Source organism: Juglans microcarpa x Juglans regia, chromosome 4D, assembly GCF_004785595.1.
Source record: "Juglans microcarpa x Juglans regia isolate MS1-56 chromosome 4D, Jm3101_v1.0, whole genome shotgun sequence".
In the NCBI taxonomy this organism is placed as follows: domain Eukaryota; kingdom Viridiplantae; phylum Streptophyta; class Magnoliopsida; order Fagales; family Juglandaceae; genus Juglans; species Juglans microcarpa x Juglans regia.
Genome location: NC_054600.1, coordinates 10,466,738 through 10,538,826, shown reverse-complemented (window position 1 = coordinate 10,538,826; position 72,089 = coordinate 10,466,738). Strand labels below are relative to the sequence as shown.

The 72,089-nt window shown below is 37.9% G+C and overlaps 2 protein-coding genes across 3 annotated transcripts; one reads left to right on the top strand and one right to left on the bottom strand.

Moving 5' to 3' along the window:
• The first annotated feature begins 11,925 nt into the window (after nt 1-11,925).
• On the top strand, nt 11,926-15,204 carry LOC121259858 (GDP-mannose 3,5-epimerase 2-like). 2 transcript variants are annotated; one of them, XM_041161651.1, is made up of 7 exons: nt 11,926-12,082; nt 12,820-13,230; nt 13,394-13,487; nt 13,587-13,716; nt 13,802-13,934; nt 14,404-14,611; nt 14,778-15,204. In XM_041161651.1, the coding sequence occupies exons 2-7, from the start codon at nt 12,821-12,823 to the stop codon at nt 14,931-14,933; spliced, it is 1,131 nt and encodes a 376-aa protein (XP_041017585.1). In that variant the 5' UTR covers nt 11,926-12,082; nt 12,820; the 3' UTR covers nt 14,934-15,204. The 2 variants fall into 2 exon arrangements, with proteins under 2 accessions (XP_041017585.1, XP_041017586.1); XM_041161652.1 differs by having other exon boundaries at nt 12,812-13,230.
• Nucleotides 15,205-42,779: 27,575 nt separating this feature from the next.
• Nucleotides 42,780-59,372, bottom strand: LOC121260606. The gene is made up of 4 exons (XM_041162545.1): nt 58,962-59,372; nt 57,580-57,774; nt 44,344-44,525; nt 42,780-43,424 (listed from the first exon to the last, which is right to left on the bottom strand). Exons 1-4 carry the CDS (start codon nt 59,248-59,250, stop codon nt 43,107-43,109), a joined length of 984 nt encoding a protein of 327 aa, XP_041018479.1. The 5' UTR covers nt 59,251-59,372; the 3' UTR covers nt 42,780-43,106.
• Between the last annotated feature and the right edge of the window lie 12,717 nt (nt 59,373-72,089).

Genomic DNA, 72,089 nt, shown 5'->3' with positions numbered 1-72,089 from the left:
TTCATGTTCTAAATTTAAATTAACACTATTTTTAATAAAGTTTACTTTCTAACTAATCATATTGAATAAGTGCGCGTATTAGTAAAAATAAACTGAAACGACCATTTTGACCTTCTCTTTCTCTTTCCACGAGCTTGATTATTAGTAAAAATAATGTTAGACATAAAGTCCTCGGAAGGAATCTTTCTGGATCAACATGAATAATGATAATTAGTAAAATAATTTAAAATAATTTTAGACACATGCCTCATAAGGAATCTTTCTGCACCAACATGTCTCATGATAATAACAATAATTTCAAAATATTAATAGATATTTAGGAAATGATTAAGTATATAATTAGTCCCTAAATTCTATAGCCTTATGTTTCTATCCCTATGATTTTCAGTTTTATCATTTTGATTCTTGATTTTGTGTTTTTCTTTCAATAAAGTCTTTTGACATGGAATGCCACATGTCTACACATGACATGCCATACGGTTAAAACATAATTTCAAAATAATTTTTATATTATTATTGTAAAAATATAAAAGGAAAACAAATGAAACTTGAAAAATAAAGTCTTAAAAAAGAAATATTTGTAAAAAAATTAAAAATTAAAAAAAATACAATATTTGAAAAATGAAAAAAGAAAGAAAGAAAAACTAAAAGGTCAAACAAAATTTTAAAAATCCAAAAAAATAAAAATAAAATATATATCTGAAAAACTAAAAATTATAAAAAATGAGAAAACAAATTAAATTTTTCTCAAAACATCATTAAAATTAAAAGAAACAAGTTAAACATGTGTCTCCATTATTATTATTATTATTATTATTATTATTATTATTATTATTATTATTATTTATTTATTAGCCGTCGCAATATATCTAAAAAAATAATAAGACTATTTACTAATAAGAAAATATTAATATTTTTCAGATTTTAACCTATATAAAAACCAATATAACAAATCCAACAATGAAAAATATGAGTATAGGTCAAAAATTACAATCTCAACAATAAAAATATAAGCATATTGAAAAATATTAATATTACAACCCAACAATAATAAAATTTTAATTTTAAAATAAAATTTAAACAAATTATTGCGGGCTGATATGCTATTGACTTATTTATTAATCATGTCTTAACGGTCAATTCGTTAGGACCCAAACTCATTTATATCAAATTAAAACTTACTAATTTCGTGTTGTATTCATATTATATTTACAAATTGTGTTACATATTGTTATTTCTAATTTTGAGTGTAAAACCCTCGTACACTTATTTAAAAAAATTAATGGACTCACTTCTAAAGAGAAGTGTGCCATTGGAAAATGAATGGTAATTAAAAAATGCTAAGTGTAATTAATAATTTTAAATAAGATTTTTTGTATTTTTTATATTTATAATTATGTTTTATCTATTTTGATTATGAGAACATGGTGTCAACAAAATGAGAAGACCGCCTTCCACGTAGTTTCGGATGCTCACTAATAAACGAACATCGTCTCTTTCAGGACTCTTTCCGGGTATTTTCTTCTGTCCGCACGTGCTAGGCCCCACTTAATTGTGGCCGTAACTTTTATTAATATATATTTTTTTCTGTACCCACGTGCAATTTGTAAAAATTAGTCCAACATTCACCGAAAGTAAAAAATCAGAAATGGACAAAATGTTCCGTACCCAAAAAGCAAGCCGAAAATATATTTAACAATAACAAGCACGTGCAGAAGGTTAAAATAGTTTTTCTAATTTGTCTTTTGGATTAATTGATATTTTATTTTAATATTAAAGTTCTTACTCTCATTATTTTAATTTGGATCAATTCAGTTAATTCCTTAGTTAATTAATTGTTAAAATGTTGAAAAGTAAAAATTATAAAAAAATAATAATAAATAGTTTAAGAGTAATGTTACGTTTAGTTTTAAATCTATAAGTCCGACGTATTTCTTTTAAAAAAAATAAAATTTATTATTAAAAAATAAATTTTTTTATATAAATATCATATTTATTAATTTTTTTAGAGAAAGTACGTATGGTTTTTTCACTTTAAAATTTTAAATATTATTTCTTACATCAGAAAATAAATTAAAACTTGAAACAAAAATTAATAGAAATTGCAAAAAAATTTAAGTTAAAAAAAATATTAAAAAAAGGGAAAAGGACACCTGTAATAGATCAAAGAGTGATATGGGTTGCCGCGTGGTCCCTTGACTGCGACCACTCATGCAAACCTATGGTATGCGATCTCGTGAAGATAGGGATGAATTAAAATAGTGAAAATATATATTTTTTAAATTATCACAGCGACAAGACTCACTCGTTTGTTTGCGTAACACATTTTATCTTATTTTATAATTATAATTTTTTTAAATTTACACATAAAATAAAATCAATAATTTAATTTTATCAAATTTAAAAATAATAATAATATTAAAAATATATATTTTAATAATATTTTATTTAATTTTTAACTTTTATATCAGCTCCTCTTATCTCATCTCATCTACGAAATCAAACGAGCATAATTCTTATTAATTTCTTTTTTGGCATAAAGAATAATATAAATCCCTTTAAATTATTAAAATAGCTGTTAGGGATGACTTTAAAATAATAATAATAATAATAATAATAATAATAATAACAATGCTACATACAAGCGAATATATAAGTTTTATATAAGTTCTTTGTAAAAAAGTGAGTCCGATTAATAAAAAATAGTTTTTTAATACTTTTAAGTGGGGTACACCTTTTATAAAGATTTGCAGAAAGTTTATCTATTTAAAATTTGTATAAATTATTTTTCTTTGTGGATAACCAATCTTTTATTATTAAATAATAATATGATATAATTACTTTTTGTTACAGGCTTAGAAAAGGTTAATTTTCGGATTAGGGAAGCATATGTCATACGGAAGTAGGGGAGCATATGTTCTTTGGTGCGTCGTATCTTTTTTATTTTTTATTTTTTGAATTCAAATGTATTCATTTCATCAACTATTCACGTGTTACATCTTTTTCCTTTACAATCAAATTGAACACAGTTGCTGGAACTTCCTCTATGCAGCATTGTTTTTCATTAGACTTTAAGCCTAACTTTGCCAACTGGTGAGCCACTTCATTCACTTCTCTTCTTATAAAGTCAACAGTCCACTTCTTCCTCTGCTGCAGCATATTTTTCATATCTTCAATGAGCTGTCCATCCCATGCTTCATTTCTCATATCAACTCTCACAGCATCAATGACCTCTTTTGCATTCCCTTCAAAATCAATCTCATGGAAACCCAACTCATTACATAATCACATAGCCCTCCATAAGGCATTATATTCAACCATAAAAGGGGACCTGGCATTATCTCTACTAGCACACATTGAAGCTAAAACATCCTCATTATAGTCCTTTGTCACAATACCTATACCCATCCTCTGTTGAGTTTGCACCATTACAGCATCGAAATTAGCTTTGAATCTATCACCATCTGGTTTCCTCCATTCCACCCTTTCCACAACCCCCTTCTTCAGACCACAATCCTATTCTTTTCCTTTATTTATCTGCTGAAATTCATCTAACCATGCAATAGCATTCTGTACCACTACTCTAGGGCAAGAAAATTTATTTCTAAAGCAAAATTTATTCCTTCTAGACCACACATTCTTCATTATTCATAGAAATTTATTCATTTTTTGAGAAGTCCCAGATCAGTTTATCTACAGCACCAGTTCTACTAATAGGAATAGCACATATCATGTTAGCCTCTTCCGCTATAAAAATTCATTTCACTAACTCTTCATTCCATGTTTTTTCATCTTCACCAAATAACTCATTAACCTTTGAGTTAGCATTGAGGAGTTTCATAGGAGACTAGAAAAAGTAAGTGGTAGGATTTGGCAGCCACTTCTGTCCCCACCTCTGCTAGCAACAAGTGATTGAGGGGACAGAAGTGGTAGGATTTGGCAGCCACTTTTGTCCCCACCTCTACCAACCACTCCTTGTATATGCTAGCAACAAGTGATTGTGGCTCTTTTTATATCCTCCACCTCTACTTGGCTAGCATGACACTATTAAAATATTCTATCTCTCTAAATCCCAATCCACCAACTGCCTTTCCTACTCCCAACCAGCTCCAATTTTTCCAATGGATAGCTCTATCCTTCTAATTTTGATTCCTCCAGAACCTAACTATTAAGGCTTCAACGTCACTACACAACTTCTTAGGCAATCTAAATACACTTATTGTGTATGTGGGAATTGCCTGAAGGACTGCTTTTATAAGCACTTCCTTCCCAGCTCTGGACAGGAAATTATTTTTCCAGTTTTGAATTTTAAGCCACACCCTCTCTTTAATGATTCGAAAAGCATTATACTTTGACTTGCCTACTACAACAAGGAGGCCCAAGTACTTCTCAAAACTATCACACACTATTGCACCAGCTTCTTGAAATATAATCTTTCTAGTCTCAACTTTTGTATTAGAACTGGAAAATATCGATGTCTTATGCTTGTTTAGCACTTGGCCAGAATCTCTTTCATATACACCCAAAATTGAGTAGACATTTTTCCATTCTTCTACCATTGCTCTGCAAAAGATCACACAATCGTTAGCAAATAAAAGGTGGTTTAACCTAGTCCCTCCTCTAACTGTTGCAGTCCCCCTTATAACTCTCATACTCTCTGATTTAATCATGAGTTGGCTAAGGCCTCAACACAAATTATAAACAGGTAAAGGGATAGAGGATCCCCTTGCCTCAGTCCTCCTAAAGGAACGATAAACTTTCTAGGTACTCCATTCACCAACACATTATAGGTTACAATCGAGACACATTTCATGACCAAGCTCACCATTTTTTCACCAAACCCTAATCTCCTCATCATTGCCTCAAGGAAAGGCCACTCTCCCTATTATAGGCTTTGGGCATATCCAGTTTAATGGCCATGCTTCCTACCCTCCCTTTCTGCTTTGTCTTCATGGTATGTAACATTTCATATGCAATCATTATATTGTCTGTGATCAGCCTACCAGGAATGAATGTACTTTGGTTTGAGGAGATAATCTCAAGCAGCACTCTTTTGATTCTGTTAGCCAACACCTTGGAGATTAATTTATATAACACATTGCATAAACTAATTGTTCTAAACTCATCACATATTTAGGGGCTTTCACCTTTGGTATTAGAGTTATATGTGTTTGGTTAACTCCCTGCCCCATTTCTCCTTCTTTCAAAAAATCCAGAATAGCACTGCATGTCTCCTTCCCTACAATTCCCTAGTGGCTTTGATAAAACCTTGCCCCAAAATCATCTGGGCCAGGGGATTTAAAAGCTGACATATGTTTTAAAGCCACCTCTACCTCCTAAGCTTTAAATTCCATTTCCAACCCCACCATCATTCCTTCTGTTATCCTTTCTTCAGTCGCCATTGCACAATCATTTAACTCAACTGCTCAAGGATGTGATGAACTATATATCTCAGAGAAATGGTTCCAGAAAGCCTCCTCCACCTCTCCCTCTTCTTTTACCTCCTTCCCCTATTAGTCAACAAACTTAGTTATCACATTTTTCTTCCTTCTCTAATTTGCACATGCATAGAAGAATTTTGTATTTCTATCCATTTGTTGCAGCCAATGCCTCTTTGCCCTTTGTTTTCACCATAGGTTACCATTGTCTAACAGAATGCCTAACTTCCCTTTCAACTTCTTAATATCTTCCATATTTTCTGGTCCTTCACCATCTTGGAGAATTTTTAATTGTTCAGCTTTCCTTTTTATGGTCCTTTCTCTTTCAGCAACTGAATTTCTGCTCCATTTACACAATGCTCTTCTGCACTCAGCAAGTGATTGTTGAACCTTCTTCATAGGATCACCACTCATTGCATGTTTTCTCCACTCATTTTCAACTATTCTACCACACTCCTCCTCTAGCTCCCAACACTTCTCATATTTGAAAGTCCTCCCCTTATATATCATTTTTTAGTTATTTCCTTGTTGAAAGATAGTACAAGAGGTCTATGGTCAGAACACCATGCCACCAATGCTTCCATCCCCCCACCTCTGAAAACTGCATTCTCCAATTATGGTTTGCAACAGCACGATCCAGCCTTTCCTTAATGAAAGTATTATCACCATGGCCATTACTCCATGTAAATTTACATCCCCTCCATCCCATGTCATGTAACATTCCACAATCAAGTGCATTCTTAAACATTTCCATTTGCTCTTCTTTTCTCTCTCTGCGCCCCCCATCTTTTCTTCTTGTGACAAAATTTCATTAAAATCTCTCACTACACACCAACCTGTGTCAGTTGGTGGCTTGAAAGATTTCAATAAATTCCATGATAAGTTTGTCATCCTTTGGTCTGGGTTCCCATAAAACCCTATCAAGAGCCATCTTCCATTCCTCACCTCACCCTTAACCCACACATTGATGTGTCGTTGGGAATAGTTCACTAACTCCACTACATCCACATTCCCCCATAGCATTATTAACCCTCCACTCATCCCCCTTGACTCCACCACAAAACATCCATCAAACCTCAATTTTCTCTACAAAAATCCCACTCTATTTACTTTCATTCTAGTTTCCATTAAGAAAACTATTTTGGGCTGCTTTTGCTTTACTAAGGAGTAAAGGACTTAAACTGTTCGAGGGTTTCCAAGCCCCCAACAGTTCCAACTTAATATTTTCATTGATCTTGGCGGGGCTGGCAAGCAATCTTCGCCATTCCACAGCTAAAGACAGCTTCATCCCCACCACTATCTCCTTTTAACTTTTTTGAACTTGCTTACAACAGGCCTTCATCATCCACAACATTAGAACCTATTTTCTTTCTTAATAGTTGTTCATGTGAAAATTTATTCATACATTTTTCCCTTGCACTTCTTTTCCACCTTCTTGTATTCTTCATTTTTTCCACAGCTTGGTTCTCCACATGGTCATTTGCACTCCACCCCTCACTATTACTTCCCCTAAACCATCTATTACACTCTTCACTGCATTATCATCAGCATCACTAGACCCATATGAGTCCATCTTAGGGTTATTTACCTTTCTTTTTTGCTATTGATTTTCCTTCTCCAGACCCCTCTCCTCTGACCCACTCTCCACTCACCCTTCCTGTTGCCCCTCCTCCACACTGTCCAATGCTTCATTAGTTATATTTTTAATCCCATCATAAAGCTATTATTGTTAATTCTTTTCTCCATCACCTTCGAGGGCCATCTCTTTTCATTTTCCATATTCTCCTCCTCTTCCCTGTTAACTCACACTATCCACCTCCCCATGCTTTGCTCCCCCTTTGATAAGCTTATAATTTCGACTTCCAAGCATAGAAGCTATCAAAGTAATACAAGGATAAATTCCAAGATCGAATTCACAGGGATAATGAGAATTAAGCAAACATTTCATATTCGCAAGACAACATATTACCGTTTATGGTGACAAGAAATTTTGAAAGGATAAGAAAGCATTAAACTAAAAGATCTAGCAATGAACAAAAAAAAAAAGTAAGAAATGAGAAATAAATTTCAAAGGTTGACCACTAACTATATCGACACCAAAATGGGGGCTATTTACTAAGGAAGTGTGGACTGAATTAAGAGTAAAATTATTAGCTGTTTTGGAAGTTCAAGCACAAGTAAAACTGAAAATAAAAGTGAATCTATGTTAGTAAAATTACTAAGAGCAAAGAGATTTAGAGGAAATGTATAGAAATTGAATTAAACTTGTAAGAAACAATAAAACAAACACTTGGGATGCAATTTTCGCCCATCGATTTGGTGATGGATTTACTTCTCTTTTCATCTTCTCTCAACCATTCTCTCATTCTTATAAATCATGGTCGGATGATATAGAAATGAACCACAATTTTTTTAGCCTAATAAAACCACTTGACAGATTATATAACAACTGTAAAATAGTGAAAGAAAACCATCAAAGTCTTGTTACTTGTTCAAGAATCAATTGTGCATTTACGTCTACAACTGAGCTAAACCAAGAACAAAGAACTTCAATCCTTTCTAGATGCAAATTGAAATATAATTCAATAAGTTAATCATCAAAATCACAAAATATTGAAGAAAATCCAACCCCAAACAGTCATGGGTTACTCCTTGAATCCCAAGCTAAAAATCTAGCCTATCATCTCTAGATTAGCAAAATGCCCAAAAAGATTAAATCCCAACATCTCTAGTCTCTCTCTAAAAGAAAACTGCCAAAAAAAATGCTGGAGAAAAAGATATTTGAAGCCGCAAAACGCTCCAGACGCCAAATGCTCCAGACGCAAAATCACTCCCAAGAAAAACTGCTCTAGCCCAAAAATAAAAACTGCCTAAAGAAAATACAAACTTCTGAAGAAAAAAAAAAATGCTGAAGACGCCAATACGCTAAAGATGAAAAAAATATCCTGAAGATGCAAAAACGCTAAAGACCAAAAAAAATGCCGAGAGCGAAAAAAAATGCTGAGAAAAAAAAAATAAAATCTGCCTCCGTCCAAAACAATTTCGCACCAAAGAAAAACTGGGCACCTCCTACCAACTGGTCCTCGCACCAAGAGAATAATCCCTTACGCTGGCATGATTCCGCTCTCCCTTTTTTTCTTTGGATTTCTGCTAGCTCCACTTTCGCACTTAGGGCCGCATGCCATTTCTGTTCTTTGCCATGCATGAATTTGCCCAACACTTTATTCCAGCCCCTTTCTTTTCGTCCTTGGCCACCTCCAGATGTTGCTCTGGTTTGTGCCCCCCTGCACGCCCACGTTCCAGCCATTTCTTTTCAGCCCTAAGCATGTGGTCCCCTCATCCTTCTGGTTGCCATTCCAATTGTTGGGCCTTTTCCAAAAATGCCCTACATCAATTGGGATTAAGTGTTGACAATGAGAGGGATAAAATTGAGATATTAATTCTGATGTGGCTTAACAGATGCATAAATCCTTTTAAGTGCAAAATATCAGGATTTACCATTGAGTCAAGTACTAAAAACTACTACATAGCAGCTTAATTATGTAGTTTTTGACACTTATATCACCCTTCCCCACCTCACTACATGAATTCTCCCATCCTCCCCCTCAATTGTCTTTCCCCCTACCTTTTTTGAAAAACCACCCTCACTACTGTCTTGTTTGGATTCATCCTTATAGAATGCTTTTTTGATAGGCTCTCATTTTTTGCGTGGCTTTGCAATTAGCCATGGTCCAAATTGTTTACTAGCCACATTCTCCATATAACTTTGTATCCTCTCTGCATCACACCCCATCTCCCCATGTAGAATCCATCCACACTTAAAATAGATTCGTGGTAGCTTCTCATACTTTAATCCAACCCATAATTTGCTACCATTCATTCTTATTATACGACCCCTTACAATTACTTTGCAAAGAGGTATCTCATCTCTCACTCGTAGGTACATTCCCCAGCCAATACCATCTTCAGGTACATCCAACTCAACCACCCTCCCCAACGACCTCCCAATTTGAATTCCACACTCTCTCGTCATGTAAACCATTGACAAGTTATGGATCTGGATCCAGAATACTTCACTTACAAGCTTTCCACTGGTTTGGTTGAGCAAACCCATCAAACACCTGGAGGATGAATAGTTGATTGTCGAACAGCCACGGACGTCCATCCATTGCTCTCATTTTGTCAGCATGGGTCCTGAAATTCACTACAAAAGTGTTACTCCCAACTTCACAAAAGTGTTACTCCCAACTTCTTGGAATATAGATGGCTTACTCACCCTCCATATCTTTGCCATCGTCGAGGCCAGAACCTCCTTCCCAATCTATCATTCCACACAAATTCTTCCAATCAGACTTCGCTCCCCTTCTCATAGGTTACATCCTCAGGACCCCCATTAAATTCAAGCATTTGATTCTCCTCTTCTGTTAAATGTAGATTCCCACACATCTCTTCCAAGTCCTCCATCACACCTCCCGAGTTCCCCGCCATTGATGAAGCTCTTCAGAGAATATTCTCATCACTTTTGTTTTCTAACGGAAAGCAGAGAGGTATTGCAACCAAACCGAAAGTTGAATTGCTAAACAAGCATACATGCAGCAGCGTATGATGGGACTTCGAAACCGTTATCTGTTAACATTTGCAAGTACAATGACAACCATTGGTGCGTGGCATCTTGAACATTAGGGATGTGAACAAATTAAAGTTAGAGTGGGTACTTGATGGTTAAGTTCTGCATGCTAACTTTTATCGCCGAATTATATTTTATATTCATGAACAATTTATTTATTTTTATAGAATTCGAATTATTAATGTATTACTTAATTTTGATAAAAAAAAAACTTACATATATATTTTTTCTAATAGGAAATAAACTTCATTCATTTATGAAAGAGAAGTTACATCTGTGACCTGATACATACAAGAAAAATCTCAGATTACAAGCCAACTGCTCACGGTTGGGGTTCCACCAGAACACAAATTCCTTTATGACTGGTATGATCTTAATTTCTATAACTCTTTACAGACAACTGTCTGAGAGACTATACTCTATATAAATCAAAGATTTCAAACCTCACCTCCAGGGGAGGAGATGACTTTCACTCTATGGAAAAAATGTTCAAGAGACTATTTCTTTTTTATTTTTACTTAAATAAAATGAAATAATAATAAATATAAAGATAGATGTGAAAATGACGGATTAACACAATCACTTACATATATTATATTACAACTTCATCTACAAATTTTGATTAAAAAAAAAAACTTACATATATTATATTATATTGTACTAGCACCATTCTATTTATTTAGCTTTGACCTAGACGAAGAGATAATCCTCTAACTTATTGCACGAGGCCTCTCATTAGGGTAGCTACCCGCATGGTGCGGGGCGAGGGCACCCACTCCCCGCCCCCCGCCCCCCGCCCCTCACCATGCGGGGGAGGGTTTCAACCCCGCCTCGGTAGTGGGGGGTGGGGTTGAAACCGCACCTCGCCCTGCCCCCCGCTCATCCCAGTGATTCACTGGGTCTATAATTTTTTTTGGGTCAAAATTTTTTTAAACCAAAATTATAATATAATATAATTATAAATTTTATTCAAAAAAATATAAACTCATTAGAATTGTATTTTTTATTGTCTTGGCCTAGGAGATCAAGACAATCTATTAAGTTGAATTCAAGTTTTTAACAAATTGTATATATTTATATAAATTATTCATATAAATATAAAAAATAATATTTTTTATTATAAATTTGGGAGGGTGCAGAGCAGGGTGCAAGGCGGGCCCCCGCTAGGTTAGCCCACCCCCGCCCCCACTAGGGGTCCTTCATGCTAGGTGGGGTAGCTCGCCCGCCCATACGGGGGTGGGGCGAGGCGGATGGGAGTGGGCCTCCACTGCCCACCCCTTCTATTTTATTCCTTCATTTTGATAGCTAATATATTTATTTTATTTTTAGTAATTAAAGAATTGATAATTAGTGTATTAATTTTTTTTTTATATTTTAAAAATATTTAAATATGTTTTAAAAATATTTGAAAAAAATAAAAAAAAATTATAATTTACATTAAGCGGCACACAAAGTGATCACATAGAGGTAGCTGAGTAGCACCACTCTTATCTTTTTCATGTTAGGGACATTGACGTCTTTTTAAAGCTCCATCCTCTCTTCAATTACGAAGAAATAGAATATTATTACTAGGAAATATCCAAAGAGTTAGTCCACATACAATTCTTAAATGAAGACTATTAATACAAGTCTATATAGTTATGTTTAAAAAAATTTTAAAATTATAATAATTTTTTTTAAATGATATTATATTATTATTTTGATGAATTTAATTACTAATTTAATGTGAAGTTATGGATAGAGAGAATTTAGATATATAAAAAATATATATTTTTATTAAAATTTAAAGATGAATTTGATGAATGCAATGACAGCTATTAGGCTGAAAGTAGAATTTCTCATTTCCAAATGCTTGGACTGTTTTGTCAACTGTCTCTGCAATTCTATATATAGCAGGACCTACTGGGCTCTGAAACCATACCCATTCGCCTTCTCTTCGGAGGACTTCCTCTCCTAACTACATTATCCTCTTGTCTAATCTCACAGCTTCAATACCTAAAGTTCAAAGGCTTTTCAGGTCAAAATCTCTACTGGGTTTCTGGGTTTTTTTCTGAATCTCTTTCATCTCCCTGCCCTCTTCTCGTGATTCATGTATACCCTGGGATTAATTAGTATTATTCCCTCTCTGTTCTGGCCCTTCTGGGGTTTAAATCGTGGGCTTGTTTGAGGTTCTTTAAATTTTAGTTGGTTTAGCTCACGTGTGTAGATTCTTTGCCTGGTGTATTATTTACTATTTATAATATTCTTTTTATCGAATGAATCTTTGTTCGTTAGGTAAATGGTAAGTATATTCTGTTGTATGCTTGTACTGGGTAGAAAAAAAGAAACATGTTATTTCTTCCTTGGGGGTGTTAGGGGGGCTTCTGTTGAATACAATTTTCCTTGGAGAACATAGGTACATTGTTCTCTCAAACTTTATTCGGGTGTTTTAGTGAAATTTATTTGCGTTTTTGTATATATTTCTGTGATTTTTCTTTCTTCTCTTATGTTTCTGTATCCTTTCTTTTCCCCATTTTAGAATTTTTTGGACCTGAATACTTCTGTGATCTCAGTGTTCTCAATGGGATTTGGTTTCAATTGGATGGCTAGGTACCTAGGACTTTTTTTCTTTTTTTTTTTGTTTGTTTCTCCACGGAATGGCCATGACTTGGAAGGTTGCATGAGTTGGGGATTTTGCCTTTTCTTTTAGTCCAGTATTTGTTGTTATTCTGTGTGAATTCTTTATTCTTTTTCTGAAACTTCCAAGTATTGCAGAATGGGGATCACAGGGGAAACCGTCTATGGTGCATACACGTATGAGAATCTTGAGAGGGAACCATACTGGCCATCGGAGAAGCTCCGAATTTCCATCACTGGGGCTGGTGGCTTTATCGCCTCCCACATCGCCCGGCGCTTGAAGAGCGAAGGCCACTACATTATTGCTTCTGATTGGAAGAAGAATGAGCACATGACTGAAGACATGTTCTGTCATGAATTCCACCTTGTGGACCTGAGGGTTATGGAAAATTGCTTGAAGGTCACTAAAGGAGTTGACCATGTGTTTAATCTTGCTGCTGACATGGGTGGGATGGGCTTCATTCAGTCCAACCATTCAGTTATCATGTATAACAACACAATGATCAGTTTCAACATGCTTGAGGCTGCCAGGATCAATGGGGTAAAGAGGTTAGTTGGCTTGGATATTTTATATCTAAGTCTTGGTATAGTGAAGTACCCATTGACAAATTTCGCATAATGCACATGGAATTTCCCCTTTAAGTGCACAAATTTGTTTTTTGTGAGTAAAAAAATAATGTGCCTCTGAAATTTGATTACTCGGTGCATGCAGATTTTTCTATGCCTCTAGCGCTTGTATCTACCCTGAATTTAAGCAACTGGAAACTAATGTGAGCTTGAAGGAGTCTGATGCCTGGCCGGCTGAGGTCTGTGACTCTTCGTGGTCAAGAATGTTTTAGTCTTGTAGTTTTTCCTTTGTCAAGTTTTGGATGTAATTAACGGGTTTACATTACACCGGGTTTTAGCCTCAAGATGCTTATGGCTTAGAGAAGCTTGCAACAGAGGAGTTGTGCAAGCACTACACCAAGGACTTTGGAATAGAGTGCCGTATTGGAAGGTTCCATAACATTTATGGTCCTTTTGGAACATGGAAAGGCAAGCTCTCGATTTTAGTGGTAACCATAACATATGCATGATTTTCTTTTTCCTGATTTTATCTCTTGGATATATCTTTGTACAGGTGGGAGGGAGAAAGCTCCGGCTGCTTTCTGTAGAAAGACTCTTACTTCCACTGATAAGTTTGAGATGTGGGGAGATGGACTTCAGACCAGATCCTTCACCTTCATTGATGAATGTGTAGAAGGTGTACTTAGGTACGAGCTTGGTGTTCTTGTAACTTGTATAGCTGAAAGCTCACATTCAAATTAATGAGGTTATTCCTTTAACGTTGACATTCATTGTATTCCTCAGTAAATCTGGATTGAGGGTACATTAACACTTTGTTGTAAATGGGGTGTTTTTCTTGAACATCACTAGTAATGGGGCAGGGTATTTAAAGACAGGAGCATATGTTTATCTTATCAAGAGCGATTCTGATTATTTTTGCACAATGAGTTAGTTCTAAACTACCTATGGAAACTGAAGACATAGATCTAACTATTTAGAATGTCAACGTATCCCAGACTGCTTAATAATTATTTGTGTTACCCAGTTTTTTGTTTCACATGAGAAAATTATGATAGGGTGTTCATAATACACACATTGGCATGGTTGTCTGGATTCTGTAGTTATATCTTCTCACATCTCATGAATTAACTGTTGTGGCTCAATTTCCATGTATAGATTGACAAAGTCAGACTTCCGTGAGCCAGTGAATATTGGAAGTGATGAAATGGTTAGCATGAATGAGATGGCTGAGATTGTTCTCAGCTTTGAGAACAAGACACTCCCTATCCACCACATTCCTGGCCCAGAGGGAGTTCGTGGTCGTAACTCTGACAACACCCTTATCAAAGAGAAGCTTGGTTGGGCTCCTACAATGAGGTTGAAGGTACAGTTGCTTTCCCACCCTTAATGTTACACAGTAACCCCTAAGTTTGTGTCAAGTAAGGCTACTATTGAGTCAATGCGATTGTTAAGCGTTTATTGGATAATAATGTTCTAAACCATGAATTGCTCACCTACTAATCGGCATATCTGAATTCACTTTGTTGTAGGATGGTCTGAGATTTACCTACTTTTGGATCAAGGAACAGATTGAGAAAGAGAAGGCTCAAGGTGTTGACCTGACTGTTTACGGGTCATCTAAGGTGGTTGGAACCCAAGCTCCTGTTCAACTAGGCTCACTTCGTGCTGCTGATGGAAAAGAATGAGGTGGCCGAGACCCAAAAGCTCAATAAGTTGCATGAAAGAAATCCAAGTGTTGATTATTAAGTTGAGCTATGATATCAATATCCTTTCTGTAGTATGTTGATTTCTACACTGGGATTCTTTTATGCTCTAAATTTATGTGGTCGAGCTTTTCAAGCAACCTGCTCCCATAGGGTGGCTTGTTAGTCCTTGAGCTAGGGATGATCCACTTTTTTACGCTGTGTTTTCGGTATTGTAATAATGCTCAATGAGTATTTTGCTTATCTCCGTTTATTGGACTTGTTATCTGCATTTAAAATGCAAGTTCTCTGGATAACCTTACTTGCCATCAACTTTATTTGCATTTTAGATGCACGGTCTCTGGAGTTATCTTACTTGCCATCAACTTGGATGTTAAGTAACTGCCAGCCAGGCCCTAGTACCGAAGCTTGTTTGACTAAGCAATCCTTGGATGCTGACATATTAGCCATGTTATGGTCTCTGTGCTTTATGAACCTTAAAAATCAAACCGACACCCGATCACCACAATTATTCTGGGTTGGAAACTGGCCATCCTTCAATCTGCTTTTCCTTTTCTGCAGGGGATATTATCCAACACTATCCACGGACCACAGTCACTAATATTCTCCTTTTGCTTATCAATCATTTGTTAAATGGTCTGGTGGTGCTGTTATAGGGGGTTTGCTTCTTGTTTTAGTGGTGTTAAAGTGCATTAGCATTGATTTCATCATAACTATCTTCAAAATTTGATGAAAAGTATATGTTTTTCATAAATCAAAACTCCACATTAGATTAGTCAAAATAATAATATAATATTATTTTTTTAATAATAATATTTTTAATTTTTTTTCATATTTTACAATTACACTAACTATATGTTAATTAATAATAATATTTTTTCCTTCACATATTTCAAAACTGAAAACAAAAATAAAAGCGAGAGGCCATTCAGGGGAAGTGAAAATCATGAGAAATGAAAAAACTGAAAAGCAAAGCAGTTAGAATAATTTTTACAATAAAATATTACTTTGATGATGAACAGTACATCTTTAAATTTAAAAATATACTTAAAATTAATGTATCTCATAGTTCAAGTTTTTACTCTTTGAAGAAGTCAATGTAGATAATTTTATGTATATTTCTTCAAATTTTGAAGATGAATTAAAGCCAATACCAGCGCTCTAGCCGTGATTGGGGCTGTGCCCTTCTTTTGCTACGAGTTACAAGCAGTTGGCATGCATTGATCTCTTTTAGAATTCTTAGGGCTTACCGGGAAAGAAAGATAGACATAAAATGGGTTTTACAATATTTATAGTTATCCAAGTAAATTTCTTGATAGCATCAAAGCTCAATAAATGTCATGGGATTCATTTTTCCTCAGTCTCCCTCTTTCAATCTAGGCTTAAGGGTTTAGATAAGAGCCATAAGAGATCCAAATCAAGTTGGCACCTTATATTCTCTGTTGTTTATGACAGTTTGAACCTCTTTACGGATCCTGAATCATATTCCCTGTTAAGTAGGGATTTGGTACAGGAGATTCCTGATAAGAAGCGCTGTTTTTCAAATGAGGTTTGATTTTTAGAGATGGTAGGTAGATTTCAGTGGCTGAAAATTGGAGATGAGACGAGATGACAGAACAACTTGACAGGGAGGACTAATGTTCACGGGGATCACGTGGTTTTTGATCTAGTAACGTGGTTGCACAAGTCCTAAATAGTACTGGATGGTACTTTCGGCCATCTCTGTAAGAAAACGACATTTTGCCAACTGGATTGAAGGGCTGCCATGAAAAGTGGGACATACTTGCATGTGGCTCTTGTTTCTAAAGTGCCTTTTTTGCAATTTAGTCCATTGACAAGTAGTGGTGTTGGAGATAGGCATGTTTCAAATATGGAAGATATTGATGATAGACCGGGACAATAAAGCTCTGATAAAGATTGAACAGTGCAGATATGTCCCCTCATTATTTATTTTCCTCTTTTATTTTCTATTTGTTTTTTTAAAAAAGCATAACAAACGTTAAATTGTTTACTTTCTATTTTCTAATTTAAATTTAAAAAAATTAAATTATTTATTATATTTTATATAAAAATTTAAAAAAATTATAATGATTATATGATATGAGATAGTTTAAACTGTATAATCAAACCAGATCATCTTTTACCTATTATCAAGTGGAAAGAGGACGTTAAATTTGGGAGGAATAGAATTGACCTAGCTAGCTAGGTGAGTTTTAAGTATGAGAAACCATCGAATATATGTTACCGTTGTAGTATCTGGAGCATAACGGGAAGGATTGTCGAATGGCCAAAAATTATTCTAACCTAGATAAGGTTTGTGCTCAATACGGTCATTGGCTTCGAGAAGCAAAATTTTCACAGCAAAAACCACAGGTTGCGTCTATTACAAAAAAGTCACGGCTTGGTTTAGCGAAGTTAGTAGATTGGTGGATTCTGTCACACGCAGTGGGCTGCTCATGGGCCAGGGATGTGATGGGCTCACACACGGAGGAAAGTAAGGAAGCAATGGAACTTGGGCTTCTAACGGTTTATATTCTGTTGTTGTCAAGGTCTTGCATGACCTATTAGTTTAAATAGTCTATTTTACCCTTATTTTGGACTGTAGCTAGAATGCCATCTATTGGCTCATTTCTGTAGAAACCGTTAGAAGCATTTCCTTAAGGGCGTGGGTGCCGCTGTAAGAATCATTGAAGAATATTTTTGTTGAATACAATTCAAAATCTCCTCATCTCTCTCTCTCTCACTTTCTGAAGGCTACTCCCCTCTAAGGAGCAAACTACTCTAAATCCTAATTTCTAAATATTTGTTACAAATTGGTATCAGAGATTTCGATCTCTAAATACTGTGATCATGGCCGATGGAACAAGAATGAGTCAGCTGTAGGAAGGTCTTGCTAGCCTCAACAAATCTACTTATTCCCAGTTCAAGACAGTGGAGACTGAGCTGTTGACGTTGAAGAGGCAGTCAGACGCAAAGATCCAGCAAATGGTAGCTTTGACTTCTGAGTTGTAAAGGAAAACTATCACTCTTCTGAGGGAGAAACTTCTAATCAGCAGCATATGAGGCAGGAGCATCATGAATCTGAAAGGGAAGTAATTCCAAGCTCAGTACGCATTGATTTTCCCAGTTTTCATGGGGATGACCGCACTGGTTGGCTATATAAGGCTAACCACTTCTTTGCTTTTTAATACCTTACTACACCATAAGTCGAGATTGACTTCCTTTCACATGGAAGGCCAAGTACTGGTCTGGTTTCAAGACCTTGAGGAGTTAGGAGGATTGATGGAGTGGGAGGAGTTTGCTAAAGCTCTAATAACCAGATTTGGACCCAGTTCTTATGATGATCCTATGAAGTCTCTAACAAGGCTTAAACGAGAGGGGGGGGGGGGGGGGGGGGGGGGGAGAGTATAAGTCTAAGTTTGAAGCACTTTCCAATAGGCTGAGGGGTTTGTCAGATTCCTACAAACTTAGCTGTTTTTTAAGTGGGCTAAGGGATGATATTAGGCTACCTGTAAGGATGTTTAAACCTAATAACCTCTTGGCTGCTTATAGCTTGGCAAAAATTCAAGAGGAACACTTAGGGATTACTAAAAGGAGTTACAAGGGAATCCTACCTCTACCTGAACCATCATTACCTAAATATCCACATACTTCCACCAAACAGCCCCAAAAGGACCTTCTAGAGCCCTAGTTCCTGTCCAGAAAATTAACCAATCCCAGATGAAAGATAGAAGGGATAAAGGCCTATGCTACTACTGTCATTCCAAGTGGAATCCAGGCCATAAATGTTCTCACCCTAAGTTATTTTTGATTGAGGAAATCGAGGAGGATGTTCCTCCTGCCCTGGAGCAGTTTGTGGAGGTAACTAGTGAGGAGAATAACCCCTGCAGGTGATTGAGAGCCAACCCGAGATATCCTTTCATGCTTTGGTTGGGTCACAAAATCCTGAAACTATGAGGATTAAAGGGAAGATAGGCAACCAAGTTATTGTGGTGTTGATTGACTCTGGCAGCACGCATAATTTTTTAACCCTTCAGTATTAAGAAAGGGAAATATATCTGTGTCTACTGAGGAGAAGGTAAGGGTCAGAGTGGCAAATGGTGATGAAATTTCTAGTGCAGGGAGGTGCCCAAAATTGACTTTCATGTTGCAAAATGTGGTATTTCAAACTGAGGTGCATGTTCTGGTCCTAGCAGGCTGTGACATGGTCTTAGGAGTTCATTGGCTTAGAGATCTGGGATCCATACTGTGGAATTTTAGTGACCTCACTATGGGGTTCAAACAAAGGGGAAGAGAGGTGTTACTTAAAGGCCTGAGTCCATCACTAACTATAGAGGAAGGAGGTTGGCACAAAGCAAACAAATTAGAAAAAAAGGGGGTCTGGGTGCAGTTTATTGAGACAAAAAAATGGTTGGAAACAATTGGGCTTCCAGTAAGTGTCCAGGAGTTGTTAAATGAATTTTCTGATGTGTTTAGGATACCACCCAACCAAACACATGACCATGCTACCCCCTTACTACCAAATACACTACCTGTTTCAGTAAGACCCTACAAGTATCTTTATTTTCAGAAAGATGAAATTGAGAAGATTGTGAGGAGAAGGTAAGGGTCAGAGTGGCAAATGGTGATGAAATTTCTAGTGCAGGGAGGTGCCCAAAATTGACTTTCATGTTGCAAAATGTGGTATTTCAAACTGAGGTGCATGTTCTGGTCCTAGCAGGCTGTGACATGGTCTTAGGAGTTCATTGGCTTAGAGATCTGGGATCCATACTATGGAATTTTAGTGACCTCACTATGGGGTTCAAACAAAGGGGAAGAGAGGTGTTACTTAAAGGCCTGAGTCCATCACTAACTATAGAGGAAGGAGGTTGGCACAAAGCAAACAAATTAGAAAAAAAGGGGGTCTGGGTGCAGTTTATTGAGACAAAAAAATGGTTGGAAACAATTGGGCTTCCAGTAAGTGTCCAGGAGTTGTTAAATGAATTTTCTGATGTGTTTAGGATAACACCCAACCAAACACATGACCATGCTACCCCCTTACTACCAAATACACTACCTGTTTCAGTAAGACCCTACAAGTATCTTTATTTTCAGAAAGATGAAATTGAGAAGATTGTGAGGGAACTTCTTGAAACTGGGGTAATCCAGCCAAGCCAAAGCCCATTCTCCTCCCTTGTACTTCTGGCTAGAAAAGCAAATGGGTCATGGAGGATGTGTGTGGATTACAGGGCCTTGAACAAGGTGACAATCAAGGATCGATATCCCATCCCTATGATGGAGGAGTTATTAGATGAGCTTAGTGGAGCAAGGGTTTTCTCTAAGCTCGACTTAAGGTTTGGTTACCACCAGATTAGAGTTAAGGAGGAAGATGTGCCTAAGACAGCTTTCAGGACACATGAAGGGCACTACGAATTTTTAGTGATGCCCTTTGGTCTTACGAATGCACCTTCTACCTTTCAAAGCCTAATGAATGAAATTTTTAGGTCTCATCTAAGAAGATTTATCCTAGTCTTTTTTGATGACATTCTGGTGTACAGCAAGTCTGCTGAGCATCACTTACAGCATTTAAAAGTGACACTTGAGACACTACGACACCACAAGTTATTGGCTAAGGCATCTAAATGCAGTTTCTCATGTGCTGAGGTAGCTTATTTGGGTCACCTCATATCAGTAGAAGGAGTAAGGGCTAATCCTAAGAAGATTAAGGCTATGGAGGAATGGCCACTGCCTAGGTCCTTAAAGGCACTCAGAGGATTCTTAGGCCTCACTGGGTATTACAAGAAGTTCATTAAAGGATATGGGAGTATTGCTGGGCCACTAACTCTGTTACTAAAAAAAAACAATCAGTTTGAATGGACTTCTGAAGTAAGAGAGGCATTTCAAAAATTAAAGGAGGCAGTTTCTAAACCCCCTGTATTAGTTCTACCAGATTTCACTCAACCCTTTGTGATTGAGTGTGATGCCTCAGGAGTGGCAGTGGGGGCAGTGCTAATGCAAAAAAAAAAATGGTCCTATTGCTTATTTCAGTAAAGCCTTGAAAGGGAGAATTTTATCTTGGTCCACTTATGAGAAAGAATTATATGACTTAGTAGCAGCAATTCAGAAGTGGAGACCCTATCTATTGGGGCAGGTCTTCACTGTTAGAACAGACCACCAGAGTCTAAACTTTCTGCTTGAACAGAAGATAGGTACTCCCTTACAGCATAAATGGGTGTCTAAGTTGCTTGGTTAAGATATAAGAGTGGAATATAAGAAGGGGGTGGAGAACCGTGTGGCAGATGCCCTTTCCAGAAGGGAGGAAGATATGAAGACAGATGTAGGGTTGACAATGGCAGCATTAGCTGTTCCTACTGTTGAATGGTGGGAAGAAATTAAAAATAGGTACAAACAGGATCTGTATGCATCTAAGCTACTAGAACAGTCCTCTCAAGGCTTGTTACCCCAGAACTTTATTGAGAAAGGAGGGTTGCTGTTTTACAAGGGCGGATTATTAATTACTGGACATGGTGATTCAAAATTGAAGGTTTTACAAACCTTACACTTTGGACTCTTGGGAGGGCACTCAGGCTGCAACAAAACCTTTCACAGGGTAAAAAAGAATTCTATTGGCCAGGAATGAGGAATGAAGTGAGAGAGTTCATAAAAAATTGTGAGGTTTGTCAAAGGATGAAAACAGAACAGGCTAAGCCAGGGGGGCTCTTACAACCTCTCCCTATTCCCACTCAACCATGGCTGCACATCACCATGGATTTTGTGGAAGGGTTATCTAAGTCTCAAGGATTTGATAGCATATGGGCGGTGGTGGATTGCCTAACTAAGTATGCCCATTTTACCCCCCTCACTCATCCCTTTTCAGCTAAAACTGTAGCCCAGTTGTTTGTGACACCGATTTTAAGGCTTCATGGAATGCCTCAATCAATTATCTCTGACAGAGGCAGTGTGTTTACTAGCCTATTTTGGTAAGAAATCTTCAGGATGCAAGGGATCCAGTTAGAACTCAGCACATCTTATCACCCCCAAACAGATGGCCAGAGTGAAGTGGTTAATAAATGTCTTAAGAACTACCTAAGGTGCTTTATGGGAGAGAAGCCTAAGGCTTGGGCTTACTGGATTCCTCTAGCAGAGTGGTGGTATAATACCACATACCACTCTTCTACACGAATGACACCATTTGAGGCTCTTTACTGCTATGCCCCACCAAGGTTGTTACCTTACACTCCTGGCACTACTAGAGTTGCAGCAGTTGAAGAGGAACTCAGATCAAGGGATCAAATATTATAGCTACTAAAACACAACCTACAGATGGCCCAAGACAGGATGAAGAAATATGCAGACCTTAAGAGGAGGGACCATCAGTTCGAGGTAGGAGAATGGGTTTTCTTGAGACTACAACCCTACAGGCAACACTTAGTGGCTAATCAATACAATCTCAAGCTATCTCCTAGGTTTTATTGGCCATATCAGATACTGCATAGGATTGGGGAGGTTGCTTACAAGTTAGAATTGCCACCTAACTCCTCTATACGTCCTGTATTTCATGTTTCCCAACTAAAAAAAAAATTAGGGCAAAACATCGATTCTCAACCTAATCTACCACCAACAGATCAAGAGGGAGCAATTAGACCAAAACCAGCAGAGATTATCGAAAGGCATTTGAGGAAGGTGAAGAACTTACCGGTGGTCAAGTTGTTGGTGCGATGGCAAGGGCAAGCCGTCGAGGACGCAACCTGGGAGCCCTTCGTCGAGTTGAAGGAAACCTTCCCACACCTTGTGGGCAAGGTGTTCTAAACTGGAGGGGTTTGTCACATGCAATGGGCTGCTCATGGGCTAGGGACGTGATGGGCGCACGCACGGAGGAAAGTAAGGAAGCAATGGAACTTGGGCTTTAGGCCCGAAAGGAATAAGCTGGAAGCACTCTATGCGTTTTATGTGTTTACTTATGTGTTTTATATTCTGTTGTTGTCAAGGTCTTGCATGACCTATTAATTTAAATAGTCTATTTTACCCTTATTTTGGACTATAACTAGAATGCCATCTATTGGCTCATTTTCTGCAGAAACTGTTAGAAGCATTTCCTTAAGGGCGTGGGTGCTGCTGTAAGAATCATTGAAGAATATTTCTATTGAATACAATTCCAAATCTCCTCATCTCTCTCTCTCACTTTCTGGAGGCTACTCCTTTCTAATGAGCAAACTACTCTAAACCCTAATTTCTACATATTTGTTACATATTCACTAGTGTCGAAAAAGTTTCTTGAATCCGATCACCGGATTTCAACATGATAGTTACAACTGGTGCACAATATGGAGGCAACAATTATGATATGAAAAATAATTTGTACAAGTTTCAAATAGATAAGTTTTTATAAAAAATAAATACCACCTTGAAAAAATATATAATTTTTTATTTTTATTTTAGTGAGATCTATATTTTAACAAAGGTCAGACGCTGATGGTCTGACCTCCAGACATGTTGAGCGGCTCTTCTCTTAGGCCTGCCAGCAAATGGACTTATCTAGGAGGATATTAAAATTTCTTCCCCTTGTAAGTTCATATCGAAGAGGAACCGAAGGAACAAAGGTCGTCAAACTGCTGGTGTTTTCAAAAAGGAAGGTGAAGCTCAGAATCTACAGCTGCGAATGAAGATTCTTTTGCGTGTAAGTTGTCGAAGAAAAGAAGGATATAGTGGGTAGATGAAGAAGAAGCTTTTTCTCAGTTATCAATAAAGGTTGGTTTCCAACCCTGCTGACAATAATGAAAATCAATGATGAATAAATCCTAGATGGAATTCTTGAAGATGAATTTGAGTTACTATGAAATGATAGCTTTTGACATGACAATGATGTAGGAGTGGGGGGTTGGGTATTTTGTGTGTGAGACTTGCAGAGTAAACCTTAGAGGATTTTTCTTTGCTTAGTGACCACCTAAATTTAGAAAATTCATAACTTTCATTTGATGTCGTTTTTTTTTTTTTTTTTAAATCACAGAAACATGTTATTCCATTCATCACCCAAAATAGGATTTTTCTAGTAGGACATACTTATCAATTACATATGGCCCTTCTTCCATCCATATACATTCAACATCATAAGCTAAAGCTAGCTTTGCTAAATTATGTGCTACACAATTCACTTCTCTAAATGCAAATTGAACTTTCCATAGTGGTCTCTTGACTTACATTCTTTTGGTGTCCTAAATGAGTTGGCCATACCACAACCAGTTTTCATCAACACTGTTTGTTGCTTGGATAACAGATTTTGCATCTCCCTCAAAAGTCACATTTGAGAAACCTAAGTCATCACAAAATTCCATTGCCCTTCGTAATGCATGAGCTTCAGCTACACTAGGCTAAACTACACTGTAAAAGTTCTTACATAAAGTAGCCAATATATCACCTTCTGAGTCTCTAAGGATAACTCCAAGCCCCACATTTTTTTCTTTTGCATCTATAGCAGCATCCCAATTGGCCTTAACCTCCAGTTGCCTCAATTTTTCCCACCTTGCCATACATCTCCTAGTCCCTAATATTATGTGAGTAAGATTTAGCACATTCTGAGCTTGCTTGAATTCCTCAAATTTAGCCACTGCTGCTGTTATTAACTTATCAGGTGGCTCAAATTGGTTTTGAAATATCATAGCATTTCTTCTTATCCAAATTCTTCACATAATCATAACCACATTTTGAAGATCGTCACATGATAACTTCTCTATTAAGTTCAACCATAAATCCATAAAAATTTCCTCTATCTTTGACCATTTTTGAATAGGACTACCAATATTAGACCACATATCATTGGTAGCAGTACAACACCACAACTGATTCCTCTTCATGCATATAGATGGGACAATTAGGTGATTCCACAAAATGGTTATCATATAACTTTCTTCTAGTAGGTAATATCTCACAGAAATCTTTCCAAATAAAGTGTTTAGCATACCCTGGTACATTTAATCCCCATATATGTTGTCACCCAATACCTCTATCAGTTTGATTAGATGATTCACTTTTTATGGCTTTTTTCCTAGCCAATTTCAAGATGGTATGCACTTTTGACTGAAAACTTCCCATTTTTTGTATGCCCCTAGATCATTTTATCTTCTACACCTTGCCTACTGATTGGGATACTTAGAATAATCCCTGCCTCTTGAGGACTAAAAATTGCATCTATCACTTCCTTCTTCCAACATCCAGTATCTGATTGGATAAGCTCAACAACCTTGTAATTGTATTCTATCAACTGAATAGGTGACTGCACTTTGTGTGTAGACGTTGTTGGTATCCAAGGATCCCCCCAAATACTTATTTCCTGACCATTACCTACCCTCTACATTAAACCAGCCTTTATTAAGTCCAGATAATGCCACATGCTTCTCCATATGAGAGATGGTCCCTGTCCAAGAGTTGCATCCAGGAGTTGACTACTTTTATAATACTTTTCCTTCATAATCTGAGTAGTCATAGAGGTGGAATCAATCAACATCCTCCAACATTGTTTTGTAAGCAGTCATGTGTTAAAACATTCAATATCCCTAAATCCCAAACGTCCACTCTTTTTAGGTTCTCCCATCTTTGTCTAGCTTCTTCATTGAATTCTCTTCTCATTTTGCTTGTGGCCCCACTAGAATTTTGACATCATAGCACTAATCTCCTTACAAAACTTCCTTGACAGTTTGAAAACACTCATATGAAAAGTAGGTATTGCTTGAATTACTACCTTAATCAGTATTTCATTTCCTACTTGGGACAAAAAATTATTTTTCCAACTATTTAACTTATGCCACACCTTATCCTTTATAGTTCTAAAAGTATAATACTTTGATCTCCTCACCATAGCTGGCAAACCCAAATATCTTTCATAATTACTGCTAGGAGAGACACCTGTTGCTTGAATAATCTGATTTTTTGTCCTCTCATCTATATTAGAGCTGAGAGAAATACTAATCTGTTTTGAGGAAGGAAGAAAAGGAGAGAATGTCTTGAGATGTTTACGTGGGTATGACCTTGCTTTAAAATACAAGTTGTAGCATGAGGTTTTTATAAACAAAAAGGTTAAACTTTTGACCATGATGAGGATAAATAGTCTCGGTCTGTATGATTTCAAAACGTTTTAAGAGTATGTCTTGTGTTAAATAGCCATAGGTTTCGATTCCTTGAAGTTTGGCTTGAGATCTTTGCAAGAAAATATGTTTGGAATTTTTGTATGATTCGCCTTGCTTGAACTGAAAGGTATATTGATGGATTTGTAAACAAAACTTGATTTGTTTCAAATGGTGGTTTCAGTTCTTCATAAGCGATATGGAGTGTAAATGTTGATATATGTATGATGATTTAGCCAATTGGAGTTTCAAAACGTTTGGAGTGCTAAGTAGAATCGATCTCTTCAAGTGCATGAGTGCATTGATCTTGTTGAAGAGTCAAGAGCCTAGCTTTGGGACTTCAGTGTTTCGGGTCTTGTATTGTTTATGCACGTGTAGTATGAGTGAGATCATGTGAGCATATATGGGCCTTGTATGAAAATATAAGGTAGGCGAGCAATCAGTAGACATTTACTCTCAATAGTCTTAGAAATATGATCTAAGGATGGTGGTTTTAAATGAGTCAAATGAGATTTTAAGAGATGCTCAAAAGAGGTCTTGGGTTGTCAAGGAATGGAGGTAGTCCATATTGAATGGTACTCTGTGTAACGACTTGAAAGGAATTTAATAGGTGAATTCTATTGAATTTCTTTTTCACCTATTAAATTCTTTCGACCCTAGAAAATGTTATGAAATTTCCAAAAGATTTCACGAATCAAGCAATTGATTAGAATTTAGTTAGTTAGTGTAGTTAGATCTCGAACCACTATAGTGACGAAGTTGTCTTTTTATTTAATTAAGGTAGTCTTTCTTGGACAGGACAATAGGGGTGACTACCAACGCTTAGTAGTATAAGTTTACGAAACAAATTGCACCATTATATTCGTTTGAATATTTAGAATTTTATGGTGTAATAATATGTTTTCGATTTTCTAGATGAATAGTAGTCGGGATACATTTTTATTTAATTAATGCACTTACGAGTAGAATTTCGTGAAAAAAATTATACCATTAGGCTCATAAGAATATTTATGATTTTATGGTACAATAAAAAGTTTTGAGATTTTTTGGATGAATAGTAACACCCTAGAGAGCACTACATGGCTATCGATTCAAATAGTTGTCAAATCACTATGTAGGATGTCCAAATCTACTTAGAATCACTAGGATTACTTTTTGGTTGGGCACATGGCACAATCCTAGCCGCTCATATGAATAGTGTTAGGACACTTGTCAGATGAAGATTGAGGTGTGATTAGGGGTGTAATCGGTCTGGTTTGGTCCGCTTTTGTAAATTTTTATAATCGAAGCATTATACACTGATTTTGCAAAATTTAAGAATTGATACCGGACTGATTCATTATTGAAACTGAAACTTTCGATTTTCCGATTTCGGCCTGATTCAATTTTTCTTGTTTTACGAATTATCTATGTTAGTAATAATATGATATTTACATATACTAAACTATTATTATATTCATATTATGGTATAAGTACAATATTTTATAATAATTAACACATACTAGTATAGTATTGAATTTAACCATAGTCTATATAAGTTCTAGACATTTTATATAAGTATATATGGTCAACTGTATAAAAATGTATTTACAAAAAAGATATATATTATAATTTATTATGTTAAAAATGTATTTATCATTGATATATATATCAAAAGTAAGTTTATATTAATAACTTAATATTAATGTTGTTTAATATTAATTTTATATTATAAACTTAAAATTAATATGATATATCAAATGTTATATTAAAATTATAAAGTTATTTTATGTTATATCATATATTATATTAATTAACAATTTAGCATATAATATAAAAAATTATAAATATATCTATCGGCCCCGTTCGGTTTAAACTGGTTTTCAAAATATGAAACCGGTATCACACCGATTTAGGATCAATTTCGAATCTTAAGAATTGGTACCGCACCAGACTGCTTACAAACCAGAACGAACCGGTCCGGTTCGACTAGTTGTTTTGTTTTTTTACACCCCTAGGTGTTTCATTCGAAATGGAGGAGGGTAAATTAAGTCATGTGAGCATTTCACCTATGCCAAACACTATTCCGACTAACCAAAACATTATTTGGTCAATAAAATGAGGGTTTCAACTCTAATGAAAGCCCAAATCTTTGAGAGTCAATCGAAACCCCATATGTGATGGCCGAATCCTTAAACTTTGTTTTTAAACCCTAAACCATTCAATTTTGATTAAGTGTTTTCTCATTTAGATGAATCACTTCCACATGCTATTAACCACTAAAACACACACTATTACACCCTCATCTACTCTGTTACATTTTGGTAATTACATTTGACTAAGAAAGTCAAATTTAAATCAAACCCTAGCCGAAACCCCATCTAAACCCTATCTATACCCCCAATTTGAGCCCACTTGGTTAGACCCATCTTTGGCCCACGAAAACCACCACCAAGCATAAGCTTCTTCCTCCATTCAAGGCCACCCTATGGCTAACATGCCACCTTAGGGTAGCCTCCAATAGTGGCTTGATGGTAAGGGTCACTCAACAACGCACCATGTCAACCCTCCCTAATACCCCCACGCCCTCACTTAAACATTTTTCAGCCACTTTCCTAGATAGAAATCGAGAGAGAGCTTGGTAGAGTTTTCTGGTAGATTTTGCTTTAGCATTCCAGCTCTTTGTAAGTTGATTTCTAAGGCTCAATCTTCTTGAATTTTGTTCTATTTTTAGTCTAATTTATGCTGATATGTGTTGGGGAACTTTTCTTGGAGTTTTGATTGGTGTAAGTTAAGTGTGATGATGCAAAGGTCTCGGCGGTGACAATTTTGAATATGTGTTAAACTTTGAAAGTTTTGTAAAGTTTTTGGTGAAATAATGGGTAGTTTTTGCCATTGTGAAATGTTAACATTTTTATATGCAAGTTAGAATTGGATTCAAAGAATATTGTCTTTTATTTATAAAAGAGTTTGGCATGCTTTCAACGTGATAGAACTGTATGGCTAAAAACAGTTTCTGTTTTGGCTTAGGATGTGACATTGGTTCTAGAAACTAGATCCAATGGTTTTATTTTCATACATGATGTTCTTGAGGCGTTGATCTATGTGTAAAGAGTATAAATTCGAAGAGTTATGGTTTATATCTTTGATAGTGTTGATAAACATGCAAGAGTTTGGTTTAGCGGATGCTTGGAGAAAGAGATGATATGAGAATTTTGTGAGATTTTGTGAATAATAGAGGGATAGTTTGTGAATAGTAATGGGATAGTTTGAATTAAGTATTTATTTGGTTTTGGAAAAAAAGATAGAAAAAGTTCAATAAAAAATATTATAAAGTTAAAATATTGTTAGAATACAACTTTTTTAATATAATTTTTGTTTTGAGATTTGAAAAAGTTATTTTTTTTTTGTTTGAAAGTTTGGAAAAATTGTAATGACTAGTTTGAAAAAGTTACAATGATTAGTTTGAAAGTGTTTGTCTTTGAATAATTTTTGGGAAGGCAATGAGATGAGATGAGATGAGATGTGATTGGATGAGATGAAAATTGTTTCCAAACATCCCCTTAAACTCAATCTAGAAACTCTCGAGTTTGCCAATGTGTTTTGATGAAACTTTTACCATGACATGCTAGTTTTAGGCTGTGTTTGGGTGGATTACTATTCAATATTATATCATTACTTTTCACTATTTTTTACCACTATTCAATATTATATGATTACTTTTCACTATTTTTTACTACTATTCAATATTTTATCATTATTTTTTTTACCACTTTTTCACTACTATTCACAGATCATTTGAAATCATCTCACCACCCAAATGTAACCATAATGCTTGAATCTACTAGAACTTGAATATAAGGTATATGGTTTTGTTATTTGAAAATTTATTGTATAAAAATCAAGGATCTAGTGACTTTGTTTCAAGTCCAAAGTATGTTATACACGGTTTTAAAGTTTTCATGCAAATCGATTGTGTAGGTTGTATTTTTGTATTTTGTCGTTTAATCAAGCATGCTATCACTTAGATTTGATTGATAAACATGTTAAGAGAGTGTTTATAGAATTTTGGAGTCCGTGGAATTGATTTGAAAAGTGTTAGACCAAGAACATCAAGAGTTGATTCATTTTGACCTAATCCTGATGTTTTGGCATTTTCCTTAATTTGATGAGTTTAAATTTTTATGAAATGTGTGTTTTTATATCTTAGCATGATTTTAGAACTAAGGATGTAATTTTTGAGAGTTGATAAAATCGGTTTATGCATGTTAGTTTGTTAGGAGGTCAAATGACAACAAAAATCATGTTTTTGGCCTATGAGTGTTCCAGCCTAAGCATGTTTGGCATAATTTTGTTTTGTTTTAAATTTTTCTGAGTTGATATTTGGAATTTGGACAAAATTTACACAAGAAATTTCGGTAATTTTTGGAGTTCATATGAAAAATCTTTATTTTATGGGCAAAATTGTAATTTCCCACAAATAGATGGGTAACTTTGCAATTTTAGCCCTAAGTTAGCAACTTCTAGTTTTATAAGTATTTAGTGAGATATTCTGACTTAAAAAAATATCTCATTTTAGTTCATGCTTTTTTTATACTTGCTTAACGTTACGTAACATTTTTGCTTTACGCAAATAATTTATAAGTTAACTTCTAACTTACTCTTGATATATTTATGTATGTATGGTGGTAAGGCTACTGTGATTTATATTCATGTCATTTATGCTTATTGTAATTTTTACAATATACCATGTCATGCCATCAATTATCTATTACGTGTTTACCTATTACACGAATGACATGCGATCTGTTACACGAATGCCATATCATCTGTTACATATTTATCTGTACGTGAATGCCATGTCATTGTCACATGCCACAAATGCCATGTCATTTGTCACATGTTTTTCTATTGCATGCCACGAACGCCATGTCAAATGTCACATGATTATCTGTTACTTGCCATGTCATTAGCATTTAGTATGTCATGAAATATTTCTAAGTCATGTATGAGTCTTTTTTTTTTAAGAAATTTGTGCGAGCCTTTCTCTGCTAGGGTTAGAGCCTTTCTCCCCGCCTAGGGTTTGCTTTCTGCTACGTTCATGGCTATCGCCGAGGGCACCTAACCCCCTCCAACGCTGTAGGCCAGGCTAAGGACGTTTGCTGATTCGTTGCTTCATACCCCTCATGCTATTCCTGAGGTATCTATTCTGTTCCGGCAGCCCAAGTGTGTTGATGGAGAGTTTTTCGTGCACTTTACGAAGGAGGAACTAGATTGCTCTGCTGTCCCGTTTCGTTTCTCTATGGTTTTGAAGTTTTTGAGGCAAAGGCCATCTTTGGATCATATTAGAGGCTTCATTCATAGCAGATGGGGCCTTTCGACGCAACCAGTTGTTTTTGCGATGCGCAAGCCACGGAACGTATTTGTGAGATTCTCAAATGAAGAAGATTTTCTGAAGTCTCTTTCCCGGGAGAGTTGTGACATTGAAGGGGTTGCATACCGGCCCTTTCAATGGTCGACAAACTTTAAGGAAGATGAGGAATCGGCGCTGGTGCCGGTGTGGATCATGCTACTTGGCCTCCCTCCTAATCTCTATCAAGAATCATATTTACGTAATATTGTGGCGCCAATTGGTGTTTTTTTTTGCGAAGGGATAATGCGACACGTTTTGTGACCAGAACAGATGGTGCGAGGGTTTGTGTTCTTATGAATATTGAACAAGATCCAATTTATTCTATTTGGATTGGGACGCCGAGGCACCCTACAAGTATATTCCAGGAGGTGATTTACAAAACTTTACCTGCATTTTGTTCCTGTTGCAAAGTGCAAGGGCATAATTTGAAGACTTGTAAGGCTAAATTGAAGGAAGGAAAAGAGACCAAGAATTTGAAGGCTATTAAATCGATTAGAATTTGGGTCCCTAAGGAGAAAGAAGTTGAGGTAAAGGCAAATAACAAGCAATCTAGAAATAATTTAGAACCTCCTCTTGTCTTGGTTCTGGAAAACTTAGAGGCCAATGATCCTATTTTAAATGACGGGAATGATGCAGGGATTTTTTCATTGGAGACTGAGGTTGGTATGGAGGATGTAGAGCCCCTAATGCATAAGAAAGATCTGCCGACGTGTGGAGAACCAAGTGGGACCAAATCTGATGGCGAGTTCGTTTCGTTACTGGTTTTTGACAAGACATCAAATGCTGAGATTATTCCTCCAATGGATGCTTTGAGAGATAATGTTGTGGTGCAACCTAGAGTTATACAGCCTGTTGTATCGGAGGAACTGACTATGGTGGTGATTTTTAACTAAGAACATGTTATTATGGAGTCACAATCTGATGATGATGGCAGTATACCTCATCCTACGAAGGACAAGGATGGCTCCTCTGACTCTGATTTAATGATAAAAACTACACCAACCAAAAGAATTTTACGAAGTTCTTCAAGGGCTCCAAGCAGGCCTTCCCACCAAAATCAATGATTAGTAAACTTATGTTTTGGAATATTCGAGGTCTTGGCATCTCAAAAAAACGATTGCGGTCGTTGTTAAACCTTCTATTATTTTCCTAGTGGAACCTTTCAGGGATGATCATCAATTGAGTTGTTGGAAGAATTTTCTATCTTTTGACGAGTGTTTGTCAAATACAGACCAAGCAGGCAAAATTTGGTGTTTTTGGAATGCTGGTTTACAGGTGGATGCCATGGGCGCTTCCAATCAGCATATTTCTTTACTTATTAATTCCAATTTTTTGATTTCAGCTATCTATGCAAAATGCCGGTACTTAGATAGGAGGTCTTTATGGGCCAATATGCTTGTTATCAACAATTTGCAGTTGCCTCATGTGCTTATTGGGGACTTTAATATTTTGCATAATGATAGTGAAAGACGTGGGGGAAATTCGATTTTGCTTACGGTAATGGAGGATTTTTGTTCTTTTATAGATAATGGTGGACTGGTGGAGATGCCTTTTTCAGGTAACAAATTCTTATGGTGCAATGGACAAACCTGGGTGGCACGCACATGGGCAAGGCTCGATAGAGCCTTATGTAATTTGAAACTCATGGATCTTTTCCCCTTGGGTAGGCTTCAATACCTCCCAAGGAGGTCCTCAGATCATTCCCCAATGCTCTTGGGTCTCTCGGTACCTTCCTTTTGGTATGGTCTTGTCTCTTTTAAATTTGAATATATGTGGACTACTCATGAGGATTTTTGGAGGTGCGACTCTAGTTCTTGGCAAGTAGAGGTTAATGGAATTGGATTGTGGAAGCTTGCCGATAAATTGAAGAGGCTAAAATTGGTCCTTAGAACTTGGAATAAAGAGGTTTTGGCTAGACTGGGAAACATATTAAAGAGTTAGAAACAAAAGTGGAAGAAGGAGAAGCTAGTTTGCAAGAATGTTTCTCAGAAGATGTTGAGGTGTATGTTTTAGCTAATAAAATGGAGCTTGATGTCTGGTTAAAAAGGGAAGAAGCTGGCCTTGCTCAACATGTTAAGCAAGACTAGGTTTTGCATGGTGAAGTGTCGTCCTCTCTCGTTAAAGCATTACAATCCAGGAAACATAATGTGGTGATGGAAATGAAGTTAAGTGATGGCCATGTGCTTAACTCGCCAAAAGGTATCCATGAGGAGGCTTGTATTTACTTTGAGGATTTCTTAAGGCTAACCCGACGAACTCTCTGCCAAACTTGGCTGAGTTAATTTCGGGTGCTGTTTCGGATGAGGAAAATAACTTTTTTGGCCGTACTCCTTCGGTTGACGAAGTTAAAGCTGCCCTTTTCTTTATTCCTATGGACAACAGTCCTGGACCTGATGGCTTTGGGTCAGGTTTCTATCAGCATTGTTGGTCCTTGGTGCAAGAAGATTTATTGGATGGAAGCAGTTATTGATTTTTTGAACAGAGCTAAATTGCCAAGGTTCTACATGCCTTTTATATTGTTTTATTTCCCAAAGTACAGAATCCCATGTCGTTTGGAAAATTTAGACCGATCAATCTTTGTTCCATGGTTTATAAAATTTATTCTAAGATTCTAGTGAACCAATTTACTTCAGTCTTTAGCAGAATCATTTCTAAGGAGCAAGGAGTTTTTTGCCCGGTAGAAGTATTTTCGAAAATATTAGTCTCACTCAAGAGCTTATTCATGATATTAATAAGCCAGCCCGAGGAGGTAACATTATGATGAAAATTGATTTTGCAAAAGCTTATGACACAATTGACTGGAAATTCTTATTTCATGTATTGGAAGCTTTTGTTTCTCTTTGAAAGTTCGCTAGCTGCTGCTGTAATGTGTTACTACAACCTGGTATTCTACTATTATGAATGGCACTGCAAAGGGGTTCTTTAAAGGTGGAAGAGGTCTCCGTCAAGGAGATCCTTTATCCCCGTATTTATTCATTTTAGTGGAGGAAGTCCTTTCTCGATTGCTTAAAAAGAAATTCGAAGATAGAAGAATTAAGTGTTACTCTCATCCGAGATATGGCCCTCTTATTTCTCATCTTCTATATGCTGATGATATGGTGATTTTTACCAATGGAGGAAAATCTTCTATCCTTGAGATTGTTGGTACCCTTCGCACCTATGCTTCGTGGTCGGGTCAACATGTAAATAATGCCAAATCTCATATTTTCTTCTCTAAGAAAATCAATAATGCTAGATGGAGGCATCTTTTATCTATCATTTAGTTCTCAGAAGGGGTGTTTCCGTTCAAATATTTAGGGGTGCCAATTGTTTCTGGAAGATTGAAGTTAGTACATTTCCAGGATATTATCCAAAGAATTCGAAAGAAGATAGAAGGTTGGAAAATTAATTTCCTTTCCGCTGGGGCGAGGTTGATCCTCTTAAAGCATGTCTTGTTAAGTATGCCGATTCATCTTCTTTCGGTGATGCATGTTCCGAAAATGGTGTATCTTCAGATTAATAAACTATTTAGCACTTTTTTTGGGGCTCTATCAATGGGAGTCCTAAGAAAAAATAGAGTAAATGGGACAAACTATGCAAACCGGTAGATGAGGGAGGGGGGTTGGGTTGAGGAATCTAGTTGATGTTCAAAGATCTTTACATCTCAAATTTGCCTGGAATTTGCTATGTTCAGACACTTTATGGCAAAGATTCTTTTGTGCAAAGTATATGCATGGTATGCACCAGCTGGAGATTAACTCTTATAGAGGCACCCGGTTCTGGAAATCAATAGCTAAAGAAATACCTATTGCTCTTTCGCATTCTAAGTGGAAAATTCGAGAGGGAAATGTGTCTTTCTGGAAAGATAATTGGCTGAGCTCTGGTCCTTTGATGGAGCAGCACCAGATTGTGGGAGACTCGACTTTGAAGGTGAAACATGTGATGCTGAATAATAGCTGGGAATTGGACAAATTGGAGTAGTTAGTAGGGCCTAAAAAATCCAAAACTATTGTCAATGAAATCAAGAGTCGAAGGCTAGGTGATGACCAGCTTATTTGGTTGGGCAACTCAAATGGCTCCTTCACGTCCAGAAGTGCCTGGTCCTTTGTAGGGTTAGTAATCCTAAATGTCAATGGTCGGATTGGATATGGAATATGGCACTTCCTAAGAAATTTTCTATGCTTATGTAGAAGGCCCTAAATTCAAGCCTTAGTGTGGATGACTGCATTAGAAGACTTGAAGTGCCTTTAGTTTCCAAGTGTGAGTGATGTCGACAAGGTGCCTTGGAGGATATCAATCATGTGTTATATAGTGGTAACATTGCTATGTCCATTTGGAAATTCAACTCAAACTTTTTGGGAATCTCGTTTGTCCCAAACCGGTCTCGGAGAGCAACAATGGAGGCTTGGTTTCGGAGAGCATCGAAATCATCACAACTTGACATTCTTATTGGTTTTGTACCTGTGATCATTACCTGAAATTTATGGAATTGGAGATATAAAGCTAGGGTGGAAGGTAAAAAGGAGAAGGTTCATGCTTTATGGAGATCAATAAAGTATTGGATTCATTGGGTTGGCATTAAAATTCACAAGGCTTCTCGGTTAGTGGAGAATGATATTAAGGTTTTAAAATCTTTGAATCTTCCTATTAATGCAAGGAAGATGTATGGTAGTGAGATGGGAGAAGCCTAAGAGAGAGTGGCTTAAAATGAATGTGGATGGAAGTAGCATCAATAATCCTGGAATGTTGGGTGTATGAGGAGTAGTAAAAAATGAGTTCAGGAAAGTGTTATATGCTTTTTCCGAATCGATTGGTCACGGTAGTAACAATCTTGCGGAAGTTATGGCCCTTCAGACAGGTCTTAAACATTGCAAAAGATATGGATTCAATAACCTTATTATTGAAATGGACTCTCTAATAGTAGTGAATTGGATTAAAAATGGAAGATGTACTCTTTGGTACCTAGACGACTTTCGGGAAGACATTGTTAATATGTTGGCAGAGATTAACTTTTATGTTAATCTCATCTATCAAGAAGGACATAAGGCTACCAACTTTTTGGCCCTGCTTGGAAGTAGTGGTATCTTCCATGAATGCTTAGGACAGATGGAATTTCCTCATCTGCTTAAAGGTATCATCAGAACAGATTCATGTGGGCTAGCTCACCTTCAGAAGTGTTGAAGGTTCTGGTATGAGTGTTGAATATCAGTCTTGCGGCTTTGTTCGTTTTAGACGTTGCGTCTGTTAGTTCATTTGGTTTTGTCTTGATTTCGTTTATAGGTATTCTGGTTTTGATTGATATTTTTGATATAGCGTTTTTTGGTACTTGGGGTTTGTTTGTTTTTTTTTTTTTTTTTTTGGTTCTCTATTTTTGTAAAACTCAAGTGCTTTGATTTTTACCACAATATTCCTCCATCACAAGTAAGGGCTTATTAATAAATTTGTGCGGGTGTGCGGGGGTCACTATTGGACATATGACTACCCTCTCTTTTAAAAAAAAAACATGTATGAGTCTTTTATGTTATCACGACCCCCCAAGTGCATAAGAGTCAATCATGAAATATTTATCATGTTAAATTGTATTATGGTCAAGCAGATACGATCTGTCAGGTACTACGGTGAAGGCACATGAGCTGCAGGATGTTACGGTGAAGGGAATACATTTGCTATATTACAACGGGTACTCAGTGTGAAGGCGTACAAGCTGTTTGAGTACTCTTATTCTTAGGTAGAAAGCATGAATTTAGTCTAGAAAGGGCAATCATGCCATGTTCATGTCAAGTCAAGTTATTTTCAGTCATGTCACATTTATGTCTAGTTATGCTACGTTCATGTCAAGTCATGTCATGTTCATGTATAGTCATGTTAATTTCAAGTCATGTCACATGTCACATATTCAAGTTCATATTATGATGCATACATGTCATTTTATTGTCATACATGCCTATTCATATTGTGGTTAACTTATGAGCCTTATTTGTTGAGATTTCATAATCTCACTGTAGTAGTCCCAACTACCATTCACCCCAAATGATAGACGACTTGTCAAGATATGGAGAACCCACGATGGTAGACTATATGCAGTTGAATAAACCATAACGCGATGATGAAGAGCTAATAGCATCGGTTCTCCACTTTTTGTATGTGATTTTAGATATCATAGCCGAATTGCATGAGCTGGTAAGAGATTTAGTATGTTAGTTTTTATTTCAAGTCTGTATTTATGGAGCGCCATCTCCAGTACTTATTTTGTTACAAACATGTTGGACAAGTGTTTTAACATTGTGGATATATGTTTATCATGGAAATATGAATCATGTTTATGTTTTTGGGATATAGTACTTCTAGTACATTGTATATTACTCAAAAAATAATTATCCGCTACGAATATTACATACTGTTAGATGCATGTTAGGTGCACTGCATCTTTAGATGTCATGAACGGAGGGTATGTGACCTTGTGTTGCATGTCCCGACACTTTCAAGCTCCATCAAATCCCACAAGCTCCGTTATTTATGCACATGCATCCATTATCTATGCATTAACTATCGTTGCATGTTTTCATGAGAGTTGTCATAGACATAACTTGCTGAGATTTATAATCTCATAATGGTAGTCTCACTACGGTAACAACTCTTGGAACAATAGATTTTGCAGACCAGTATGATGAGGGTGTCTACGAGCAAAATGACCAATTACAACGGAAGGAGTAAAAAGGATGTGTGGCTATTCATCGGTGGTCCACCTACTGGCCACCTCTTTGTCTATGTTTTAATTTACCCTTTTGGGAGGAACTTCTATTTGATATCTGAATAAATTACGGTTTTGTAATAACTTAGTGTTATAGATATAATTGGTGATTTGTGGATGGTATTTGATACCATGATGAGATTTAAAATTTTGCTTAGGTACTAATTATTTCAGTCTATGTATTTTCTCCCTACGAATTCATCATATCATTAGTAACATGCTAGGATCATGCATATTCTAGGCATGAACATATGAGGCGTGTAACGTAGTGTTATATGTCCCGATGTCTCTACAACCCATCAAATAAGCAGGAGGTCGGGGCTTCATATTGATGCCTGCATTGCTTGGATTGATGCTAGGATTATGCATATTCCTACCATGAACATATGAGGTGTGTAACCTAGTGTTATATGTCCCGACGTCTCGACAACCCATCAAATAAGAGGGAGGTCAAGGCATCATATTGATGCTTGCATTACCCGGATTGAAGTAGACTTGTTTTTTGTTTAGTTTCTCTTGGATTCATATTGATGCCTGCATTGCCTGTATTGAAGATCAAAAGTTGAATCATAAATGGCAATTAACAAGTATTTATGGGCATGCCGACGCATAAAAGCTTTAAAGACAATTGCTTGTGGTGAGTGGCTCTACTTTGGATATTTTAATGAGGTTATTACGTAGGATGAGAAAGGTGGGGGAAGAAATCGGTCGGCTTATCAAATTGAAGCGTTTAAAGAAGTGATAGATTTATGTCATTTTAGAGTGGGTTATTCAGGGTACCCTTTTACATGGTGTAACCAACAAGATAGGATGGCCAACATTTCAGAGCAACTTGATAGATTTATGGCCACTGAAAAATGGATGGAGCTTTATCCTTTGGGATTGGTATTTCATTTTCCTTTTTTCCATTATGATCACTTGCCTATTATTCTTGACTTGTATTGTAGACATAATTATGGGAGCTATAGATATAGACTTTCCCCTGAGGGCAAGGTCTCTTGATTGTGAGAAAGTGATAAAGCAAAGCTAGGTTGAATCGTATATAAAGATGGTTTGGCAACTTCAAACTGTTCTTTAATAAAAAAAAATGTAGCATGAATCTGAAGAATTGGAAAGGAGCTGATTTTGGGAACATTCAAGTCAAACTGAGACAGAAACAAGCTGGTTTGCATTTTCTATACGATTGTTTTATTGGCATTTGGTAAACAAGCTGATTTCAATGACATCCCCTTTTTTCTTCCAAAATATTGGCATTTGGTTGGTAATAACGTTAGAAATGCTGTGTTGTATGTTCTGAATTCAAGATGTATGTCGCTTGGTATGAATCATATTTCGATTGTTTTAATATCGTAGAGTAAGAATCCAGAATAGATAAAGGACTACGGACCCATTAGCTTATGTAATTTGGTGTATAAGCTGGTTTCTAAGGTTTTAGCTAACTGATTCAAAACAGTGTTGTCTTTTGTAATATTCGAAAGCCAAAAGATCTTTTGTACCGAGTAGACAAATTACTAACAATGTCCTGGTAGCTTATGAAATTATCAAATTTTAGACCACTAAAGGAGAGGTAAAATGGTCTAATGTTCATTAAGTTGTGAATATAAGAGGGTGAAGTGGTTTTTTCTTGAAAAACTGATGGGTTGGATGGGTTTTAACCAACATCGAATTTCTCTTTTTAAAATGTTATACTGTATCAAATTCCTTATCAATTAATGGTATTTCAAAAGGAACCGTCACACTATCTCGTGGCTCAAGGCAAGGGACCCTCTCTCTCCCCTTACCTTTTCCCATTTTGGGCTGAGGGGTTTGTATCTCTATTGAAGAGGGCAGTAGAAGAAAGAAGACTTCCTTATTCAAATATGCAGAGGTGATCCGAGAATTAGGAACTTACATTTTGTAGATGACTGTATTTTATTTTGTAGAGATATTGTGGAAGACAATCGGTATATCTAACATTTATTACAGCTCTATGATTTAGCTTCTGGTCAGCAGGTAAATTGTGACAAGACCTCTCTTTTTTAGAAGGAACACACAAGAAGGAGTTCAAGGGAAAATCAAAACCTTTTGGAGTTTGGACATTGCTCGACCAGATGAACGATACCTTGGTCTACATTCTCTAGTTGAGGAGAGCCACTTTTGATATATATATATATATATATATATATATCAAGGAGAAATACATTTTTGGCATAATAAATTATAATATATATTCTTTTTATAGATACATTTTTACACATTTGATCATATATACCCATATAAAAAGTTTAGAACTTCTATAAACTATAGTTAAATTCAATATTATATTAGTATGTGTTAATTATTATAAAATAATGTATTTATACTATAATATAAATTGACTAATAGCTTAGTATATGTAAACATCATATTATTACTAACATAGATAATCCGTAAAACCAGAACAATCGGACCGAAACAAGAAAAACCGGAAGTTCTGATTTCGTTAGTGAATCGGTTCGGCATCGGTTTAAAAAATGTGCAAAACCAGATCTAACCGGACCGGTTAAACCCCTACAAAGAACACTAATTTGATTTTATTCTCAATTTTCTACATCTATTCTCTTGATACTTTTTTCTAACATTTTTCCCCAGTAATTTCACTTCTATGGTTATTGTTATGCGGATGTTGTAAAGTGATTATATTATGAGCTCCCGAATTATTGGTAATCAACTCACCAAGAGCTTAGTTTTTTCCTCCTCAGTAATTGTGAGATCGGTATTGCTAGGTGATCCTGAGGTCTTGTGAAGACGACCTTGCTCAGTAATCTTGAGTAAGAGCATATTTCCTTCTTGCCTGGTGATCCAGAGCAAGGGCTTATTCCTCCTTGCTCAATAATGGTGAGTTAGACATTGGCGTTGCTTGGTGCTCCTGATCAAGAGGTTATGTTATCTTGAGCAGCATACATTCATCCTACTTGGTTATCCCAAGCAGGGTCTTGTGAAAACTGCCTTGCACAATAATTTCTAGCTAGTGCATACTTTCCTCCTACTTGGTGATTGCGAGAAAGGTCTTGTGAAGATGACCTTGTTTGGTAATCTTGAGAAAGAGCAGCATGGAAAAACAAAGTGTTCATCCCCAAGACGAGCCCTAGAGAGATCCAAAGTGCTTGTTTGGGGCAAGCACCACTAGATCAAAAGTGATTGCCCTTGAACACCAGGGAGGGATAAAGTGCTCGTCACCAGATGAGCATGATGAGTGCAACAAAGCTCGGCCGCCAAGTTAGTATAGTGGAGTGCAAAAGTACTTGCCCCTAGGCGAACATTAGGTAGAGCAAAAGTGCTCATCCCTACGCAAGCATTAGTTAGAGCAAAATTGCTCACTCGTAGACGAGCAATGTGAAGGAGTATAAAGTTCGTGACTTCGGCAAGCATCATGGAAAAGCAAAATGCTTCCCAGACAAGCATCCGGAGAGCACCAAGGGACTGGCATCATATTTTGAATTCTCATAATAGAATGAACCTAAACTTATTTAACTTAACATTGTTGTTTGTGAATTTGACATATTCAAATTAAAATCTATATTTCTCAATTTAATATTATTACTTTGTCAGATTGGATTGGAATTTTTATTTTTTATTTGAAATTATTAATATGTAAGATAACAGATAATCGTCTCTTGCACGTTGATGTTAACTAAGCTCGTAAAGACAGAAGATATAAGAGTTGGAGAAAGCAAGTAGCCCAACACCCATTCCCCCAGTATGACCCATAAGTGCATTTTTATTTTTATTTTTTAATGTGTTTTTTTCTAAATATTAAAAAAAAAAAACACACACACACACAAATTCACTTATCGATCACATAGGGTGTGTTAGCACATTACTTAAAATGAGACACATTATAACTTAAAAAAAAAATCAAAACACCAATCATTTTTTAGCATTGTTGATGAGGAAAGCTTCTACATCAGCAGTGTGGTAGGTGTGTTAAAAATAAAGCTTCTAAATAGATTTTCTCTTATAAAAAGTCCATTGGTATACATGTATTATTTCCCTTATAACGTTTTAAAAAGAAAGAAATCTCATAAACTTAACCTAAAAAAGTACTCGACGAGAAAATAATTTTAGGAAGAAATTGGCTTGTTCCAAATGTGCTACATATTTCTGATGGAGGAGAAGTTGCCTTCTCACTTTTGAATTTGCTACATATTTGTTCTTAAGTTATTGAAATGTGACAATTTACACCTTCGATTAATACTGGATTGTACCATTTGCCTTATGTTTCATCGATCTTTAAAAGTCAGGTTCTAACAATTGGTACAAACTACCAAATTAGAACGTTTGGGGAAAATGGAAAATATTAGCACCCTTTGAAAAATTAGAATTCAAAAAGAAATTAGAAACTCGCTAGTTTCTAAGAGAAAATTTTTCCCATAAGTTAGTATTCACCACCCCACACCCTATGAAAAACATCTCCATATCTTATGAAAAACACTCACACCTTATAAAAAAGGTATAGGTGTGAGGTATGTGAATAAATAGTTGATGCAAGCAGTAAAGTTATTTTCCCCTGGTAAAAGAGATCAATCAGAAAAAGTATCCACCATTTCAAAGCCTTGACAGCAAATTGTATCGAAAGCCCTGTTTTTTCCTCTGTAATCTGTATATGAAAAACTTTGTTTATGTTTTTTTTTTTTTTTTTTTTTTTTTCCCACACAGGGCAATATAGTTGTAGTTACTCACATATTTTAACCCCCCCAACAAAAAAAAAAAAAAAAAAGGAAAAATATCTCATCTTGAAACATGATTTATCAACCCAACACCACCAGTAGAGAAGTGATGTTGCAGATGTACTCTTATTGATAGATGGCTGCATTGTAAGGAGGTGGATAATGTGTGTTAGGCAATGCTGCCTAGACAGCAACAAGCTCTGCCAACATGATAGATATCAGGGCTGATGACAGTCTCTGCCTCAGAACTCAACGATCAAGAGAATGATAGACGGGATTAGCTTCAAGTTGCTCGGCAAATTTCTCGAGAACCTCCTTCACGAGTTTTCCAAAATTATTGTTCTCTATGTCCACATCACTTTTTCCATCCTTAACATCAGCAAACACTGCATTGTAAAGAAGCACCACTGCTTCATCGGCTTCTAATGGCGGCAAGCCCAATGCTTTCCCATTTCTCTCAAGGAAGCCCCTGATTAATTCGAAACTCCCTACACTATCCTTTCCACTCTGCTTTTCCTCCACTATCTTCCTCACGACATTGTTCAATTCCTCCTCATCATCCAAAATCTACAATGTTATTTAGCGTTATCAAAATTAATCCAATAGAAAAATGTATATATTAACACGGAATATTTCTTGAAAGGCTAATGCCAATAATCGCTAAATTCCAGACTCGTTGAAAAAAGCCAAACACATGCGTTACAATTAAGTGAAATTTTGAAATCCAGTTCAGCCATTGATCCAATAAAGTACTAGGACAGCAAATGCTAGGTCGGAAGGTATGGCCAAACTGGTGGCCAATGTCAGAATAAGTTCCAATTACTTCATCCTATCACCAATGCGAAAAGGTTGATTTTAAGAACATGCTTAGTGTTACCGAATTCAGATTAACTTGTGCCTATTAAGTTTAAGCTTATCCATCTTTTATTTCTAAAACTTTATATTATTAGATTTTCAATTAGTTGCAGAGCACTTCCAAGCTGTGCTATGGTGATCCAGCATTCAGAATACTGTTAAACAGTCTAATGCTGGACAGAAGCCAATTTTGTCCTGTATAATATGATCAAAATCTCTTAAGATTTTCACAAATATCTGATTCATTGGAAATAATTCTAAAGCCTCTCGTAACCTTTCTTGTGTTATTCTAGAGTGGCCGATATCATTCCCTTTTTTCTCTATTGTAAGTTAATTTCCTCATTCAAAATACAGTTTCATGTTTTCTAAACAGAAACAAAACCCACATTGTTTCTTAAATTCAAATTATGCCAAAGGAAGTTAGACCTCGATTTCCCAGTAAAAGAAGCAGACTTCTCATTACAGGTTATCGAAATAAATACATTAGGTATATTTAACTGAAGGAACAAATTTCATAGCTAAAAAACAAAAATAAAAATAAAAAAGAAGACGAAAGGAAACTAAAGGCAAAGATAATTAACAATAAGTATTGAAAAGATATCTAAAACGAAGTATTGCGAGAATGGACTACCTTTTTCAGCTTAGAACCATTGATGATCCTGATGTTCCGGATGCAAACAACATGCTTTTCAGCCAAGGCCTCAGCGAGTTCTTGAAGAACTGGCTGGAGTGATTGTGCAAATTGTGCTTGGCCCAATTCTTCTTCTCCCTCTGGCTCGTGTTTCCGCAAGATATCATTTAGCAAAGGAAATGCTGTTCAATTGCACCTCGTGGGTTATGATTTGAGAACATTATCATGTATGGAACTGATAATTAATAAAACTCAGAGTACAGACTAGATTAGCAAGTTCATCGTGAGTCTCTGAATGTGGGCTAGGTTCTACAGTGAAACTCTACACATGAGATCCCGAGCACAAAGATAGTGGTATCCCATGGCAAGTTCAACTAATTTGAGTCCTTTAATATGAGATCCCACCTATTGAATCTAGGATTATACCTCTGGATGTGGGCTTACGACTAAAAATAAGAAATTAACCAAATACAATTAGATGAATAAATTATATGGCCCATAAATTGTGTGGTTTCACAGAAAGAGCTACCTTTGGTCCAGAAGATGGGAACTGATTTCCCCAATAAAGAGTAGAATGATGTCGATTCTAGAGGATGTACCCACAAAATAGTTTTTCTCATGGACTAGTGTTTTGAGGGTATGCAATAATCTAAATTGTTGGGGGGGGGGAGGGGTTGGGGAGGGGAAGAGAAGAGTGATAAGCTATCCAAGCCTTAGTCAAGATACGAATCGTTAGAGGTCATGACAGACAACATGCAAAACATAGACTTGGGGCTAAAACAGAAAATTTACTTGAAAAAAGTATGCTAGCTATAGATGTGCCATATAATCAAGTACGAGCACACTATCATCTGCTAGAGTTGTTAGCTATTATTAAAATTATTTTATAGTTAAACTTGTCCTTTTATGCAGACAGTCAATATAAAAGAAATTTTCATCACATTCTCTTTGTTTTCTCTACTTCTTTATCACTCTTTTCAAGTTTACAACTCAACTATACAACTCAACTTTTACAACTTCACTTGGTAAGAGAGCAACCGATCCACTAACTAGTAAAAGCATCAGAATCTGAAGGTCATCAGCTCTTGACTAAGGCGTTCTAATGCCAGCATCCATATGCTGACATCATGGTCGACATCATATTGAACTCCAGCGATAACATGGTTTGAGGCACCAGAGCCTTATTGGTTGTTATGGTGATTTTTCCAGATTGTTTCAAGTCATATGATGGGATCTTTGAATGGTTTGTGGAGTTTCTTTGTGGTGTGTATGCATCAATATTGTTCATCCACTATTGGTTGGTTGAATTTGGTTGTTGTTCAACTTTTGCTTGATTGTCTTCAGTATGGCCGAGTTAAATCTTCACCATTCAATGTTGATATGCCGAAATCAATTAACTCAAAAATAAAATAAAATAAATGATCTGAATTATCCAGCTTGGGTATATGTTATGAAAATCTTCGTACGTGGAAAATGAAGATTGAAAATTTGATGGATAATCCACCAGTCATGAAAGATGACTCTTATGTGCATTGGATGAGTGAGGAATCTATTGTTATGGGGTGGCTGTGGCATGATATGGAATCTCACATGGGCACCACAGTTGAATGTTGTGATTTTTCTAAAAAGATTTGGTAATATATTGCTACATCATTTCTCATTAGAGTAGTTTTTCTTGGGTATATGAGATATAAGAGAAAATCTCCACCACTACGCAGTCTGGGAGACATTGTCTGAGCCTTTTGTTTTTGTTTTGTTTTGTTTTGTTTTTTTTTTTTTTTTTTTTTTTTTTTTTTTTTTTTTATCAGTAAATAAAAGTTTTATCAATGAGAAATACACATAGCCCAACTATATTGGACATATACAAGAGCAACAGCTAGGCATCATTAATTAGAGATACAAGAAAGTCATGAACTTTCACACCACTGAAATCCATTAAAATCAACCAATGGAGTGAAGTGTTAAAAAATAAATCTCTAAGATCATCCATTGACCACCCGAAATCATCAAAGCTTCTAACTCCTCTCCCTTCAAAGACACCTCCAAAGGCACCACCAAAGACAAATGGGACCATCTTCCATATTACTGCAATTTGCTGATTACCACGTAAGCCTCCATAATTTGCTAGGAGATCAACTACCCTCCTCGGCATCACCCAAGCTAACGCCATTCTAGCAGAGAATGCATTCCATAGGGTCTATTTGTCAGAGTACCAGACTAATCTTTAAAATTTGTGGGATCATCTACTACAGCATCATCCTTTATTATTGACTTGGAGGAAGAGAAGCTTCATCAGGAGAAATATATAATTGCTTCTAACTTACAGCTGCTAATATGTATTCCCGATTATTGGATCTGTCTTGAGACAAAACACCACTGTTGTCTCCTTAGGGTCTTCTACTTTAGTTCTAATAGTTGCGCCTATGGTAGTTTACGCGGTGGGGGTCATATTGGTGGACATGGTATCACACCCAATCCCTAGATCTTAGGGTTAGGGCTGGAGTTTTGGAGTTAAGGCTCACGAGCCCATAATTCTTGCATAAGTGATCGAGTGTTATTGGCTAATACCTGGCCCAATCTGGAATATGGGCAGCCGGCAAGGGAATTCTGAGATGGTGCAAAAGAATGCTTTTAAGCCCATAAAACCACAAGTAATAAACCTGGCCGTGATCCCATGCTGCTAGGAATCCTAATCCTACACAAACTCAAGAAAACCCAAGGCTCTAAGCTGTTCAGCCGAGACTGAGTAGTAGTAGACAGTTCAAAAACTTCCTAAAACACTATCAGCCTCCACAGAGGAGTCCCAAGCCCTAGGAATGCTTCAACTGAAAGATAGACCCAAAAAATCACGCCTACTGTCGACTCAGGAATTCCCAATCTGTAATGGACCCACTACGTAATGACTCTGTTTGAGATAGTCAATCTCCAGAATTAAGGAGGAAGAAGAGGAGAGAATAGAGAGAAGAGAAGATGAAGTAAGAAGATGTGATTCTGAAATGAACTTCCGTGCCTTTCTTCTCCTTTATTTCTCCTTTTATACTATCTTTATTAAATGGCATCATGTTAACACCAACCAAAGACTAAATCGTCATCATATCTATTTACAACAATTGATTCATTCAATTACAGACACAAAATGACACCGTGCAACTTATCTAAACAGTGCCGCACAACTAAAAACACAATTCCTCTTCACATATCCCAAACAAATGCGTTTCAGCCCATCAACTACTTTAACGACCTATTTCCCTTCTGGTTTTCCTGAACTGCTATGCACCCTTTCAACCCAGCTCTCACCATCCTCTATGCCTCGAGCTATCACTACAACCCATGACACAATCTTGGTCGGAAACCTAGGTTGCAGCCAAGAAACATCCAAGAACCTCCAAGAAAAGAAGCTGCCCAACCCTAGAAACCCAAAACACACTCACTTATCCAAGAAACAAGAAAGTCTCCTAGAAACCTTCAAGAATCAGGTATGCTCAAGCCCTCTTGCATTCTGTCGCCACTCTATTGCCTTGAGACTCCTTAGGTTTTCAACCACCTCGTTCCACATCATTGCTGACCCATTCATGCCTCAATACCCCAAGTTGAAAACACCATTAACCTTGCTGTCGATACATTAGGATTCCTAATCTTAGGAAACTTGGCTGCCTACAGATCCTGATCCTAATCCTAATGAAACTCGAGAAATCTACTAGTCGTTGCCATTTGAGACTTTAAATCTCAACAGACTCTGCACCATCTGCCCTAATAAATAACATGCTGCTGCCCCTTTCTCCTCATCAAACCCTAAGAAAATTTCAGGAGCATTAACCCCACAGATCAGCCACTGTCACCAGCCTCAAACCAGAGAGAACCCAAGCTTTTCCCTACACTCCTGATACTTAGGATAAATTTGTAAGGATATTCTCACTTAGAGGCTGAGAGCCTCCAGAAAAGGTGTGAAGAAGAAGAAAAATGAAGAGTAAGAAATAGAAATGTGTATTCACTGATTGGCTGCTCTGTTACATTTCCCTCTGTCCTCTATAAGATCAACAACGACAAGCAGAATAACAGAATTCCTAAAACTACGACCTCCAGGGACATAAAACAACTCAAAAGTAATAACAAACTAGAGATAAAACTAATAAAAGTATTTCCTGACATGTGTTCTTCTCTGATGCTTCCCACACAGTATCCCAACTAGGCCCCAAATAAAGTGATCCAAAGGCTGAGAAACTGCCACATCCCTTTGTTTACTAGACACGTCAACTGCTTCTTAGACCCAGACTGCTTCTTCTCTCAACCTCCTATCCTTAGCGTCGGTCTCTCAACCGCGAGTAGGGCTCCTAGGTGGCATCGTCCGGCTATTGCCTCCGCCATTGGACTGGCAGCTCTACCAATGGTCGGTTCTGGTGCTTGGTCATGTGGCATGCTAAAACCTCTTCAGGTTCTGATTTGAGAATTCCATTGGCGTCTATAGGTGGCAATGAAGGTTAAGGTGAGATCCTTTCTCCCAATTTTTTCTTCAGCAGGGAGACATGAAATGTGGCATGGATTTGAGCAGATGATGGAGGTAGATTTAGGGCAATAGGCTACTGCCCCTATGCGCTGTAAGACATGAACGGGGCCGTAATACCAAGGAGCAAGCTTTAGGTTCCTCCGATGTGCAACCGACAGCTGCCGATATGGCTGGAGCCGTAAGCAGACCCAGCCACCAACATTATACTCTTGTTCCTTCCTCTTTAGGTCTGCGTACCTCTTCATCCCTTCTTGTGCTCTGTGGAGGTTGTGCTTCAAAATTCGTAGAATCCGATCTCTTGATTGAAGGATTTCTTATACTGATTCTACTTTGGATGTTCCAGGAATATAGGTGAGAAGGTGAGGGGATAAGTATCCATATAAGGCCTTGAATGGGGTCAGTTTTGTGTAAGCATTGCTGGTGGGTGTTCTACCAACAGTCAACCAAGGGAACCAACTGAGACCAGCCTTTTGGTCGATCTCCGCAAAGCACCTAAGGTACTTCTCTAAACTCTTGTTGACTGCCTCTGACTGTCCATTAGATTGAGAATGATAGGCAGTACTAAAAGCCATTTGTACTCCCTGTAGTTTAAAGAATTCCTGCCAAAACCTACTCATAAAAGTATAGCCACAGTTTGAAACTAAAAGATGGAAAGGCCATGTAGTTTAAAGATATGTTTGAGGAATAACTTCGCTATAGTTTTGGCGGTGGGATAGGGGGGTGAAGTGACTATATTTTGTAAGTTGGTCTACATCCACCCAGAGGCTATTGTGTCCATGCGAACGGGGAACATGGTAATATAGGACCATGGTTGAGAGGGGATAGGTAGGGGTTGGAGAAAGCCTCCTAGAAAGGTGTTTTCTGCATTCACACTCTGACATACATCGTATCTCCGGATAAACCTTTTAACGTCCGCCTTAAGATCTGGCCAAAAGAAGTCCCTCCTTCCTCTATACATGGTTTTATCATACCCTGAGTGTCCTCCCAGAGGGCTACTATGTAATAACTCTAAAAGCTTTGTTTTAAAGGTCTCATCTTGAGGGATATAGAGTCACTTCGTGTAAACGAGTACGCCATCTTGAGAGGTATAGAGGGAAGGCAGAGAATTTTCTGTTAGTTGGCCAGGAGTTCCTGCACTTGGTTGTTCTTATCATAAGCCACTTTAAATTCCTTAATCCAGTCCACCAAGGGAAAAGAAATTAAGCACAAGGACACTTCATCATCATCAGATTTTCCTTCCCCTTCTTGTATTCCACCACAAAGTCATACCCAAGTAACATGGATATCCATTTAAGTTGCTTGGGAGTACCAATCTTCTGGTCCAACAAGTATTTCAAGCTTTCTGCGTCAGTTTTAGTCACAAAAGACTAGCCAGCAGGGCTTATAAACCGCAGACTCAGCTCTCCTTTTCGTAAGTAGAGAGCTGTAACGATCTTCCTTTCAACATTTGACTAAAAAATGTAATTAGCTTCCCTTTTGCATCAAGATTGCCCCTACGGCCCCTCCTGAGGCATCACTCGACGGTAAATGGTTGAGTGAAGTCAATTAAGGCTAAAACTGGTAGTTGGGCCTCGAGAAATTGAAGGACGCAGTCACCCAACAGCCAATTTTAGCCTTACCTGACTTCAGACAACCATTTACCATCAAGTGTGATGCCTTAGGAGGGGCTGCAAGGGTAGTCTTGATGCGAAAAGGGAGGCCAATTACATTTTTTAGTCAAATGTTGAAAGGAAGATCACTATAGCTCTCTACTTATGAAAATGAACTATTTGCCTTGGTGTCTGCAGTTCATAAGCGGCACCCCTACTTGCTTGGTCAATCTTTTGTGAATGGTCACTATTTTGATAATAGGGAATGTTTGATGGGAGGGTTTAGAGATTTTTTCTTCCATATGTTGTTACTTTGGACTTCAGCTATTGTACTGAGTGGGACTAGCTTTAATGACTTTTATGCTATTTTTCACAACACTTAGCTTGTAATTAGGTTTTTCTCTTATATACTTCCCGTGTACTTGGACTTTGCCTAATTATGTGCATTAATAAATTCTTCTTACTTACAAAAAAAAATTCTTGAAGGCCATTTTAGCCTCTTTTGTGCAATCGAAATTATTCTTCTTAAGCATGTTGGTGAGGGGTGCCGCAATACCACCATATCCACGGATAAATCTCCTATAGTAGCCTATTAAGCCCAAGAACCCTCTCAACCCCTTAATAGAGTTGGGTAGGTGCCATTGTATCATTGCTTGCAACTTCTCTATATCTGCTCCAACTCCCTGGGCAGAAATCAAGTGCCCTAAATATGTTATCTCACTACAGCCAAACTTGCATTTGGAGAGTTTGGAAAAGAGCTAATACTGTCTAAGAGTTTCCAAAGCCATTTGTAAGTGTCTCGCATGCTCCACTTCGCTTTTGTTGTACACTAAAATGTCATAAAAAACACTAAAATAAACTTTTTGAGGAATGGCTTAAATACCCCATTCATGAAACTTTGGAAGGTTGAGGGAGGATTAGTTAGCCCAAAGGGCATAACTAAGAACTCATAGTATCGCTCATGAGTTCTAAATGTTGTCTTGAGGACATCATCGGGCCTCACACGTATTTGGTGATAACCAAACCTGAGGCCAAGTTTGGAAAACACTGTTGACCCATGCAATTCATCCATAACCTCCTTCAAAAAGGGTATTGGAAATTTGTCCTTATTGGTGACTTGATTAAGGGCACAATAGTCTACACAAAGGCGCTAGGTCCCATCTACCTTTCTAACCAACAAAACAGGTGATGAATAGGGACTCTGGCTTGACTGAATGACCCCAGAAGCTAGGAGTTTCTTCACTATTCTTTCAATCTCATTCTTATGAAAAGAAGGGTAATGGCAGGGCCTTATTGACATAGGTTTAGAATTTGGCAATAAGTTAATTGAATGATCATGGCACCTAACGCGGGGGAAAGGGGGGGGGGGGGGTAGTCCCTTAGGTTCCACAAACACATCTACATAGGTGTCTAACTTAGGTTCTTCAATTAGCTGCAAGACTACTCCCTTTGTCTCGACCTTGTGAAATTTGTTTAATGAGCCTTCCCCAATCAAGTGGGATGAAGCCAGCCCTTTAAGTTTCACAGGTTGAGTCTTGTAAGTGAAACTGCATGGCTAGTTTTTCAAAGTTCCAAAGAATGGAGCCCAAGCCCCTTAGCCACCGAATGTGGAACCTAAGACCCATACTTTCCCCTTCACTGGGTAGTTGCTCCCCACTGGCCACTCCGACTTTGACCCTTTTATCCGATTGATGGGTAGCTACCCCCTACTCATCCAAAAAAAAAAATTGTGCGTGCTGCCTGTGTCAATGAAGATAATGAACCACTAAGATCCAACCTTTCCTTTTAATCGCATAGTCTGAAGGTTGTGTGAACCTATGATGGCATGTAGTGAGATCTCTGGATTTTTAGTAATGGAAATGAAATCTAGAGATTCGCTATTGGTCTCCTTGTCACCAATTATCTACCCCTTTTTCTCTTCCACCCCACTGTCTTCCAAAACTTCTTCTAAAATGTATAACTCAGGGTCCCACTTAGAGTCACAATGGTAACACAATGCCCTCTCCCTCCTACCCTTCATCTGAGTTTGGTTGATCTTGTGAATTGGCATGTTGGTCTTAAGTGAGCCCTTGTTGGATTCCACAACAGGGACGTGGATATTTTAAGATTCCAGGTTCATTAGAATGCAACAAGGAGCTCCTATGATACCTGTAGTTTTCTTGAGAAGAAGAATAATCATTCTTATTATTTTCCAACAGAAAAGATTACAATATAAATAGAAGAGGAAGGCCACCAAATCAGGAAGGCCACCTAATCAGTAAATCAAATAAGCAAATCTATAAAACAGGAAACAGAAATATTTAAAATCTGAAATAACTATTTCAGATTTTATCTAAAAATAGAACTTCCTAATCTATCTCCTAGAAATTCAAAATATTTAAAACAGAGTTTCCTAACTTATTTCCTAGAAATCCGACAATACCTTCTAGTGAGGGCTACATTTTCTTCTTGTATCATAGCAAGGCTATAGGCGGCAACCCAATTAGTAGGATTTAACATCCTAACGGGTAGGCGAATCTCATCCTTTAGCCCACTCATGAAGCAACTCTGTTTGTTGGCTTCAGATAGGCCCCTCAATCTATTCAAAAGGTACTCAAAATTGGCCTTATATTATTCTACAAACCCTATTTGACTCAATCTAGTCAGTTATTCCATGGGGTCATCATATGCGCTTGGTCCAAATCATACCAACAAAGGTCTCCCAATTAGTTACTAGCCCCGTTTCTTCCATGTTTTGAAACCACATGGGAGCCTTGCCTTCCATGTGAAAGGAAACAAGCCTAAGCCTATGTTGAGGTAAAGTGTTATGAAAAGCAAAAACGTGATTCACCTTGTACAGCCAAGTGGTGGGGTGCTCTCCAGGGAAGGTTGGAAAATCAACTCGAACAATTTTGGTCTACACCTCCCCAGACTGACAACCTGTATCTTCAGAATGCATGTTACCCCTGATGATGATTCTCCCTAACAATGGTTTTGATACTTCTTTTGCAGCTCTAATGTTGACGCTGCCAGCTAGATCACCACAGAGTCTGATTGTCACTTCAAGGCCAATATCACAATCTCTAGATTTTTGAACTATGAGTCTGTGGTTTTCTTTAGGGCGTTCAACCCATCTTGCAGCTGGTTAAGAGGTGTTCCTTCAGCCATCCTCAAGCTCAGCAGAGATCAACATCTTTGATACCAACTTTGTAACACTCCTGATACTTCTTAAGATAACTTTGCAAGGATATTCTCACTTTGAGGGTGAGAGCCTCTAGAAAATGTGTGAGGAAGAAGAAATAGAAATGTGTATTCATTGATTGGCTGCTCTCTTACATTTCCCTCCGCCCTCTATAAGGTCTACAATGACAAGCAGAATAACAGAATTCCTAACATTACGGCCTCCTGGCCAATAGACGAAAAATATCGGCCATACTGGCCGGTACGTTACGAAATCCAAAACACTGGTACAGATGCCAGAACAGACCAGAAGAACAACCACTTCAAGCAAACTGATCAGGCAGAAATCCTAGTGCGGAAGTTATCCAATGTTTCCTTGACTCCTCAATGTGACATAAACTTAAGAACAAACATCCTGATCACACATCATTAACCATGCTTTTACTACATCAAGAATTCAAGATTGCGAAATAATAGATACTCTCTTTTTGTGTTTATGAGCAATAGGAGATTTTATTAAAGCAAGCAAATAGGCTTAGCCCAAGCACTCCGGAAGTATACAAGCTGAAACATTGGAAGTATACAAGCAAAATAATATATACTCTCATTGAAACCAAAACCCTAGATGCATGAGTCTGTCCAGCTTTGCATGATATTGTGAAATTCTGACCACGGTGCAATATACACACTTTATCATGAAACTCAACTCAAATCACAATCCTACAATGCGATCCAGATTTACAGCATGAAGGAAACCAGAAAACAAAGATCTTGATACCAAAATATCATACCCAAAACCCTTGATTTCATGTCCCTTTGAAACCATGTCAAATCTCACCAAATTTTTAAAAACAATTTTTAAAAACTGTCCAAATAGTCCTTCTATCCTACAGATTTCATGTACAGTAGACGTGCATATATATGCATACAAAGCATTTAGTGAAGCCTAATGATAGAAGTCGTGGTTAAAGTCAGATTTTACACATCACAAAACTGCCATCATGTAGGCAATATCAAAGCTTAGAGCATAAATTTTTGACAAATTCCATGATTTTCTTCACATGTTTAAGCCCTCAAAACATTCACTCATAGCAGATACCATTGCACATGTTTTCATTAAATCAAAAATCATTATCTACCCTTACACCCAAGAGACCGTCTATGACTCTATCATGCAAGTTATGAAAGCTTGCAAAATTCAAACCAAGGATTGACAAGGGTTGCTGCCAGAGAACCTAAAGAACCCTAAAACCGAAATTTCCCTTTGGTTTTAAAGCCTATATATGATCAAAAGCATGTTACATGTTATGAGATTGACAAACCCCCAAAGGCATACACGGCATGACACTAAGATGGAGACAAATTAGGTAGCTCTTCACTTTTGATAGTGACTACAAGGTCCCCTTAAATTTCCAAGCACCTCGTTGGGCCAATCCATCATAGGCATAGCTCAAGCCCCACACTTTTGGTTGGGATAGGGTTTGATATCATTTGTAATGCCCCTAAGGAAGGCCCAAGGCATATTTAGTCAATGGAACAATTGAAGCCCCATTGGAATTATTATAAAGGGTAAGAACTTCTTCATTTCAAGCAATTGTGGGATCCATACACCAGCTACACTCACCATATAGTATGGGGTATCACAATCTCCCCCCTTAAATTCTCAACATTCTCGTCAAGCCATTTAATCATAGGTGACACGGCTCAAGTCCTACACTTCTAGTTGGGATAGACTTTGATACCATTTATAACGCCCCATGGAAGACCCAAGGCACATCTTGGCCATACTCCAAAAGGCTAGTCAATGGTACAATTAGAGCCCTATTGGAATCATTATAGAGTGCAATAACTCATTCGTCCCAAGCAATATGAGATCTCATACACCACCTATACTCATCATTTAATATCGGGTATCACAACCACACAAGAATGGACTTTTTTGGGCATATGGCACTAAGTAGTGTGGGAAAGTCATTTGCTTTTACATTGTGAGGTGGTTGGGGAGTTATGGGCTGGCATCCTTAGTAGAGCCGGGCTGAGTTGGGTAATGCCTAAGAGTGTGATGGATCTACTAGCATGCTGAAATAGGCATCACAATAGCTCTCAACTGGCAGCAGTGTGGCGGATGATACCTTTGTGCTTAATGTGGTGTTTATGGACGGAAAGAAATGATAGGTGTTTTAACAAGAAGGAGCGTGCAGTGGGGGAAATCTGGAATTCATTTGTATTCTTTCTTTTACAGTGGTTTTCTGCTATTGTACTAAAGGGTGGGAATGTTTATGAGTTTTTATCTTCTTTCCAGCTCCCTAGAATGTAATTAGGTGTCTTACTTTGTATACTTCCTGTGTACTTGGGCATTGCTTAGTTTCATTCTATTCAATAAAGATTCTTACTTATAAAAAAAAGTAGTGTGGGGAAAGACTAGGTTTTTCTTTACTCTATGGTTGGCAGCACTGTTGCAGAGTGGGGGAAATAATTGCCTAAAAATTCTAGGGCTTAATGAATTAGAGAGTGGCACAGATTGGTGTATTTATACAACCTGTGTTTTAGTGATTGTTGGGGTTTAGGAATCTTGGGTGGCAGCAGCCGCTAGGGTTTTCTTGGGACTCTAAGGGGTGGCATAAGCAGATTTCCTGGCTGAACTATAGCTCTGACAGTTTGTGCTCTATAGGGATCTTGCAAGAGTTCTAGGCCAAGTTTGGACACTTAGATGAGATGAGATCTCAAAACTTTTCATAATTTCCTTCCCAAACATCACTCAAACACAACATTTTTTTCAACTTTTTCATCTAATCATTACCTAATCATTACATTTTTCCCAAACTTTCATACAAAACACAGAAAATAATACAACTTTTTCAAATTTCAAAACAAAAATAATATTAAAAAAATATATTCAAACAATATTTTAACTTTATAATATTTTTATTCAACTTTTAGTTATAAAACAAAATTATTTTTATTCAACTTTTTCTCTCTCCTTTCTCAAAATCCAATAAAACATCTTAAATCAAACCATTTCAATACTATTCACAAACCTTTTTACTACCATTCATAGACTTCTCATCTCATCTCATTACCCAAACATGCCCTTAGTCCTAGGGTTTTCTTGAGTGTGGTGGCAGCTTAGGGCTCAATAGGATACTTCTTCTCGGTTTAGGACTCCAAGGTTGACTCATGTGGTGTGGTAGCCTTATATCTTGGAGGTATCTTGGATTTTATGGGCTGTGGCAGCAATTCCTTGTGCTTTTCCTACTTTGTGTCTTGGATTCCTACCAAGATTACGAGTCTTTATGATCTCCAGAGACAGCAGCAGACTGTGCTGGAGCTTTTGTTAGGGTTTTGCTCTTATAATCAGCCCATGGATCAATCTTAGTTGGGCAAGGCTAACCCCTTGGTGTCAGTGAGTCCAGAATTTGATTTCCTAGTAAAAAAAGGATTCCTATTCTATTTAGGAAATCTTCAATTATCAAGAATCTTATATTTTTCCCCTTTGGAAATTGCCATATAAGTTTTAGAATAAAGTGAAAACAATATTAAAACAATTTCACAGTCCCGGGGCTTAGGTTTAAAATCTAGCCCCAACCTTAGGATCTAGGGCTTGGGGGTTACACATTATGTGGAGGGTTGATGGAACATAGTGTCACCTTTAGGAGATAATGCACTTAACAATATAGTCAACGAATATTTCCTAGAACTGCATTTCATTGGCCTAATAGTTTTTTTTCCTTGACTCGAAATTTCTTTCCTCCCATTCTATCTCTCTTGTCTTTCTTTGTCTATATTTGTTTCCAAATAATGGTTTCAGATCCACAAATGAATCATCAGAAGTTTATATAAAGAGTCCACATTCAACCGAAAATTCAAAAAATCCAAATTCAATCTACCAGTGCAAGCTTCATTACAAATAACCATTTAAAAAAAATATATTTATCCAATAATATCCACAAACCATAATAATAATCTGACAATACTAAAGCAAACCTGAGAAAGGAGGAACACCCATTTCAACTCCCATGAGGACAAGAGCATTCCGTATCTCACCCTTGCTGATCTTCCCCTTATCTTCTGCATCTAAATCAGTGAACAAATTCTCCGATATCATCGCAAAATCATCCTCGTCGTCTAAAAACAACCGGAGAATTTTCCCATCCAATATTGATATAACAAGTGGATCATCTGAACAGAATTTTCACCCATAAGGACACATTTTTTTTTTTCAATTCATCAACATAATGAGGAACACAAATACAAATGCATATTTTTATATGTACACTAATAAATTTGATTCTCAAAATTTAGAAAGTCAAGTTCTCTCTCATCTTCCCTCTTTTAAAAAACCCACATTTTCACACAAAAAAATCATCTAGCATCAGTTTAGTTTTCAGAAACATTGATTTTTCTTTCCCTTTCTCATAATCCCTCAGCCAACAGAAAAATTCATGCTCCTAACATAACCACACATTCACGCACGCACACAAATTAGATAGAATTTAAGCTTCAAACATCATAACGCACACAAGCACACACACATACACAAACAAAGTAAATGCAATCCAAGCTCCAACCGTAATCACACACACACACACACACACACACACACACACACAACTTAAACACATTAAATGTACAAGTCTATATTGGTTGGTATAACCAATAGATGAATATGATTTTAAGATCTGAACATTTAAATACTCTCTTTTTCCTTCTCCAGATTTTCTCAGCAACCAGCATAGCCAAAGGAAAAAAAACTCTTATTATATTTGATTGTCTGATATTCAACAATGTTAAGTTTCTTTAGCTTCTCACACTTTCTTAGGAACCGAGCACAATCAAAGCCTATATTGAAACGTTTTATATCGTTGGTGATCCACGGATCATGCTGAACACACTCTCTCTCTCTCTCTCTCTCTCTCTCTCTCTCTCTCTCTATATATATATATATATATATATTGCAAATCCATCAATTCCCACAAGATCACCGGGTGGCGGGTGCCATATTACCAATATAGGTAAAACTATGACACGGTGACTCTTATATCAATTTTGATAGTGAAGCTTTATAATAATTTAAGACAATTAACTGATCAAAGATGTTCGTATACAGGAAGAACCTGTAGGCATTCAACCAATTATAATGGCAGAGCGTCATTGATGAATGAAAGTTTTGACACCTTTTTATCGGAAAAAAGAGACAATAACTAAAAAATTGACGCTCTAAGTTTGCTCATATATCATCCATATTCAAGCACAAAAGAAAAGTACATTTGAAAAGCTTCGATCTACAAATAATCACACTAATCCACGGGAAAATGGTTGAACTCCATCAATGTTAATTCTTTATCAGCATAAGTAGAGCTATGTACCTTTTAGTCGATCGGCAATGGCGTTGAGGTAATCTGCCAGACTCCGGGAAGCTTGGTCTCGGCTGAGTTGGGTGTGGCGGAAGGAGAGGACGTCGTTGACGTCAATGCTTTGGAGAGCGGAGGACTTGACAGCTTCAGGCAATGAGACGCCGAAGAGTGCCGTCGAGGCTCTGGAATCAGCGAGGTCGAGCACCTCCGCTCCGGTCAAAGCGGGGCCGTGGTCCGGCAGGGTCTGGTCAAGTGCTCTTAGGTGGGTCCCGTCCAAAATAGTCAATGCGCCGTCTGACATTTTCACAAAGAGAGAGAGAGAGAGAGAGAGAGCAGAAGATGAAAATTATGGCACTGTGATGAACTGGTTCTGTTGTCCTTTTACTTTTCTGGAGCAACCTGTTTTGAATCTTGATTCCCACTAGGATAACGATAGATTATTACTACCTTCCGCTTATTTTCTACTCTTTTTATTTATTTATTTATTTATTATTTTCTTTTCCTTACTAATTAAGTAACTATTAATAAAATTATATATATTTTTTTTAATTTTCTGATTAAGGAAGGTAAAAAATTACTTAAAAGAAAATTATAAAAAAAAAAGTAAAAATTTTAAATGCACTGTGAAGTAGTAAAGGGGTGGTAAGAAATAATAAATCTATCATTATTCTTCCTTGAATAGGTGGGTTGTTTGAAAGATGCAAAGGATTTATCTCGTTCTATCTCATTCCGTCTATTCTAATTTTATTTTTTAAAATATCATTTAAACATAAATATTTTTTAATTCTAAATCTTTAACTTTTTCATCTAATAACTCTCTCATTTAATTTATAAACTTTCAAAATAATCTACTAATTCTGGCATCAGAGACTCCAAGACCCAAATGCCACCCTCTCTCAATTTCTTTCTTCTCTATTTTTACAGTCTCAGTTCTGAAAACCTAAGTTGCTGGAACCTAACTCAAAAGTGTACGAAATACTACGTTAACAATCGGTCTCAAGATGTATTTTTTAGACCGAACTAGACCGAGACTAACCGAATATATATAATATTATTTTATATAGTAGTTGTATAAGTTAATTATGTAATTTTTATCTAATGGATTACTATTAACCATATATATAATGAAATTATTTAATATTCATTGACCATATATAAAGTGTTAAAGAGATCATTGTTTGGGTTCAGAGATAAGTTGAGATGGTTGTAGATGAGTTGAATAAAATATTATTTTAATATTATTATTGTTTTGAGATTTGAAAAAGTTGTATTGTTTATTATATTTTGTGTAGAAATTTGAGAAAGTTGTAATGATGAGATAAAATGAGTCGAGATGAGTTGAGGTGAGTTTTGAATCCAAACAATAACTAATTTTATTAACCATACACACACACACACACACACACATATATATACAATGAAAAAATCTTCATAGACCGAATCAGACCGAATGGATAGACCAGATCGATAGCTAACAGTCCGATTCGACAAAAATGATGAACCGAAATTTTTGGTCTGTGACTTCCCGGACTAATTACACCCCTAGTTAGAATATAGTTTTTAATATTATTTTTGTTTTTGAATTTGAAAATGTTAAATTATTTTTTGTATTTTATTTAAAAGTTTCAGAAAATAGTGTCATTAATGCAGTGTGGTTCCTCGATTTGCCTTGCCTTGCTAGTGTCCTCGGTGGTCTGTCAATGTCACCTTGTCAGAGGATCAAGGGTCCCCTTTACTTTTCACTCATTTATATGGACAGGTACTCAAAGGCTGGATGCTGCTCGAGGGATCTCCAGGACGACAAGTCCCATACCCTTGCAGTATGCTCCCACATAGGGGTTGTGTCCGGGGAATTCTACCTGTGGGCTGAGCCAATGAGTCTATTTGTTCTGGGCTAGGCTTTCATTTCTTATTTCTTTAGTTGCTCCTCTCAGACCCATTAAGAAAGGGGAAAAAATCTCCTACAGTTACCTTGCCAATTCTCATCGGACTCATATAGTGGGAATTCTTTTTAATCTTAAACTCGCCTTGATGTCAAGGCCAGGGTCACCCCGATGACTTGTGTTTGGCTCCGAAGTCTGAGGTGGTTCCTTGTTACTTGGCATCCCTAGTAACGTTTCCCTTTCCGCCATTGCTGGCATGTCTTCTGATAACTATGCTTATATTTGATGGCGTCTTTTCATTTGTGTTAGCATTGAAGGCGTCAGGTGGCTCTTCGCCTTCACATCACTTTGTGGTACCTATTTTCTGGGATTCGAAGCGTCTCGTACCCCTTCCTTCTGCCATAGGGCGTGGGAGATTAACTACTACCTTCTTCCTTTATAAGTGTGATTGGATCATGGTCTTGTCTCCTTTCTCCACACCGTAATCTTCTCTCCTTTATTTTCTTCTAACTCCCCATCCTTTTCTCTTATACTCATTTCTTCTTTATCTATTACTTTCGTCCTTTTCGCCAATGGCCCCTGAGAAATCTGCCCAACCTACGGCTTCTAGTGGGGGAGACGCGCCAGAAGTTGGCGAAGCCAGACCGTCTTTCTTGGGTAGCACTTGGCGTTCAAGTGTCCAAGTTGCGATGCTGGCATCTTTGGCCCTTACCTATCAGGTCCCAAAACAGTGATCTTCGAGGTCCCTGGTCCGCACGAGGGTGCCGTCGACACTAAGGATCACTCTTCCAGAGTTGCTCTCTTTCCTTCTATGTTTACATGAGGCTTGAGGTTGCCTTTCCCTCATCCTGTTCGTCATTTGTTGGATCGCCTCTGTCTGACCCCATCCTAGCTTCACTTGAATGCTTTAAGGTTTTTGATTTGTTGTATCATCATCTGGCGGCGAGCCTTGCTGAAGTCGGACCGGGAGCAGGCTGACCTCACCAGTCGTGAGTTCTTCCTCACTCACAATGTTTTGCGGCAGAAGGGAAACATTTGCAGCTTCAGGGTGACGCATGCCCTTGTTAATCTGGAGCTGTGATATCGCAAGGTGAAAGACTGGTCTAAAGTTCTTTTTCGTGTTCGACAGCGGATGGGAATTCCTGATTGGTCAGGTGAATCGCCAGGAGTTCCCAATTTGAACTAATTGGGGTAGGGTTTCGATGATAAGGCAGTGCGTCTAACAGCTACCTTTGCCAAGTTGAGGCGCATCGCCATTGTAAGGGAGTGGGTGAAGAAAAAATTCAACAACATCTTCTTGGAAGCCCTTCTTTCAGAGGACAGCCTAAGGGTTTCTTTGCCTTCCCTCGGTCATGTTCCTCTTGACGATAATGTGTCTCTTGCCTGACCTTGGACCACCCTTGCTCAAAAGTGATCCTTGCATCCTTCCCCGGTGGGCAAGGGGAAGAAACATTGCTTGGAGGGGGCTGGGGTCGACAATAGGCCTCTATCCAAAGTTTCAATTCCTGAAGGGCGGGCATTGGCTACTCCTGATGCCCATCATCCCGTCGTTTTGGTGGCCTAGGTGGAAACATCCCGTCGTGTTGTTGGCTTGGAGGTACTGAAGGAATCTTCTTCTTTGGAACCCTTAGAACATCGGCAAGAGACCCCTCAGCTAAGGTCCCTGTTGTGCCACCCACACCAAAAGATGTTTGTGGCATGCCCCCGAAAGCTGGTGACCTTACTACCCTACTCCAGGAAACTTTGGTAGTCAGGGTGCCCCAACAGGCTGATGCGGGGTAGCGTCCCCCGGGAGTAGATACGATTGTATCCTCCACTTCTTCTACCCATTCTGCTGCCAGCAGTCACTCTTTTGAAGGCAAGGTCGAGGCATGCTCGGAGGGCCCTGGCTCTAAGGTTGAGGCAACACCTTCTGTGGTGTCTTCGCCCACTGCCCTGGGACGCGATGATCCAACTCTTATGGCAGGTGGAGAGGAGCCCGAGTCACTTGGAGACTTGGACTCTGTTATTAAGAGGGCGGTTGTCGCTACTTCTAGTAATTGTGTCGCGGGGATGGAGTGCCAAGCAGATGGTGGGCTCCTTCTAAATGTTGTAGTCGGCGAGGGTTTGACGTATTTATGTGAAGACCCGCTTGTCCAAGCGGGGATGGTAGCTGAAGAGGCAGTCCCGATGCACATAGAAAGCGTCGAGGGTCAACATCCAATCATTGCAACTGGGGAGGTTGCTGATGGAGCCTGTCAAATCGAGGCGACCACACAAGCGCTCAATGAAGAGGGTTTGGTGGAGATCATCCTCCCTTTGGCCCGCGAGGAAGACATCGGCCAGGTCGTCAAGTGCTTATCCGACTTCTTCTATGAGGTTTTGCAACTTTTTCCGTCTTTTTCCTTTCTTTTGTTGTTTTCTAGATTCCTTTTATTGACCATTCCATGTTGGCTTCTTTTGTTGTCAGAATTCCTCTCATTTGGCAGCCTTCATCGTGGACGGCTAAGAGGACGTTGAGTAGGAAAACTAGGCTCTTCGTGCAATGACTCGAATTGCTCTACGGTACACTCGCTGCAAGAGGGATGAGAGGGAACGACAGGAGCAAAAGCTGAGTAGGGTACAACTTGCCCTAGAAGAGGGTAGCAAGAAAGCTAAGAAGTTTAGTTGCTATCGAAAGGAACCAAAGGAGAAGGGAAGGGAAAATTCCCAACGGATGGGGGGCTTGGAGTGACTTGTCGCAGATCTTCGGAGCGACTTGTCCTAAGTGCAGGACGTCGCCCCGCCTGGACAGCCAGCTAAAGTTAGTTGTGAGTGTTCACAATACCGCGTGGGCACATGGGTGTGCTAAGGGCCTTAGGTCATTGCGGGACCACATTCTGGAGAGTTCACAACTATTTTTGCAAACCTTTGAGAAATATTTGCAGGACCTTGACCTTTCCCAGGTTGTCATTGACAGAGAAGCTTTTGAACTTGGCTGCATGCTAGGGATGGACGTGATCCCTGATGCTTTTACGGGTCCTGCCTTCTATTCCAGAACACGGCGACCTTGAGCCTGACGTCCCTGAGGTCGACGCTCGATGCTGAGGTCTCTGAGCATGGCGCCTGATGTTCCTACACCCTAGCTTCTTTGCACCGTTGCTGTTATTTCATTTTGCTCTTCTTTCTCTTTCTTTTTGTAAATGTATATACATATGCGTTGTCGCCATGCGGCTCGTGTGTAACTCTTGATCATTAATGAAACTGTCTTATACTTTTCTATGCCAAGCTGCTTGTCTTTGTGTATTCTTCTCCGATGTTTCCTTCTTCTTTCTATTTTTTCTTTTATGGCCGGCCTGGGGGGTTTGTTGTAGGAAATTATGAGTTTTGCATTATGCGAGGGGATTGTCGTCATCTAGAGCTTTACGGTCTACCCTGCCAGCACATTCTTGATGGCCCCGCTGGCCGACAGCTCTCTGCTTATACTGTCTTCGTTTGCCCTTATTAGGCAATTGTCCTCTTGGGGCCTTTAGCGATATTGTTCGATGAGACCAATGTCTCTCCACTTCTTCTTTAAGCCAATTTCCTCCTTTTTGTCGTCTATCTCTTGGATGCGCTTCACCTCGCCTAGTCCTTCAGTTATTCCATTTTGTGTTGTTGTACTTTATTACGGTATATAATTGAAAGAAGAGATAAGTGTCATTAGTGTATGTTGGCCATTGCCCGCTGTTGTTGGCTTGGAGGGAATGGAAATCCCCCCTTAAGAGTTAAGCCATGTTAGGGAGACTCTCATCGCCTCCTTGGGTTGAGAAGCCGAGAAGCATTTTTCTAACCAGCCTCTATGCCCCTCCGAATAGCACCGTGGTCATAGAGTTGAATATAACTAATTTGTGCTGCTCTTTGCTGCAATGTGGGCTGGGGTAGGTTATTCGGGCAGCCATGGGGCTGGTCCTGTACTCCTTCGTGGGGAGACAAGGTGGCCTCTGAATCAACCCATCTCCTTGGTCCGCAGAGAGGTAGGTTGTCCGGGCAGTATGAGACTGGATTCGCTCCCACCTGTTGGCATTACGTATTTAATTCCTGATTGAAAGTTAAGTATGTCATCATAACTTTATCCTTAGCTTTGTAGGAGTCAGACTTTGCAAACCTAAGCCCTCTGGCTTATGACACGATTTGCTTACTGCTTTTTACTGGGTTGTTGATGTCCGTGTTCCTTGGTGCAGTATTTGGGCGGTCGTAGGACCCGGCCCGCACTCCATCGGGGAGAGGTCAGGATGCCTTAGGCCAACCTGCCCCTTTAACCCCAAGGAGGTAATTTCTTTAGGAGGTCGTGGGGCCAATTCGTTCTTTATTGTAATGGGAGTCAGGGTAAGTAGTCGGTCGGTCGAAAAACAGGGCTCGCTCTCCTTGTTGGATTGTCTAAGCAGGCTCTGGTGCAACTCTTCCCTGCTAACTCTCATGGAGGTAATTTGTTCGAGCAGTTTGGAATTGAACCCACTCTTGCTCTTTGACATCATGTAGTCTGCCATTCAGCTAGCCTATTTGGCCTTGGACATGGTGCACCCATTGCTTCGACTTTTCACCATTGGAGACTTTGTTCACGTCAAGTAGTCAAAAGAGTAGGCCCGCACTCCATCAGGGAGAGGTCAGGATGCCTCAAGTCAAACTCGCCCCTTTGATTCATTGAGGAGATAACTTCTTCATACAGCCGTGGGGCCGATCTGCTCTTTAGCTACGACGAGAGCCAGGGTAAGTATTTGGGTAGCCAAAAGGTTGGACCCATTCTCCTCCGCGGGAGGGACTAGCGGCCTTTAGCGCAACTCGCCCCTGCTACCCCGCAGGGAGGTAATTTGTTTGAGTAGTTTGAAACTGAACCTGCTCCCGCTCGTTCACATTGTAAGGAAATGTAAAATTTGGGTTAGGCTGGCACTGAACCCACTCTTCGTTCACAACAAAGGTCGAGGTAGAGCAGCATTTGGCATGACTCACCCCTTTAAATCCCGCGGGGAGGTAATTTTTCAGGCAGCTTGCAACTGGACTCGCTCTTGCCTATTGACTTTTACGAGGAAGGTAAGTTTTGATTTTCGGGCAGCTGAGAACTAGCCCATGTCGTGGGAGGGATAAAATAGCTTTAGGCATTACATGCATCCCTTTGGTACCCCGGAGGGGAGGTAAGTTCAGACAGTGATATAGCTAGTCTGCTCTTCGTTGCGATAGGGGTTGGGGTAAGTTGTTAGGGCCGTCGGGGGAGGACCTGCTCTCCATCATTGGAGGGGTAGAATAGCCTTCGACCTAGCTTTCTCCTTGATCCAGCAGGAGGTATGCCGTTCAAACAGTTTGAAACTAGACCCGCTCCCCCCCGTTGACATTGCAGGGAAGGTAAGCATTGATTTGACAATTATTTTGTTGTTGCAAATTAAGTTAATTGGAGATCTTCTTGGTTGGTGTTCTACGATAACGCGAAAGTTCAAAGTATGTGTGGTGCACTATCCTGAAAAGTCATGTCTTTCATTAAACAACAAGAATTTACAGTATTTAAATAGCAAATTACAAAATAAGGGGAGATGGAGCCTTCAACTGGGAAGCTTTTGCCTATTCTACCTTTGTCTCTAGGACCATGTAACCCATGTTAGATACCAAAATAGGACCCAAGATATAGACCCAAACCATGACCTAGTTTCAAATATCGATCAACCCTGTGCATATATAAGCCCCCTCCATGCATTACGTATCATCTTTCAACTTAGGGTTAGGGTTGCCGCATTCAAAAACTTCTCTCTCTTACGCTCAAGAACTTCATAGGCTAGCCATAGCTTCCTCCCCAAAACCCAGCCATGTTAAAGTCCCACATACAGCAAATCTCCTCTATAACCTCCCTTTTTTTTTTCCTCCAAGATTTGAATTTCACGGAACCCAGAAGTCAACAACCGTCTCCCTCTCCATTGCTTCTCTGTAGCCTCCCTCATACCAAGCCAAAAGTTGAAGACTAGTTCGGCAACCATAGCACCAAACACGTCCCAGACCCCAGGTTTGAACAACCACGTGCACCACCCAACAAACCACATGGAGCAACCTCTCCGTTCCACATAAAATGTCCCTTGGACACCCTTAGAGAACCACCACAGATGCACTATATGTCGCCAACCACCAAGAGAGGAAGATAGATCTGCCCAAAGCCACCGCATGAAGGTCACCGCAACACCACAATGTTGTAAGACATGATCCACTGCGTCTCTGTTTTAGGAAATCAAAACATAGTAGGTCTTCTTACTTCTCAGCCCAGATCCACCCTTGCACCGCCCATCATGGTTGCACCACCGCTCAGCCATAGTACTCAGTCATAAGCCACCCACCATCCAACACCCAGTCTGGAAGCATGACTCCTCCATCTTGTCGAAAATTGCCCTTGCCCAGCCATCTTCATGTCTTGCCTCCATGCCCGGTGTTGCACCATCAAAGACTAGCTGCATCATGATTGAAGCCTCAGGTTGGAAGTAAGTGGCTTTGTAAGCCTCTTTCTCTACGCAATTCTCTCTCTCCCCTCCGTGCGGTAAAGCTCTCTCTCACCCTATCTTTCTCGTTACTCTCTCTCTCTCTCTCTCTCTCTCTCTCGCGTGCGCGCGCACACACATACAACACCTCTCACTCCCTCTCTTGCAAGCCGATTAGCATATGTTAGGTTTGGTAGATAAGTATTACATTCAGATAAGTATTATGTAATACTTATCTGAATGTATACATTCATACCCTTTTAGAGTTTTGTCAAAGTAAATGAGAATGAAATGAAATGTCTTTTCATTAGAAAATTTCCTTATATGCAATAAAGGATAATGAAATGTTTAGAAATGAAAAAAAGCGAAATCTATGCTAAAGGTATTAATGCTTCAAAGTATGTAATTAATGACCGTTATTTGGCAATCCCTTTTTATACATTCTTATGATAAATGTATGCATGATGAAATTTATGTTATAAGTAGTAGTTATTTTTTTATATTAAATTAAATGATTGATTATGTTTTATGCTCAATGTTATGAAATGATGATGAAAGGAATGAAAGAGAATGAAAGAAATTTTCAATGATTAAGCTATGTAACGGTCAATATATAACTAAAGAAATGATGGTACCAATGAAAGAGTAGATTGCAATGCTAGGTAGGTTATACTGATAGTGCACTCAGTCCTGCTCCAAGAATGAAAAAGGTTCTAAACCCATGGCCAGAGGTGGAGTCCGGGATACAAAGACTACTAACCCTAATACATGGGGGTATAACAATGTACTGGCTAATGAAATGTGATAATAGTTAAGTGATATTATAGAGTTGTTTAACTCTTTTAAAAATATGTAAAAGGTGAAAGAAATGTTTCTTCAAGAAAAAAGAAATATTTAAAAAAGAAGTCTCCTTGAATGTTTTTCAAAGACAAAAATGTTTTTATGTGAATAAAAAATATATAATTGAAAACATATTTAATATATGTTTACAATAAGAAATAATACTTATTAAATATCCGACTCATTTTATTTTTAATGTATGCTCCTCCCAGGAGCAAATGGAGAATAAAGTAGAAGGGAAACATGGCTCATGGAAAAGGTGACAAAAGTCTAGGTATGTTTTTATGTAATTTAAGAACTCATGTTTTGTAAAAAGACTTTGTAAATTAATTTTAATGAGCACAGTGGCAAACTGTCTTTTAATTTTAAATATATGCTTGATGTTAATATGAAACTTTTTATCCTAGGAGGAAAAGAAAATTTTTAAGAAAGTAATTTCTATCGTATTTTTCTAAAACTATCTTTAAAATCCCACAACAAGGACATGCTTACAAAGAGATAGAATATGGTGTAGGACCAAGAAATTTGGAATGAAGGTTGCATGAAAGAATGGAGGGTCTTCGAGTGTTTGAGTTGAATGGTGAAGCTCGGATTGAGGTGTTGAGGTGCTAGAGTGTTGGGCCATTTTATGAAGTTTTAAATTGAGCAAGCTATGAAGTATAGAAGGAATGTAATAGGCAGATAATACATGATAATTCGAAGGGCTAAGAGATGCATGCAAGAAGGAATAGTATCGTAGATGGAAGTTGGATTTCATTGTGTAGTTGGATTGAGTTGTGAAGTTTGAAGTGATTCTTTGGACATTAAAATAAAGCATGAGAACTCACTTTATGAATGAGAAATCATGAAGTGTGATATATGTAAATGCCAGTGTTACTCTTGTGACACCCACATGCTCTGCTTGGGATTTGAAGAAGTTTGAGGGGTCAGAACATGCAACACAAGGTCACATACTCCCGTTCATGATAATAAAAGATGTAGTATACCTAGTATGCATCTAACAGTATGGAGTATTCGCAGTAAAGAAATTTTTTTCTTTAAGCAATACACATTATACCAGAATACTAATCCCAAAACATTCTTACGTCTTATTTATATAAGCATACTAAAAAATAACATCATTAGTCCAACCAGTCTTCAAACTAAATAGACATTGTACTGGAGTTGGAACTTCTTAGTTATAGACAAAAAGAAATCTAGTCTATATGCCAAGTCGCTCATGCAGTTCGGTTATCAGTGCCAAAACCACATTAAAAATTTGAAGTATCATTCCCATTAATTCTTCGGGGCTTATCTATGATCTACTCAATGTCATCCAATTTGGAACACGGTACTCCATCGGCCTTGGCACAAATCCTACCATTCCGGAGAGAATGGTAGTTGGGATTACCATAGTGAAATTTACAAAATCTCAGTAAGTAAAACTCCTAAACTACCTATAGTATGAATAGGCATGCATGACAATAATATAACATGTATGCATCATGACATAAACTTGAACATGCTTGACATAACTTAACTTGAATGTGGCATCACTTGACATGAACGTGACATGATTGAAAATAACTTGACTTGACATGAATATGGCATGCTTACTCGTGTGAACTGAGAATAGGAGTACTCAGGCATCTCGCACGCCTTCACACCGAGTACCCTTTATATTACAACAAATGTACACCCTTCATTGCAGTACCGGGCAGCTCATGTGTCTTCATCCTACTACCTAGCAGGTCGTATCTCCCTGATTGTAATACAACTTTACTTGATAAATGTTTCATGCTTGAATAAGAAATATTTCGTGACAGATTCTTATGCACTTGGGGTCGTGATAAAAAAAAAAAAAAAAAAAAAAAACTCATGCATGACTTAGAGATATTTTATGACATACTAAATGTTTATGACATGACATTCATAACAGGTAACAGAAAATCATGTAACAGAAATGAAGACGTGGCATTCGTGGCATGTAACATATATCATGGCATACATGACTTGTGATAGTGACATGGCATTCGATAGTGACATGGCATTCACATAATAAATAAATGTGTAACAGATGACATAACATGTGTCTAACAAATAAACGTATAACAGATGACAATCATTCGTATAACAAATAAATGTGTAACATATAATATGGCATTTATGTAATAGATAAACATGTAACAGATAATTAATGACATGACATGGTATATAATAACAATTACAATAAGCATAAGCGACATGAATATAAATCACAATTGTCTTACCACCATACATATGTAAATATATTGAGAGTAAGTTAGAAACTAACTTATAGTGATTTAGTGTACGTAAAGCGAAGCATAAAAAGTTGTGAATTGAAATTAGATATTTTTAAGATTAGAATATCTCACTAATTTCTTATAAACATAAAATTTACTAACTTATGGCTAAAATTGCAAAGTTATCCATCTACTTGAACAAAGATTAAATAAAAATCTCGAGTTTTTTTAGTCGAGCTCAAAAAAAAAATTAAATAAAAATTCTCGAGCCCAAAATCGAGCTCGAGCTCGAATTTTTTTAGTCAAGTCGAGCTCGGAAAGCCAAAAACCAGCTCAGTTCGGCTCGATTACATCCCTACGTACAGTTTCTATCACTTTGAAGATCATGCAAAACTATTTTATAAACCCTATCATGCTTTTATTCACATCCGAACATATATATAAATCAATTAATCACTTCATCAAGTAAAGATCTACACATAATTTCATCAAAATAACACCAAATTTTCAAGGTTCATCAAGGTATACCAAGATTTTCCCTTTGCATCTTCAAACTCAATTTTCACCAATCAAAACTCTATAAAATTTCTCAACATATACTCACGTAAACTAGACTAAAAGGAAAAAAATATAAGAAGATTTGAGTAATAGAAAATACTCACAAAGAGCTAGAGTGAAGCAACCAAAAATCTGCTAGAAATTTTCTCTCAACTCTTTCTCAATTTTCTCTTGGAAAAGTATGGAGAAAGGCTAAGTGTGGGAAATAAAATGCAAGGGGTGTGGATTATGGAAGAGAGCTAACATGGGGGTGCTTGAATGACCATTGAATGGGAGGATGGCAGCTGATTTGTATAGCCTTTTTTTATTGCCATGAAACCACTATTTGAGGCTATCCATTAGGTGGCATGTCAGTCATTGGGTGGTCTTGGAAGGAGGAAGAATCTTGCTCAAGAATCTTGAGCTTGCTGGTGATTTCGGTGGGCCAAAATTGGGCCTAAGCGAGTGGTGTAAAACCCAGCCCATTGCCAGGCCCAGGCCTGTGGGAAACGTTTCTAGGATCCACATCGCACAAGTTCACGCCATTTTTGCCATTTTCATGCACATCTCTCCTTCCCTTTTATTTAGGTTTGATATGTTTCCTACTTATAGTCTATATATATGTTAAGCATTTTCTCAACCCTAGATTCATTTCCGCTGCCCTCTCTTCACGCAACCAGCCATCGCTTCTTCGTAAAACACCAAACCAAAGGGCTCGGTTTGTATCTAGTAAACCGCCACTCCCAAAACCAATCCACGTGTAGCAACTCCACCGAACTCAGTCTGCGTCGGTCCCTTAGGCACTTTGAGTTCACCACGTCAGCCATACGCCACCGCCCCTCTTAGTGTCCCGCCCGATTCTCAACTGTCAGTTAAAAAAAAAAAGACCACCACCACCCCTACTTTTACACCAAGAAAACAGAGTGTTCCTCCATCGTGGGCCATCAACCTGTCAACCCACACCGCCAGCCATCATCCCATCACCCTTAGTCCGCCGCACGCCACCTCAGTCTCTCGGTAAGCCACCATCACTCTTTCGCTGTATCATCCCTCCTTCGGCTGCTCTTCCTCCGTCTCTTCTCTCACTTTAGCTCCCTCTCCCTCATTTCCAGCACACACACACACTCTCTCTCTCTCTCTCTCCCTGTGCGACGCCATCCGAAAGTCACCACCACCTCAGTTCAACAT

Excerpts from the sequence above, each read along its gene's own strand:
- LOC121259858 (XM_041161651.1), top strand. The coding sequence starts at position 12,821 with ATGGGGATCACAGGGGAAACCGTCTATGGTGCATACACGTATGAGAAT. Across the intron at positions 13,488-13,586 it reads CTGATGCCTGGCCGGCTGAG|CCTCAAGATGCTTATGGCTT; the intron begins GTCTGTGACTCT and ends ACCGGGTTTTAG. Across the intron at positions 13,935-14,403 it reads TGTGTAGAAGGTGTACTTAG|ATTGACAAAGTCAGACTTCC; the intron begins GTACGAGCTTGG and ends TTCCATGTATAG.
- LOC121260606 (XM_041162545.1), bottom strand. The coding sequence starts at position 59,250 with ATGTCAGACGGCGCATTGACTATTTTGGACGGGACCCACCTAAGAGCA. Across the intron at positions 44,526-57,579 it reads GGGTGTTCCTCCTTTCTCAG|CATTTCCTTTGCTAAATGAT; the intron begins GTTTGCTTTAGT and ends GCAATTGAACAG. Across the intron at positions 43,425-44,343 it reads ATGGTTCTAAGCTGAAAAAG|ATTTTGGATGATGAGGAGGA; the intron begins GTAGTCCATTCT and ends ATAACATTGTAG.